The sequence below is a fragment of the Cebidichthys violaceus genome, unplaced genomic scaffold (genome assembly GCF_023349555.1).
Source record: "Cebidichthys violaceus isolate CVI_PGR_0920_01 unplaced genomic scaffold, fCebVio1.0.p SCAF_113, whole genome shotgun sequence".
In the NCBI taxonomy this organism is placed as follows: domain Eukaryota; kingdom Metazoa; phylum Chordata; class Actinopteri; order Perciformes; family Stichaeidae; genus Cebidichthys; species Cebidichthys violaceus.
Window position 1 is genome coordinate 119,133 of NW_027176278.1, and position 72,089 is coordinate 191,221.

Here is a 72,089-nt window from a genome sequence, read left to right on the forward strand (position 1 = left end):
CGTGTGACTCTGTGACATGCGGGACACGACGGCGGTCCCAAAGGACGGCAACGTATCTCACCAAAGTTACCGTCTTCATACTTCCTGGTTCATGATCACCTGGATAACATACAAAATGTGGAATATCTACGAATCTCTGCACATTTATTTTGGTGGGTATGATCGCTGGATGAGAACCGACTGAGGATTGACTTCATCCTTCTCAAGATAAGTCATCACCAAAACTCTTAATCATCTGATCATAAAACTACGGCCAAACATCTCAGCGAGCCCACCTGTCGCTCGACCACACAGCAGACTCAAAGGTCCGCTGGCTGTTTGGAGACCAAAGCTCTATCTGTGTCTGGGGGCTCTTGAGGGTGGGGGGTGGTCATCGGGAGAGGAAGGAGGAGGAGGAGGAGGGTGTGGTGGGTCGAAGGGTTAGCAAACCGGCAACTGGCAGGTTAACCATCGTATTGGGGATGGGGTTGGGGGTTTGAAGAAGGGGGGGGGGGTGTCGTGGAGAGTGGGAGGGTTGCAACTTCCACCCGGGGACTGGCTGACCCCCACCCTGCTGCCCCCCAGCCGAGAAGAGCAGGACGGGACTAAAGCCCCCCATTGTTGTCCCCTCACACAGGATCACCAGGGCCCCGGCAGTGAGAGAGGGACGGGGGGTTGGAAAAAGGATGGGGCCGGTGTGGAAGGGGTGAGTGTGTGTGTATGTGTGTGTGTGTGTGTGTGTGTGTGTGTGTGTGTGTGTGTGTGTGTGTGTGTTGGGGGGGTCAGTCCGCCAGCTCAAACACAATCGTGTGATAGGACTTGGCCCTATCTAATCAAGGGCAGGAGGTCACTTCCGAACAACTGGGCAATAAAAGATTATTTCTGGCCACATAACAGAGGAGCCGTTGGAAGGGGGAGGGGGGGGGGGGGGGAGTGAGGAAGGGAGGGAGGGAGTGAGTGAGAGAGACAGCAGAGGGGGGGAAGGGTGGCTGTCTGTGAGGAGAGGAAGTGAATTGAAAAAAGCCAGCAGACGGGAACCATCTGTCTGGATGCATAGTCTAATCTCAAAAAAAGAAGGAGGGAATGAAGGGGGAAGAAAGGGTGGATAAAGAACGAGCTTCTTCTTCCTCCTCCTCCTCCTCCTCGTAAACAGACGCACACAAATCTATCTATCAATCCATCTATGTGCCCTTCTCGCTATTTATCTGATGTGCATATGTGATGCTTGGTTGTGATATCAAAGGCAGGAACAGAACAAAAGTGGTTGTAGGGGGCCTGGAATACAGCAGCAAACAGAACTGTCCCCCGAGGCTGTGAGACGAGAAACAAGGACGCGATCCTGTCACTCACTGTGGGAAACGTTAAAGCAGCTCCGGGTTAACGGAGACCTTCCTCGGGATCCTCTCGGGCTTTTCCGACCGTTTGTTTTCACGTTAAGGAGATTTTTGTGTAAAACCAGATTTTTTTTGTCCTTCTTTGATGTCATTAAAGATCCCGACTATAGACTACGGCCCTCTTGAAGCGTTCTGAACACATTCGGGGATCAAATCTAACGACTCTTGACAACTGGCTGTTTCCAGCAACAGTCTTCAGTAAGAGCAACACTGAGACAAACGCCGCTGATTTAATTAGCGAGCGGAATACGAAATCACAAGCTGGTCTACTGGAGCCGTGAGAGCTGCCAAAGGCCTTCGCGCTAACTTTGCAGGAAGGAAGTGACACTTTGCATACTGATGAGTCGATCGCGCTGATGAAACAGGAGCCGTTGATCAAGAGCAAGATCTCGTCTGCAGACGAAAACAACGTCTGGCCATTAATTATAAAAGGAGCCAGCCGAATGATTGCCGAGGGTCGAGGGTTGTCGCATTGATCCGCGGGCCTCCTCCTCTTCATCGTCATCATCATCCGCTCCAACTGGCCTTTGTCTGTAACGTGGCACAAAGACGAGGGACAGGAAGGGGGCTTGGAGAAGAATGTGGTATCAGATAGCTGGTATCGCTGCATAGACACATAGCAGGTTAGGAGGGGGGGTTTACAGCACAGTTCCTGTGGGGGGGCGTGTGTACCCAGGAGCAAATGCTTAAGAGGCTCAAGCCCCAATGAAACACCTCCGTCCTGAAGGGCCCTCGACACCTGATAAAACACCGGGTCGTCCCTGCAGGCCCTTTATGGCTCCTGAGGAGGAAACAGGACGCTTAACGACCGCGTCCACGTCACTCCTCTGACATACAGGAAGCAGCCAGTAGCATCTAAATGTAGCTTTCTCCACCATACGTTCACCATACGTTCATCATACGTTCACCATACGTTCATCATACGTTCATCATACGTTCACCATACGTTCACCATACGTTCATCATACGTTCATCATACGTTCACCATACATTCACCATACGTTCACCATACTTTCACCATACGTTCACCATACGTTCACCATACGTTCACCATACGTTCATCATACGTTCACCATACGTTCACCATACGTTCATCATACGTTCACCATACGTTCACCATACGTTCATCATACGTTCACCATACGTTCACTATACGTTCATCATACGTTCATCATACTTTCATCATACGTTCACCATACGTTCACCATACGTTCACCATACGTTCATCCAAAGTACCAAAACAAACCCTCTCTCAGCTGATTTTATTTGGTTTTGAGATGTTTGTCACCGATATGTCATATCTCACTCAAATGCTTTTACATGCGTTACTACTCAAAACTCAACAATGTTCCAGTAGTTTGAATAGTCATAGGGACTATTTCTTAAAAAAATGGAAAGTAGTTCCACAAGAAAACAGTTGAAAGTGAGGCTTGTTTGATTATCCAGTAACCAGGATATTGTTTCTGGAAAGATACTCAAAAAGGTTTTCATTCTCCGTACATCGAGCGCCACAGAACTACATCCCTACATGGAAGATAGCAGAGATGAGGAAGTGAATGTGTTTTCTGTTTCAAACTGACCCGTATGAGAAGAGAGAGTGTTTCCAGCTGCAGTCAAGTTCATTTGTATTTGTAAGGGATTATAGTCGTCTCTCCATGAGATCTTCTAGATCAACGTTCACCACAAACCGGTCCTGTCCCACTGAAGAAGTCGAGCAGAGGAACTACAATCACCTCTCAGAGATCTGTTGACCTTTTCCGCTGTCGTGCTCAAAAAGGTCTTTATATCGTCTCTCTTAGGTGACGAGATCACATCTCTGAGTTGGGGGATTTTCACGTTTTAAGTTAAGTTGAAGGATTACATGTTCCTCTGTGGGTTGAGAAAGTTCTCCAAACCAAACCCTTTTAAAACCTGTTATATAAACTCTGACACGCACGGTGGTCGAGGCAAACACAAGGCTGCTTCTCCTATTTACGGAGATGTTTACATTTTTCTAACATTTTGGATATGGGGAATTACAGCCGGGGCTTTAACGGGACCTGCGCTCAGATGTTTTACGGCTATCTAATGTTTTTTTCAATGTGATTTTAATCCTGTGGAGGCCGAGTGTGGATGTTGGAGCCGTTTCTAAACACATCGGCTCTCACATGTTGCTCCAGCCCGCCGAGATCATCCAAAAAAACGAATATCTGAGGAGATAACTTCCATAAACTTTGGTCATTACGTCAAAAAAAGCCGCCTTCCTCTCCAAAATCCACCACCCCCACGTCTCCCCTGATTGCTAATTTCTATTTATATGCCATGAGGGGAAATAATGAAAACCAGATGAGGAGGCGGAGGGAAGCTGAAGCAGGCCTTTTGGTGATGAATGCTGCGGAAGAGGAGGAGGAGGAGGAGGAGGACTGTTTATAGAGTATCCTGCCCCGTCGCGGCTGTGCCGGCAGCGCTGCCCTGGCTCAGAAAAGGACTGCCCCGGTAGGATGTGTGGGCTGGAGGTTCCACTGTGACTCACTTGGTAGTCATGCGTGTTTGCACTTGTACCCCCCCCCAAAAAAAAAAATCCCAAAGCTGAAGCAAGACGACTGTAAATAGCATTACGTGGGTGTGTGGAGCGGCTAAATTTACTCTGAAACAAGTGCAGCAGAGAAGGAGGACGTCATGACCACTTCTATCATTGAATTACTGAACACTGACTCACATTTCACTCGTGTTCACAGCGGAGCGGTAGTCCCGTGATGAGTAACGTGTGACGCAGGATGACTTAAACGTTAGAGAAACTCTTCTTTTAAACGCTACTTTAGAATCAGAGATTTAGGAGACATGTTACGGACTTAACGGAGCCAAGTTCTGGAAACGGTGGGAGTAGGATCTGTTTCCTTATTCAGCTTAGGTTGGAAAATATCAAGTAAACACCGTCTTCCTGTTCACCACCTCCTACATACAGGTCGGATCTTATCCACCGCTTCACGCGTACAGGGGACTGTAGAGAAACCTGGAAAAGGCCTCCTATTGTGTGCCATCATCCAGCAGCCAGGAGCAACTGGGGCTCGAATTGCAGCTCTGAAAGGTAACAGGAAATTGACAAATCGCTAATCCACTCTGAACTATTCAGGGCAACAAAAGGTACATTCCACCAAAAAGGGAAAGAAAAGCACATTTAAGTAGAGGAGGCCCATTTGTGGAGGGATGGTTCATTTGATGCAAACTGCTGACGAAGTGGAACACGACCGCATGCTACGCCGGTCTGAGTGAAAGCCCGGTCAGCTAACTGACAAAAGCAACAAGATACTTCCTTTTGTGCATGTTTACCGTTCGGCTTCTTCCCCGTGAAGCGTTTAAACCGAACCTTTTACCGTGAGGGGATTCCAGCTCGCCTTAAATCGAGCTCGTATTTACCGGCTCATATTCCCGTCGAGCAAAACTCTGAATCCAAAAGATCCCAGGCCCGTTGCACAGAGCACCCGAGGGCGCCGCCGTCACATGTAGCCGACTATACACACGGCTGTGTCGCGTTCTTGCCGACCGTGCAGTTTTTCCAAACCTAAGCCACGGTGTATTTCTTCTTCTTCTTCTACTTCTTTGTCCCTGAGAAATTCCTGGTCGCAGTTTGTTTCCCCAACTGTTGGGATTTCTGGCTGACCAACCAACTTTCAAAGTGATGATCTCATCCCCTGGGGCCCGGAGGTGGAAAGGGGGGAGTGGGTGTCAGTGGGGGGGGTCAGCAGACTTCCCAAGTGATAAATTCACTGACAAAAAGAGGCGGCCAAATGGGGTGGGGGGGTCGGGATGTGGGCTGGATTTGCCCCTGTCGTTGCCTTTAGTGCAGGAACCATGCCATAAAAGCCCAGCATTGATAGCCCGGTTTATTATCTTTGAACAGGTGGCCCGGCTACTCGTTATGGCCGCTCTCATTTCTCAAGGCACACACTGTTGGCCTCCACAATACGGAGACCATTTGGGAGTTTGGGAACATCCCGATCCGGCCGCATTAAAGCCCCGGGAGTAAACTACAGCGCATAGTTTAGTGGTGACTTGTTGGAGCGGGAGGGGTGGGGGTGTTGGGGGCTTAGCAGGAGAGCTACTTCCTGTGAGCATAACTCATGGAAACGCGGAGGCTCTGTTGATGCTAGCGGCTTCGGGGCTAATCGTGTCAATGACCTGTATTGTTTAGCTTTCAAGGTTACCGAGGAGAATTGCAGCAAAGAAGCCTCCGAGAATGTAAACAGTCACATTTAGAGCTACAAGCTGTTTCTACTCACTGCCGAAAAAAAATCACCAGGAATTCCACACCCAGCATGAACACACACACACACACACACACACACACACACACACACACACACAGAAAACAGTGATTAGCTGTTCGCCATTGAACTCAGTCATGAAAAAGGAGCCGCACACACTCAGAAAGCCTCAGTGAGATCTCTCATTCCTCAAGCTGTTTTCTCATCAATCAAGACGCCACACAGTGCTGTTTTTTTCATTAATTAATATATTTTCTGCATTAAAGTTAACATAGTTTTCTTTTGTGCCACCCTTTAATTTTTCAGTAAGTATTTGATATTTTGTTATATTCAGACATGAGTAAATTTAAGACTGTCTCTTGCAATAAATATCATAAAATAATAGAGCTTCACATAATAAATATTTTTTACAACAAAAAAAGAAAATGTTTTAACAGACATTTTTTTTCCTTTTAAAAAATAGCCAGAATTCCTCTTATGGATTTTGAGCATACAATTTACACACAAATGAAGAAGAAAAAAACAACAACAAACAAACATGGGAGAACGCCACAGAACGTGTATGAAGAGTTCAGATGAAACAAAAGAAATACTATGAGATGGATGTGCTTTCGTTAATGCAACATGAGCATAGGAACCACGGTTTTAGTGTGGCAGCAACCAATAAATTCAAAACACCTGCTCGCTATGAATAACAGGTAACAGCTACATACTTGCCCTATAGTAGATCGTCCTTCACAGATTTGGTGAGAGGCAGCTGCCGCCAGGCGCACAGGCCCAGAGGAAGCTGCCTACCGAAAACGGAAGAGAAACTTTTTCATATATATAAAAAATAGTGTTAATGACGAGCTGAGGATAGACATAGAAACAGTTAAGGCAAACACTGGTCTGTAGAAACATGGTCCTGATCCAGAGGAAATGAAAAGAATCGAGTGGTTTTCGTTACTCCTTTGCTTAGCTCCTTAGGGTTCCGCAGCGAGGAGGGGAGGCTGGTGGGAGGTGCTTAGAATGTTTGATAAACATTAATTTGTGACTTATCATTATCATTGTCATCATAAGATCCACATCAAGAGTCTCCCGCGCACACGCAGTCACAAACACACAGGGCCGATCAGGAGGGCTTCTCCTGGGTCTGTGGGGCCCAGCTCTCCAGTTTGCAATAGACAGTGTTGGAGTTCTTGCAGCGACAGCCGGGCCTGTTGACCCGGTCGTAGCAGCCCTGGCACGCCTTCAGACACCCCTTGACAGGCGGGTAGCATAGCAGACAGGGGAAGAGTACCGACATTAATCCCATGCACAGGAAACGAGAGCAGCAGTGGGAGCGTGACAGCGAGCAGGGGTGGTCGGCACACGAGTCCCCCTCATCGTCGTTGGAGCAGTGGTAGAAGATGCCCTTAGCCAGGCACATGCACGTGCCGTGCTCCAGCGCGCTTTCGGCCGAGCAGAGGCACTGGCCGTTGCACGCCAGGCACGACGGCAGGCTCCTGGGAGCCGTACAGTCACTGCACTTGCACTTCCCGCAGCGCTCACAGATGAACTGGTGTCCGGCGGCGGCCACCACCCCGTTGCCAGAGCCAGAAAAGTCTGATTTCCCTTTGCCCTGGGGCTTGAGTGGAGCCTCTAGTGGAGGCTGGTGGAAGTGAGGTCCCTGCTGGGGCTGTGAAAGGGCCTTGGGCTTGGGCTGAGTCCGAACAGGCCGCTCCGCTCTGTGGTGGTGCTGCAAGCTCGCTCCGGGCCTGGAGGGGGGCGAGCGTGCCAAGAGTCCCTGTTCAGAGGAGGCGCTGCTGTTGCTCCCTGAACTAGCGGCACTTCCTGTGCTAGTGGAGCGGCTGAGCCCCGGCGCCCGGGACCCGCCGTACTGCTGTCCCCCGGCCACGACCACCACACCGCCCCCGACGTGATGGTGGTGACCTGACGGCCGGTGCTCATAATTGTTGTTCACATTGACGAGGATGACCTCGTGAGTTCTCTCCTGCTTGTCCTGGGGCCTGGGGGCCATGCGGGGCGCAGGGGGCCTCCGCACCACCGAGGGCCCCTCGGTATACTCGTTGTTGGAGCGGATGGCCTTGATTTGGTCCAGGGAGAGAATGGCGGCATGCTGGAGCTCCCGCTCGTAATCCGACCTCTGCCGGCTCTCTAGGGAAGGCTGCTGGATCACCACTAATGAACCGCCGGGGCCATGTTGACTTTGGAGCTCCATCTGGGGGGATCACCACTTCCGACATTCACCGTGGACTTGGCATGCATCGGAAAACCTGCCAGAGGGGGGAAGAGAGGCCGGGGAAGAGACAAAGGAGAGGCAGGGAGGGAGGGGACATCGTCAGACGGGGCCAAAACACGGCATAGCTGGCAAACACACACTGTCCTGATGAACACGGCCATTTCAAACTCAAAGCCAAGTACCGATCAGCATCACGTCAGCATCCATAAACAATACCTGAACTATACCGCAGCAGCAGGAAATGGAACGGTCCAACACGTATTAGTGTTTGCCGTGAAAGGAGTCCTATCACGTTATTAGAAGTGTTTAAAGTTGATCCACACGGACTGGCTCATCGCTGTCAACAGACAATATGTCTCTTCTGATCCCGTTAAGTGAGGCAACCCGGGAAAACAAAGTTGACTATTAACAAGACTTTCTGCAGCTTCCTCCCCAATACGCACACATCTAACCTTCAGCAGGCCCTACACACACGTCCCTCCTCATTTACATTTGTATGACTAGTTAACATTTAAATGCAGCGCGGCGACGAAATGAGGACGCGATCCAAGGAACTAAATGAGCTGCCTCACTTAGTATTCTATTACTACTCCGATACGGGATCTCAGGGAAATGGGGACAAAAGTAGAGCTAACAAGAAGAAGAAGAAGAAGAAGAAGAAGAAGAAGAAGAAGAAGAAGAAGAAGAAGAAGAAGAAGAAGAAGAAGAAGAAAACTAAGGTCAGATCAAGTTCCGACAAAATAAAGAGTTTTCTTGAAGAACAATTCGACTAAAACGTCACCTCACCGCTGCAGCAGGTCTCCATGTTTAAGTGTATTTGAAGCAAATCATTTGTCTTACTTGCGTCATTATTCCATTAACTTTATCAGGAATTTGGGGGTTTGAGCTTTCGTGGATGTTATGAAGCAACGCGGACCTGCACGAGGCCTTAACGTCCCCGCGGAACACGCATCAACCCTCAGAGCAGCCGCGAGCCGGAGTGAGCGAGTTTTAAAATCTATTTAGCTTTATGCAAATAACCAAGCTCTTTGTTATTATTAATAGTGTCCGCGTCAAAGCGCGCACTAATAATAGGGTTATACGCACAGGGCGCGTTCAAGGGACGAGGCGTCGTGCGCAGCTATAGAAGCAGGATCCTATAAAAACGCACCGAGCCGGAGATCAAGAGACATTAGAGGACGCGTCCATAGACGGGGACAAACTTATGAATGAAAACAACCGCCGTGGGGGAAGGGTGTTTGTTACGGCGGAGGCACGGAAGGACGCAGGCATGAGATCCATCAACTTCACCAACTAGTCGCGTTCACTTAAACCCGCAGCGGCTGTTTATTCCTCTTCTGTGCCAAACACAGAACAATGACGCGGAACGTCTTAGCATGTGTGACCCAGAGTAAAAAACACATTTATGTCGCTGCAGCGGCGCAGACGAGGTCGCTACGTGCGCTACTATCAGATAATACAACCCCGTAAAAGCACCCCAATGAACGTAAAACAAGTGTAAAACACCGAGGGAGATACGTACCTATGTGCAACCATCCATAACGTCGAACCCATCCACCGAACAGCCTACCAGAACTCCATCCAGAGGAAGGGCAATGTCCAGACGTAGACTAGGAGGTCTGATGCATAACGTTCACTGTTAATCCAATGCGAGGGTATCCCTTTGCGTTATTCCCTTATTATTATTATTGTTCTGTTCTTGTGGTTAAGTTCAGCGCGGGTCACGCGTGCATCGGTCCCAGGAAAGTAAATCCACGGTGGAGCAGTGACGGAGAGGAGGTGAAGGCACCCGGAGAGCTGCTGCGCACTTGGGAGGCCGATCTTTAGGCAACCTACTTATAGAGGAGTCCCGCAGGAATTATAGTCAAAAATGATATAAACGAAATAAAATGTTGTCGGAGGAATAAAATCAAACACGAGCGAGCGTATAGATCCAGACGTTCTGCAGCGGAGGCGCGTGAGTTACTTCTTGTTGCGGGAGTCTGCGCTCGCGGAGGAGAAAAAAGAAGCGTCGTCGGGTCGCAGACGGCGTCGCGCTCTCTGCAGCTCCGCGGGCCCGTTCAGCACTGAATGAATGGGAACGCAGGGCTCAGTGTTTGCTCGACAAGCCGACTCCCATTGGCCATTCACTGCACTGAAAAAGGATACATCGCATCCGCTCCTGATTCATTGGGCAGATGTGGAAGGCCGGGCGATAGAGATGTGTGCTCTCGTTAAGGTGGAACGGGTTCTGTTCCGTTCCGTTCTAAAGTCGACTCGTTTCCGTTCTTGTGGTTATGAATAACGACGTGAATACGGTTCACGTGACTAATAGTGACGCAACAAACGCACCATTCATTTAAGTTGTGGCTGATTTTATACAAACAACATAAAACGTTTTTATACAATACTTTTTAAAATAAACTGGAAAACCATGTTGGTCCCTAAAATACATAAGTATTATAACATTAAACAAATACAACTACTACACTAAAATATATAAGTATTATAACAATAAAAAAATACAACTACTACACTACGCATATAGCAGTAAAGGCATGTTGATGTTAGTAGTTAGTTAACTACTAAACTGAAGAACATGATTGTAACATATATATATATATATATATTTTTATATGGACTCATGTGTGTCTGGAAATAAAAGTAATAATAATAATGATAATAATATCTACTGCAGGCTCAGTGAATGTGTTTAAATGAGGGTTCACGTCATTTATTTTAACATGATAAGAAACAAAGAAATGACCAGTTTCACTGATGTTTACTTATATGTAATATACATACACACACACACACACACACACACACATATATGGTATGAACACGGTTTATGAACCGGGGCCCTGAAGGCATCTTAACTTTAATTTAATAATCCGTGTAGCTGCAGAACTGACACAATTAAAAGACCCCCGCTGGGGCTGGAGCCACACGATGGGAACCCACTGTCTGGGGGGGGGGGGGGGGGGGGGGGTCAACCGGATGTCTTTGAACGTCCCATTACGCATTCACGTTCACCATCAGAGGACATCAAATGTGTCACGATGAGTCTGCAGCATAACTGTCTGATACGGACACGTTCCCACCATCTGACGAGCTCGGTGGTTGGGGGGGGGTTTAGTCCCGGACCACCTTAAGAAAAAAGCAGCCCTGCAGCCAGTGAAAGAACCCCCCCCCCCCGTTCCTGACTGTCTGGTTTGATTGGTGTCTCGGATGCGCTACATCCGGATCCATGAGAAAAGGAAGTTCAATACAAAGTCAATTTATCCTTTTCAGATGGAAACATCAATAGATGAGTGACCTCCAGAGTAACAGCGGCCTCTCTGTCTCTGAACGCGGGATGTTAGGGCTCTGCTCGCTGGTGGTGAAGCGGATCCTGGTAGACCGACAGATGGCCGCCTGGATCCCGGCTCTTAGTGGTCGGAAGTGCGGACGGAAATCTCACGATTGCAGCAATTAGCTGATTTTCCACGGATGGATGTGATGAATAAACCAGCCGTGGCTGTTTCTCTCCTTCTTCTTCTTCTTCTTCTTCTTCTTCTGTGGAGCAGCAGCTCCCCAGAAATAGTTTAGGACTTCAGAGACCATTGAAGGGGTCCAGAGGGGCCCAAGATAAAGTCCACTATTTAATGCTGTGTGTAGTGCATCCATAATGTTCTGATGGAGATCATTATGGATCATGATCTCCATCAGAACATTATGTCTCTCTGTGAAAACATTTAAAAACCTCAAATATTAAAACTTAGACGTCACAGAGTGTCAGTAGAACATGTTGGATTCTGTTTGATGTTCAGAAGACGAACGTCACGTTTTACACTGAAACGTCTTTTACTTTTCAAAGCGTTTTAATTCTTTAAAGTGTAAAATCTCATGTCACCATTAAAAACAACGACACACACTGAATACAAACACAATGCATTTAATACAGGATTCATATTCCACATAACCAAACGGACACTAAAGATAACTTTACAAAAGCAAATAATAAAACAATGTCCTGCTGAGCTGATGAAGAGTTAAGTAATATTCAACAAGCACTTTTAGGAAACACATTTTATTATTTGTCACAATAACGTGGCTGCTGTGTCGTCTTCTTATGTCATACAACATCAGAATCACACTGAAGTTCTGTTCTTCGGTCAGAAGAAGCAGAGGCCGCCGCGGCGCTGCTGATAGCTGACATACGACTGGATGAGAGAGTCGGGGATCCGGGGCTTCACGGTGTTCAGGGCGCCTTCAAAGTGTCCGGCCCCGATCTGCTGAGCTTTGATGTCCTCTTGCAGGGCCAGGAGGCCGGCCTCTCTGCATACTGCCGTTATCTGGGACAGGAAACAGACGCAGACATTCAGCCGTCAGGCGGAGCGGTCCATCCACTGAACACCACCGACCCACCTCCACCACAGACTGAGAAGAGCTTCATTCATCAGCCATACAAACGCGTCTCATGAATATCAAAAGCATAACTAAACAGACCTCGGCTCAGCAAAATGACTGGGAAGCAATTATTGTAATAATAAAGTTTCATCATGTAAAATAACCTCATTGTTATTCAAATAACTGAGTCTATCTATGGCTGAAAGAGGAAACGCATGAGGAAAGTATTGCAATCTTTAAACATTTGTGGTATTACAGACTGGGTCTGTGGGGAAATTCCCCAAAAATGTTGTATATTTCAGTTCTTCTCCATTGAACACACACAAAATGAATCTATGAATCACACAATTCTGAAAACTTGAAGCTCATGAATCCACAAAGAAGACTCCAGCCTGATGAAGTCTGAGCAGAATCAGGACTGAAACGTTCAGTCAGAAGCTGAGAGGTTGGGAGGAGCGACAGCGGCACAAGAAACTAAACTGAACTCTACTAGAAAAGAGAAAGTGTGAAGTTAGTGACAGGCCTGGAGTCACACATATATCTATTAAATATGCAGCCAAAGTGTTGAAACACGAGTTCACTTATGAAGTCTAATGGAAATATAAATATGAACAGCTCAGGACTGAATCATCTAGACTGCTTCATTGAGGAAGTTCTAGGCTTTCACTCTGAGCCTCCTCCTCTGTCACCCTATTATACAGCATGTATAATCTGTAACAACTGATAGTGTAGAACAGCTGCAGTGTTCTGCTTCTACCTTTAACAGTTACGTTATATAATAGGATTATTTTAATCAACATTTCTAATCTGCCACATGTGAACGTGTGACTGCAGCTCTGCTGCTGCAGCTTCTTGACTATGATGGAGTCATGTGACCTTTGGGAAAGATTCTGCTCACGGCGGAGGAGCGACTCGCTTCCCGATCGGTGACGGCGGCCGATGAAGGCCAGGCAACTTTCCCAGCAGTGCCGCCCTCCTCCTCTCCTCCTCCCCTCCTCTCCTCATCTCCTCCTCTCCTCCTCCCCTCCTCCTCCTCTCCTACTCCCCCCTCTGTTCTGAGCCGAGGCAACGAGAGGAAGCTATCCGCTGTAGACCACCGATAGCGTGTGGCGGGGGGTCAGTGGGACAGGCGGTCACGTGACGAGGCTCTGGGTATTGACCGGTGGACGTGTGCATGTAGAGCAACGTGGGCCGCTGCAATTGTTCACTGGACCGAAGCGGCGCTGGTCACTGCTCTTTGCTCCACAGCTGCACTGCGTGACTGTACAGTGGGGGGGGGGGGGGGGGGTCTTAACTATTGTGTATTTGAATGAGTTCGTCTACCGTTACTTATTGTTCAATTAGAGCTCTAGTGTGTTTTTAATCATATTTAAAACTACGCCTGTTCCTGACCGAGCAGAACTTTCAGAATCAGAATATTAGATTCTGTATTTATTGATTTTATTCATAAACTGACAGCGTCACTCCACTTTCATGTTCCTTTGTAAGCAGTTATGATTTAAGAAAGAACATTCTCACATGAAGCAGCTGAGAGTTACTCAATGACCGTAAATCACTCATTTCACTGGATAACCATCAATACTTATGATCATATTTTACTACATATGATATTCTGATTTACCACAATAATGCTGTTAATACATTACTCTGTAAATTATATTAAACCTTTTGTAATAAAGCCCCTTGGACCTTAATTGTTGGCAAAATCTAAATCTAATGTCACAAAAGATATCAGATAATAACTATAATAGGCCTAATAATCAATAATCATATTTTTGGGGATATTATTTAACTCTTTAATCAAAGTAAATGACATAAAGAGTGACATGCTCACGTTGTGACAGTAGGTACTGTTCTTCCTGCTCTCACCACATGTTCACTTACACCGTCACCAACGTCTCACAGAGACGACTGGACTCTGGTTCTGATCATTTCAGAACAAACAGGTGAGTTCTGGATTGGAGCAAGATCACAGTAGTTGTTAGCTAATGTAGCTAGCTAGCAAATACTATCAAACAAGCATTCATCGTTGATCGTTGATCATTCATCATTCATAATTCATCAATGATCGTTGATCGTTGATCCGTCTGCACAATTAACCCTTCATGGTTGTTTGTGGTGACTAGCTCGTGGCTACGCTATCAGTGTTGCTATGATACAGAGCACACTAACTAAGGTGAGTAAAGAAGAAGGAATAACACATTATGTGTCCTTTCAAAAAGCTAAATTGTTAGCCAGTGTGCTTCATTTTCTTTACTCAGTACTTCTCTAAATGTAATGAAAAGTATCCTTCATGACTTCATGACTCACGTCAAATGCAACATGTGAACCCATCCATCTTTATGAGGACATCCACACTGAACCGATACTCTGGTATTTTGATCAATAGATGTAAATTTGACTCTCTGTCACGTATGATGAAAACGTCATGAAGCTCAGTTTTCACACTCGTTACAATAACGCGCGTCTTTGGCGCCACACACAGGACGTGACCCACAGTCGGAGTAACGAGCTCCTCCCTGAAGTCCGGCGCGGTTCATTGTAGTGAAAACAACAATGAGTTGATGACGGTGTGGCGGCGATGAGACTTATATTCTCGGTGTAATGTGCGGAATGTAAATGTCTGTGTTGGCACAAAGAAAGTTCTTTATTTTGATTTAGTGTCGTCCAAGGAGCGAAAAGACCGAAAGTGAAAAGTCTTAATCCAAAACTTTAGCCACCAAATCCAGTATGTAAGAAGAACAGAGTGTCTTCATGTAGAATAATAAGAGTCTGTGACATCATGTGACCGTCCGGTCCGGTGACTCAGTGGAGACGTGTCGACCAGCGCTGAAGCAGCGGGCGGTCGTGGCGTTTCTCAAGGCTGGAGAGTGAAACGAGGGAGATAACCGTCTGAATGTGCTCTGGCTCAGCTAGCAGGCCCGGCTCAGGACAGGTGCTCTGCAGATGTCAGGATGTGAGCCCCCCCCCCCCCCCCCCCTTCTTCTTCTTCTGTTTCAAGCCAACGAGCAGCAGGATTCAGGCAGGGTAAACACACGGGGCCGGGGTAATTTTGCATGAGGGTTTCCCATCATTCAAGTCATTTAGGCCTGTCAGTAATAATGATGCACAACAATGAGGCCATGCACCCCCCCCCCCCCCCCCCCCCTGTTTACAGACAGAGCGAGGGGCGAGCGAGGAGAAGAGAGAGATGCCACATGTGGAACAATGTGATTTACTGTTTGTTTCCAAGCGACGCCCGTAAACAGGAACAGACCAACGCTGCAGCACGATCACACTGAGACTCCTTAGTGACGCTGAAGCTCCACTCAGCACACCAGAACCTCATGACACACACACACACACACACACACACACACACACACACACACACACACACACACACACACACACAGGCCCCGACATTCATGGTCTCTGTTTATGAGCCGGTCTGTGAAGGCGATCAACCAGCCAGTGTTTCCCACCGTGTGTTTGCCGTACCGGCCTCGAAAAAAATTAAGATGAAGCCACAAAGGCAAACAGGTCGAAAGAGCCGGTCTGTTTGTGAACGTGAAGGCATTCCTAGACCGGAGCCAACAGTCCCAGCCCCCCGCCCCCCCCCCCCCCCCACACACACACACACACTACTGCACCACCTTGATACCCCTAATCTCCCCCCCCTCGAAAAACCAACCCCCTAAAGATGGCCCCCCCGCACTCCTCAGAGGGAGAAAGAGGAAGGAGAAAACTGCCAATGCACAGAAATCAGTGTGTGTGTGTGTGTGTGTGTGTGTGTGTGTGTGTGTGTGTGTGTGTGACTTGTGGCAGGCCAAATAAATTATAGAGCTCTCTCTCTCTCTTTTTTTTATTAGCAATGCAGACTTTATTTTTCATTCCCGTCATAAATTATGTCAGCAATCACTTAAACACACGGAGAGGCTGAGCTGATGCAGCGGGCGCTCTCTGGTGATGTGGGCACACACACACACACACACACACACACACACACACACACACATACACATACACACACACACACACACACACAGTAATCATCAAGAGCCTCTCAGTTTGGAGACGGGCTTAAAACCTGCTGACTCAGGATGACCCTGAAGTGGGCCTGATAGTGAGTCAAAGAGGTTTTGATGACGGAGCAGAAGCTGTTTAAAGTGACACTTTGTACAGTTGAGCTCTTCCAATGCAGCTGATTATTCACTGACTCGTTCTCTTCACCGTGTTTATCCAGCAGAGGTTCTCTGTGACATCCAGAACCTCCACACTGGACTCAAGCATCAACCTTATTCTAACACTAATCATGTGGTTTAAACCGGACCAAACTTTAACCTAACCAGTGTTGGTAACGCCTTAGATTTACTTTCCTGTTGTAGTTGTATTCATGTCAAGGCTACTTAATGATAAAACCCAAATACATAAGCTCCTAACTGAACTAGGAAAGTAAAGAAGGACAGAAGGATGGTCATGAAATAGATACAGAGCAGAAGAACACGGAGGAACATAATCATGTGAAGACAATAAAAAGCAAAGTATAGCATTCATTGTCCAGAAGCGAGAAGCTTAACGCTCCGTCCTGTACGCCAGCAGAACCGTGCGGAATCCTCGTGTCAGTCATTCCGCCTTAATAAAACGCCCGCAGAGCCTCTGGAACCACAGAGCTTTTAAATGGGTCGCTGGAAAAGTGATAGAGACTCGATTGGAGCGCCGACCACATCCTTGTTTCCACATATTCCTCTAATGACAAGTTTCCCCTGGTGGTTCTCAAAAGCCCTCTGAAAACCAAGCCTCACACGCAGGAACGTGCACACTCGGATATTCTTTAACATAAAATGTATGTAGGTATGGACACTATTCATAAGAGTCAAACTACAGCAGAAAGTGATCCACTATTTTCTATTCCCAACTTCACCTTCGGACGTGTGCCGAGCGGAACACTTTGAAGAACGAGAAGAAGCAGTAAAAGATGGAGGATCGGTGTAGTTCAGACTACACCAGACGAGAGTCAAACACAACAGAGTCCATAGACTGTAACGACAACAGAGTATGATCAATAACGATTCATAACGATTCATAACGATCAATAATGATCAATAACGATTCATAACGATTCATAACGATCAATAATGATCAATAACGATTCATAACGATCAATAATGATCAATAACGATCAATAACGATTCATAACAATTCATAACGATCAATAACGATTCATAATGATTCATAACAATTCAATATGATCAATAACAATCCATAATGATTCATAATGATTCATAACAATCAATAATGATCAATAACGATTCATAACAATCAAAAACGATTCATAACGATCAATAACGATTCATAACGATCAATAACGATTCAATACGATCAATAACAATCCATAACGATTCATAATGATCAATAACAATTCATAACGATTCATAACAATCAATAATGATCAATAACGATTCATAACAATTCATAACGATCAATAATGATCAATAATGATTCATAACGATTCATAACAATTCATAACGATCAATAACGATCAATAACGATTCAATATGATCAATAACAATCCATAACAATTCATAACGATCAATAACAATTCATAACGATCAAAAACGATTCATAACAATTCATAACGATCAATAACGATCAATAACAATTCATAACAATTCATAACGATCAATAACGATTCATAACGATTCAATACGATCAATAACAATCCATAACGATTCATAATGATCAATAACGATTCATAACGATCAATAACAATTCATAACGATCGATAACGATCAATAACAATTCATAACAATTCATAACGATCAATAACGATTCATAACGATTCAATACGATCAATAACAATCCATAACGATTCATAATGATCAATAACAATCAATAATGATCAATAACGATTCATAACAATTCATAACGATCAATAATGATCAATAATGATTCATAACGATTCATAACAATTCATAACGATCAATAATGATCAATAATGATTCATAACAATTCATAACGATCAATAACGATCAATAACAATTCATAACAATTCATAACGATCAATAACGATTCATAACGATTCAATACGATCAATAACAATCCATAACGATTCATAATGATCAATAACGATTCATAACGATCAAAAACGATTCATAACGATTCATAACAATTCATAACGACCAATAACGATTCATAACAATTCATAACGATTCATAACAATTCAATACGATCAATACCGATTCATACCAATTCATAACGATCAATAACGGTTCGTAACGGTTCATAACGGTTAATAACGATTCATAATGATCAATAACGATTCATACCAATCAATAACGATTCATAATGATCAATAACAATCAATAACGATTCATACCGATCAATAACGATTCATAATGATCAATAACAATCAATAACGATTCATACCGATTCATAACGATTCATAATGATCAATAACGGTTAATAACGATTCATAACGATCAATAACGGTTAATAACGATTCATAACGATCAATAACGGCGTCATGAACACTTGAAGCTGCAGAACTGACGTCTCATTAGAGAGTTGGTTTAAAACATGAAGCTTAATGGCTGATTACAGAGAGAGCAGTGTGTGAGTGTTTGTTAGTGGACTATTAGCTGCAGACTTGATCTTTCACTGTTCATAATAATCATGAATAATAATCATGAATAAGGGTAAGGGCTCTAGCTCTGTCGGTAAAGATGTGAGTATTTAGCAGACCCTCTGCTGATGGTCTGCCACTACATGATACAACAGCTCCCTTTGTGCTCTACTGGTCAGTGAACTTCCCTCTGGAAGCCACAACTACACCCCACATCACGCACGCTCCAAAGCTCACAGGCTCCATGTTGGACCTATATTCCGCATGCGGAGTGATAAACCGCAGCGCGTCCAGCGCCGCACGTGAGGTCCCGTTGTCCTTGTAAGATAAGACAACACGAACTTTAACGAAGAGAGGAAATTAGGCCGTTTGTGGCAGCGAACGGTAACGAGATCCAGCAGAGAATAACAGAATATAAATAAGAACAGAGTGGGGGGGGTAACATAAACACACCTGACACTTTTCAGCACTGGAACACGGCAAGCAGAAATATATGAGTGGAATAAAAAGTAAGGAGAATAAACATCTAGACGGGAGTGCAAAAATAGTGACAGGAAAACCTTTAGCCCGTTTGAGGTCAAGATATAATAATGATACAAAGATACATGTGCAGCATGAGAGGGAAACATGTGTAGAACATGTGATCAACAGAGCAACACAAGGACATAAGCCACATATACAACGTGATGACATGTTGAGCACGTCTGTGAAGGAAACGATTCAGAAGACTTAGAAATATAGAAGGAAATAAACCAAAACTCATGGAGATTTCCATCCCACCACTGAACTCTAGATGTTCATGGCACACACACACACACACACACACACACACACACACACACACACACACACACACACACACACACACACAGTACGCACACACACACACACACAGTACGCACACACACACACACACACACACACACACACACACGTGTACACTGGTGCGAAAACCCCAAAAGACCCAAAAGTGACACAAAGATCTTCACACGCATCCTACACATGCACAGTAAAATGAATATGTACATCTATATTTCCCTCGCAGTGTTTCCCTGCAGGAGGTGAGGAGCGGAGCGTGTCGTGAGACAACCAGCACGACCAGCATGAACCCTAACCCAACCCTCCAGAGGTGGAGGAGGAAGAAAGGTTGCCACTGCTGGCAGCTCATTCCTACGTTCTCGGGTCAGATCTGTCTGGTGTACTTTTCGCTTCCTACTTCCACAAAGGCGCTCAGTGAGTGAATCAGACGGCCTTAATGAAGGGCTTGTTAGCCGGGCTACCGGCAGCGGATCCACTGGACCCGGAGTGTGTGTTTACTATCAATCCGCCCTTGTGTCTACAGCGGGCTACATCCAGTACTCCCCTCCTCCTCCTCCCTCCCCTCCCTCACACACAAACGGCCACATTTACAGGAGCGAGTCCCCCCCCCCCTCCCCTCCCTCCCTCAAAACCTCTCCTCCATCACTCCACAAGTCCTGCACACATACTCTACAGTTACACCGCCATGCTGCACTTGCTCACACGATGCACCGAACATGCATTTGCTCCCCGTGTGGAACACACTGCACTAACAGGACCACCTGGACGAGGCTCACACACATTCAGGCACAGGAACGACACGCACACCACCGCACTCATGTGGACAGACGACTGGATGAGCCAGGAAGTGTGGGACAGAGCAAAGCCGCAGACTAGTCTTGAGGAACAGGGTCACCAGATTATGACATTCACAAATGCCCATAGCTGTCGCTATATAACTGACATCCAGTGCCAGAGACGATATTGGCTCTAACCACACCACAGCATCACCAGCGTTTACAGTAACCCTCCGCTGAATAAAACAGGGCCACGCTGCATCCAATGTTCAGAGAGGAAGTGAAATAATTCATAAATCAAAACGACGTCGGGGGTGCAGAGCCCAAACTCCTCCGAAGAGGAAGCGCTGCAGTGACGTGCCTCTGCCATGAGGAACAAGGCCTCACCACAGCTCCATGAGAAACCTACTGAAGAGGAGAGGAGGGAGGAGTCATGTGGGGAGAACGGAAACATGGCACATGACCATAAATAGCAGACTGTAGTGAGTATGTGTGTGTGTGTGTGTGTGTGTGTGTGTGTGTGTGTGTGTGTGTGTGTGTGTGTGTGTGAGCCGTGGATGAATGTGCACATGCTTGCGGTCTCGCAGAGGAATTTAGATTCCATAGAAACTGTGATGATGAAAGTGTGATGTGTGGGCTTTTTCCTCCCCATATGTTACAGCTGAGACAATAGAGACGTGGGGGGGGGCGTCACACACCTCCGTCTGCAGACACACACCTCCGTCTGCAGACACACACCTCCGTCAGCAGACACACACCTCCGTCTGCAGACACACACCTCCATCAGCAGACACACACCTCCGTCTGCAGACACACACCTCCATCAGCAGACACACACCTCCGTCTGCAGACACACACCTCCATCAGCAGACACACACCTCCGTCTGCAGACACACACCTCCGTCTGCTGCAGTAGAAACCTGGAGGCCTGAGATACAACATTAAATATTAAAGTATACATCGCTGTTTACATATCTCACTTCTCGGTCTCGATTGAATAAAGCGACGTCCGTCTGAAGCGCGTCTTCTTGCCATGCAGGAAATGTTTGCCACGAAAGTGAGGGACGCTGCGTGACTCACTGATAATAACGTAGGGGTCAGGGGTCAGCTTCAGACGGAAACCTCCCACGAAAGCTACCCAATGACTTCCATGTCAGGCGGTGGAGTGTTATCGTCTCAGGCCCTACCCACTATGTGTTTTGGAAAGACCCATGTGGGTTAGCACCTGTGTTGGGGGTTAGGTTGTCTCTGTGTGTGTGTGTGTGTGTGTGTGTGTGTGTGTGTGTGTGGGGGGGGGGGGGGGGGGGGGGGGGGGGTTATAGCTGGGCCTCGCCTTTAAGGGCATATTTTGTCCTCGCCCCTTAATCAGGCGAATGAAAGCTCGACATTCTCCCTGGACTTGGGAAGGCAGGCATATTTACCAAACACACCCACACTGAAGTGACCTGGAGACTCACTTCTGTGTGTGTGTGTGTGTCTCTCTGTGTGTGTGTGTGTGTGTGTGTGTGTGTGTGTGTGTGTGTGTGTGTGTGTGTGTGTGTGTGTAGGTAAACTCCATCTGTGTGATGTGCTCAACTAAATGTCCCTTTTCCTGTTTTCTCATCTTTCTCACACACACACACACACACACACACACACACACACACACACACACACACACACACACACACAGATACAGAGTAGCTGAACACACACAGGGAAGCTTCACATGTATTAAGTGTTTCACTTTAAGGTTGAACTGAACCCAACATATAAACCCAAAGTAAGAAATCCCACATATTAAACATGGAATAAATATTCCCCTTATTGAAGTGTGCTAACGTTAGCCATAAGCTACTGGTCAAAATACACCTCAGTGTATTAAATAAGAAAATGTGCTTCACATGTTTCATTGTCTATCAATTCAACTTCTTATGAAACAAAACTTCATTACTTCATTGAAGAGTTAGAATTATTAACAGTTGAGAGAGCTTCTTCATTCAGCCTTTCAATTTACAAATAACATTATTCATTATTTAAATGTTCATTTATATGGTAGAAAGGAGTTGAAGGTTATCGACTCTGTATTCTCCTCTTCAGGCTCCACTATATCTTCTGGTTTTATGAGGTTGTCCTACCTTTAATCACCTTTCCTCTCACTTCCTCTGTCCTTTCCTACCTTTCCACTCACTGGCCAAGGGAAACAGAAGGACTAGTGCGCTCGAGGGCTCATATTTCCCAGGAAAAATTAAATTTGCGTCTCACCACGTACTCACACACACACACACACACACACACACCACAGCCAAGGCTCTAAATACAAAATGTAAAGTAAGGGCCGATCGGAGCCATTGTTGGCCTTCTGCAAGCCACAGCGGAAATGTTTTCTTTGCTAACCTTTATTTAACCGTCGACTAACACAACATGCTCACAATGATAAAAGGCGAAAGGCTAGCAGGAGAGGAAATGAGGCGAGGTGGTTCAGTCACTCAGAGGTGTGAAAGGCCGTCCCCCCCCCTCCTCCGTCGAGCTGTGTTCTTCTGAGTGGCAGCGTGACCGCCTCTGTGGTCAGCCGCCCTAAAAACACAACACAACACACACACACACACACACACACACACACACACACACACACACACACACACACACTTTGGAAAATCACTGCCAACTTTGTCCAACGTGCATTCCACCACAGCTGACATGTTTGTTTGATGATGATTTCCTGATTCCAGGATTGATGGCGTGTACATCATCATCATCATCATCATATATATATATATATATATATAACATCGGCTCCGTACATTGTCTAACGTCACAGTGATTCAAACAGAAACACGCTTTGTTGATGCACTTCTTTTTTTTGTGTCTGCGGTGATAAAAGTCTTTGCAACAACAAATACCGGAGTCATAAATCAGACAAACGACACGCGGAGCCAGAAGAGAAGAGCCACAACCGCAACAGGTGTTCAGAGGAAACCATCTGTCTTCCTGCGACGGTGCGTTCGCTCTGCGTCTCATTATGCAGACCTTATACTATGATGAGTGATCAAACTCTCTCTTTATGGCTTTTAATCATTGCACTCAAGTTTCTGCAAATCCAGCACGTCTGCTCAGGCTTCTATGTTTTATGTCCTTTAACTGATGCAAAAATGCAGCACTGCTTCATCAAGTCACAGCTAACACTGACTGTTGTTGACGGGGAGCTGCAGAGGTGCTCAGTAATCTAGGAGGGGGGGGCACACTGACGTCAAGGCAGACTGTTGATCTGCCCGATCGGTGCGTCCTGCATTGGAGCAGACCTGCTCCTGCCAGTGTGAAACAGAAGAAGAAGAAAGTGAGTTTGAAAGGCTGTCGGCCATCTCCGACACTGGGCCCGGTCCAGACGGCTCTGCCCCTGTTGGAGGGAAATGAGCCACCGCTACGGAGGTCAGAGGCATCTGTGGCTGAACACAAAGATGTTGTGATACGGCTGAATGCTGCAGCTTGAGCTTTTATTAAAACGCCGCTTGAAGGGAGACGGAAGCTACGACACAGAGATCTCCAGGTGGGGGGGGGTGGTCTCGGTACCGCCCGTCAGTCGGACGTCACCTCTACGTGATCCGCTTCTAAACAGAGACTTCCAGCTCTGTTCTTACCGGGTTCAAGCGGGGGGGAGATCCTGATTTCTTTTGTCAACAACTTGTCAACATCTGCTGAGTGCTCGTCACTGTGGTGTTTCTGCACTCCACCTCCTGGAGGTCACCTGTCAATCACACAGCCCGGGGAGGTCCAGGGAGGCCCGGGGAGGAGGCCCAGGGAGGTCCAGGGAGGCCCGGGGAGGAGGCCCGGGGAGGAGGCCCGGGGACGCACTCTGTTAATGAAGCTTGAGTTCCTGACTCACTTCCCTTCCTGTTTATCCCAAACAAACTAAAGTGAAGAGAACACATCAGTGCAGAACAGCAAACAGAAAGGCCTTTTCTTAACTGTGTACATGTTCAACCGGAGGACAAACACGTATCTTCTCTGAAAGCATCAGCACGTTTACACATCTGCCACTGATGTTCATTGTTCAATGTCACATTCAGTCGACGGGGACGCTGGGAGCAGGCGCAGACACACCATGTCCCGATTCTTATTCCCGCCAACAAAGACGCGACGACTCGTTGTCTTCCTAACTGGGGAACGACCTGCAATGAGCAGGACGCCTGATGTATGTGAAACTAGCTGGATGAATGGTGATCAGACAAGCTGTCTGCAGCGTAGCCACTGAGGGCAGTGTGTGTTCAGGTAGCTACGTTAGCTGTTAGCCAAACCCACCGTCACATGGAGGGTTCCTCCACGTGTCTCTGGGTGCAGAGTAGCGGCTGGAGGTAGTGATTCAGGTAATCACTTATTGATTCATTCCTTCATCTTGTAATATGAAACCTTACCCATCCGACCAAGTGAGAGGACTTAACTAACAAGGCAGCGAGTTGGAAAGTGGAAAAGACTTCCTACTGAGTTTAATTAGCTTGGAGCCACAACAATCTCCACAGAGAGAGAGAGAGAGAGAGAGAGAGAGAGAGAGAGAGAGAGAGAGAGAGAGAGAGAGAGAGAGAGAGAGAGAGAGAGAGAGAGAGAAAGAGACAGAAAGAGAGAGAGAGACAGAGACAGAGAGAGAAAGAGAAAGAGAGAGAGAGCATTACCAGAGGGTTTGAAATACTGACAGGCTTTCTGCAGGACCAGCTTGTCTTTCTTTAATGGATTCATTTATATAATATATACCTATGAATGAAACCTTTATGCAGCCAAAAGTTATATTAAAGAAGTGCTTCAGCTTTCCAGCGAGGCTTCAAAACCAGGCCTGGATCTGACTCGGTGTGACAGGGAGCAGTAAATCCTCCAGCTCTGTTCCTGTCAGGGCTTGATCATGAAATGAAAAACAAAGTGAGAGAAGTGGCGAGGCATCACACCTTCCTCCAGGAGCAGGTTAAGCCCTTCTTCTTCTTCTTCTTCTTTGAGACAGCGCTGCGGTTACAGTATCAAATGTTGCTTCTGTTCAGGAACGTGATGGCAGAGCAGAGGAGAGCCGGCAGCAGTATTCTGTGGCTTAGTGTGAGTTTAAGGTGTGTGTGTGTGTGTTGGGAAACCAGATGTCACTCCAGGCAGGTAGGAAGACAGGTGATTTTAACAAGCTTCCAGCTCCGAGCTGACAACTGTGTCCTCCTGCATGCCCCCCCCCCCCCCCCCCCACCCCCACCTCCCTTTCCTCTCAAACAAGTCTGAAATCCCTGGAATGTAATTAAAGTCAAAGCTTCAGGTGGTCAGAGCCAAGACCGAGGACTGAAAGGTGCTCAACGCCCCGTCGGTGCATCACCTCCACAACGATGTGCGAGTCGTCCGCAAACAAGCACTCAAGTGTGAAACCTCCTCGTTGGGAGAGATGTCACAGCGCTCTGTACAAACTAACCTCAGTGACACAAACTGTAACAAATTCACTGAAGAATTGGAGCAGAAGAAGTGAACTGATAAACCAGTTGACCAGTTTGATCCCCGGACCAAAAGTGTAAGTCTGGTGAGGGCAGGGGTTGAGCTTCAGCTGGAGCTTTACATTAACAATACTAGAAAGGTGCACTCAGACTGCAAAGCCTCCGTACGAAGTGAGAAGCAGGCGGGGAGTCGGCCACAGTGTGACATGAGAACCGAAGCTGGCCTCTGCTCAGCGGCCTCCAGGTTCAATAAGCATCCTGCTGTTGATTTACGAGCCCCCCCCCCTCATCCAGCTTGACGCACGGCTGACCGATGCTCGTCGGCTGCGGCTCACCCAGCTGCCTGCTGCATTAGCACTTAGCATGCCAAGTCAAACATCGGGGCTCGGTGCTCCGCCACACAGAGATGAAAGGTGCGGCTCCTCTCGGCGTCCAGGTCCAGGCAACACGCTCACTCCTCCACCCACTGCTGCTTCCATCTCTTCTTTGTGTGGCAGAGACCTTCACGACTGAGGACATGTAAAAACACACAGCGTGTACTTCTAGTAGACACATACATCATGGCATCGTGCAACATCATATCTGCTGCCTGTATAGACTCACATGTTATTCACTAAAGGAACAGATGAGTTTACTTTCTAACAGTCAAACATGTTTTATTGATGAAGTGATATTCTCATCTTCATAAAAGTTGTTGTACTCTTCATATGATCTCAAAAGCATGTCATTGTTATGCTTTTGGATACATTATTAATATTGTTGTTTTAGACTGTAAATGTTTCCGTGTTTATTCAACAAATGGGTGAGATTATTATTGCCATTATTCGTATTTAACCGGAGGAGCTCATCAACACATCCGCTGGTTTCTTTTAACGCTCCATCACCAGAAACATTTACACAACAGCTACTGTATTTACAGGCTCATTGACTGTAAACCGCGGTGAGCGCCGTCTTCCTGGAGCAGGAAGCACAAACACTTTGGGATTAAAAACGGGGAAACGATGAGCCAACTCAAAAACAGCATCACTGTCATGAGCCTGACGGTGATGCATAACAGAGAGAGGACAGTCGGTGTGTTTGGACGTTTACTGGTTCATTTACGGTGATTTGCTGCTTTGTTCCCTCGCTGCTCTTCTTCTTGTAAACAGCATGATCTTTGGTACTGTGTCGCTTTGTTATCTGTGTCCTGTTTTCTCTCAAACTTCCCCTCGGTGATCACAGGAGTGTTTAGTTTCCTCTCAACTGCTCGGATCTATAGCGTCGGTATGTAAACTGTAATCCGTACGCAGGTGAGACCCAGCTTTGTTTCTCCACCTATGAACTCTTATCGGCTCCACTGTGGCATTTCCTTGAATTTCTGCTGGGTTTCAAGAACTCAACGGCAAGTGACTGCAAACCTCCATTCCACAGATGAGACGGTATCCCAGAAAGCCCGGTGTCAAACACGACACCTGATAGCTGGGGATTGGTTTCTTGCTGCATACCTCCTCCAGGTGTACTCCTGCTGGGGGCTGCAGAGTCAGGAAGCAGAGAGAGAGCGTGCAGGTTCAGGATACGAGGAGGCCCTATAGATAACCCCGGACTGCCCTCGAGAGGATCACAATGTCAAGAGAGGAGAAGGAAACACCTCAACACCTCGCTGTCCTGATCAAACTTGATTCGAGATGATGAACAGTTCTCCGAGCTTGCTGAAGGAAAGCTTGGAGTGCACACATGCATGTGTGTCGAGGGGAACTTTCACGAGCCATAGTGTTGGGCCAGTTCGAATCAGTTCACACTTCTGGTTCATTTCTCATCAGTGTGGTTCGGTTTCACGGTCCACAAGTTATAGCGGACCAAAGAAAAAAAAGCGTTTGTTTGTCTGTTTGTGTCTTCTAAGCAGGGACTCGACCGTCAAAGTCGTTTCACTTTGACTCGTCACTGATCTCCTGCACACATGCATCACGTCTCCTCTGGTTTATCTGGAATGATTACATAAGTGTCTCTTCATTCAGTGTACTCTCTGTGTTCTCTTCGGCCAAGATGTCAAGCGAACATCAGACTTCTGCAGAAGTCCAAGTCAGTCCTCTCCCAGTCACGTTAACCCGTCTCACAATGTCTGCGCAGGCAGCCTGTGTTCTGGACCACTTCCTGCAATCGGGTCGGATTATGTTCTCAAACTGCACATGGGCTCGCTTGGAAACGGTGCCAGAACACCTCTCGCTGGCGGTTCTCGTACCGGTTGTTTTGGTCCGCACCAGAACCCAACCCACCGCACCAGAGTTTGATTAAAACGGACCACATCTTTCTCTAAAAGATGAATGTTTCTAAAAACATCATTCGTTATAGATCAATAAAAGCTTAATTCTCAGGTAGAGTTCACATGGCGCCAGTTTTGGAGAACGATACAAAAATCAAATAAAGAAATCTGTTTAAAGACATGTTGCACCTTTGGTGGACAAGGTGTCCTCAGATCCTTCTGGACACAAACAGAAGATCTAGTAACGGTAGCGTCTGAATCGCTTCAGAACGGTCAGAAGACCAGCAGGACATTTCTGTATGTCCGTGAGCCTTGAAGCCTAAATATAGAGCTAGGGTTCACATTCAGGGGGAAGATCTGCTGAACAACGAGATACTGAGAGAACCAGTACAGAACCCACAGAACACACACAGGCTAGAACCCAGTTTAAATGAGTTTATCTGCTAAACGTTACACAATCTTTTTAAAATGGTGCTTTTTCCTCACAGGACGGTAGAAGTCTCTGCTCAAGACAAAGAGAATCACGCGGCAGACGAACGACGCAGAGAGGAATCTGTCACACAAAGGAGTGTTTGTACGAGTAACTCTGCTGTGAGATCACGAGGGCCCGATGCGACACAGTACAGACACTCATCATGGAGAAGTGCAGAAACATCTCACTGCAGTTCAGTGTTCTTACGTTGGAGCCTTGTGGCGAGCGCCATTTGCACTGGATTGTTAGACACGATGTTTAGTGAGATAGAAAACTATTCCTCAGCTTGAGTTGACAAGAAACAAGTGTGGAAAAGGACTGCATGGTGGTCAAACTGATATCCCAAAATCTGGTGAGAGATGTTTTCAACAAACACAGATTAGATCTTAAATTGAGTCAAAACCACGGCACATATAAAGAAAGCGATGATTGTAGTTGTGAGTTTTTCATTGTTTGTATCACTCAACACATCTTTTGCTCGACCCGGTGCAGAAGAGGCGGCTGCATCGTTTCCCGTTATTATAAATCAATCAGAGCAACTGTAACTCACCTCTGCTCCAGAGTACTTGTCGGTGCGAGTCACCAGCTCATCCAGAGACACGCTCTGGGCCACGGGCATGTTGCGGAACTGGAGAGAGAATATCTCCCGTCGGGTTGGAACATCTGGAAGAGGCACGTAGACGATCCGGTCAAGGCGACCTGGACGCATCAGAGCCTGTGGGACGGAAAAAAAGAACTCCAGTTCAGGCTTTCACATCAAGACTGAGCAGCAGAGGACTCTTCTTTGGCTCGCTGAGGGAATACATGTTACTGAAACATCTTCTGTACATAATCATGTTGGTGTCGTAGAGATCCTGTCAGGACACTCTGACCCCCCCGCTGCTGCATTAATCGTACACCTCTTTAGACAGAACCATAAACCAAATGCTTAAAACACAAACTGTGAAATGTAAGTGCTCCACTTCTGGCAGTCGGCGTGGAGACAATGTTGACATTATCTGACAAACCGCTTCCTACAGATCACATCTCCGCGACCCCAAAACAGTCCTGGAGTACCCAACGCCGCCGCTGCCTCGCTCGTCAGGCGGGCGCCTCTCAAACACTGACGACGGACAGACAAACATGCCGTGTCTCCACTCGGCCTCCTCAGCCGGGCGGAGACGGGCTGCGGTACGGTGTGGCGTTGTTCGGTTTGGGTCGGGCATCCGTTTGACCGGACAGCTTGCCGAAGACCGGCGGGATTTGAAAATAGCAAAATGCGGTTGGCTCTCAGTGAACTGGGATTTAATTTGAGCGCTGGAATGAAGAACCAACAGAAAAACAAACTGACAGTTGTATTGTTGTTCATTCCCCAGAGACTCAGCGAGGCCTCTCCGTGAAGACAGCGGAGCCCCTGGCTTTGGGCCAGACAGGCCACAGCGGGGCTAAACCCGGCCAGCGGAGACGAGGCGGGAGACGAGGCGGGAGACACACGCAGACGCAAGCCGTGCAGGAGGTCACGTCAGGAGTGATCAGTGAAGGTTGGAGGGACCGGAGCGGCAGCCTTTGAACCCTCGTTTACACAGACATCACACTGCTAGCGCCGTTTCTCCACACGCACCAAGTATCCTCAACGCCTGACTGCCTCCTCGTACTTTTTATTGTCTATAAACATTTATAGCAAATCAACTTGTTTACTCATTTGCGAAAGCAGGATAATCTGCAAAGGTTATGGATTTTAGTCCCAGGGTAGTTATTCATCAATCCGTTTCTGGTTTCAGCGTTTCTCTTTTCTCGTGAACTAAATCTCTTTGGGTTTTGGACTGTTGGTCATTTAAGGATGTCATGTCAGCTCTGGGTAACTGTAAATGTTATTCACACTGTTTTTTCACATTTTATAGGCTAAAGGCTTAATCAGTCTGAGAAGTACAGCGACAGATGAAACAATAATGACAAAGGTCAAGAATAACGTTTGAACCTCAACGTTTAACACGGTCAAGAATTCCTGCCTTGAGAAGATGGGGATTTGACCGACCATGTGGACGTCCAGGTTGTTTGGTCAGCTGCTGCTTCCATGGTTGAAAATCAACCATAAGGACAAGCGTGAGTTTGGTACTATGACAGAAACCATCAAACAGCCTTTGTCATCTTACACTTTCAGTCTATCTGCTCACAGAGTGTCGGATGCACTTTTTAAGAGTTTAGTTTAATGGTTTCATTTATTTCCCCTCTGGACCACCAGACCCCGTTCACTGGGCGATGGACGGGTTTCCTGCCTTTTATCTGTGGCTTTCTTGTGTTCCTGTGTATGTGTATGGAACATGAGAGCATGGAAACTGGAGACAAACATTAGTAGCTACCCTTAGGTAACCACAACAGAGCCATGGCTGACAAAGGAGCAATGGATCATGAGAGGACGTTTTCTTGTTTTTCAGGTCTGTGGATTCTTCCACTCGTTTGAAGAGAGGGTCTGGTTTTGGGTGACGAACCGTCGGTACAAAACGGATGGAGAGGAATAACGAGGAATGATTCAAAGCGGCGAAAGGAGGCCTGTTGGGGAGACCTGCTGGGAGATGGATGGATAGCGGGGCTGCAGCATTAAATTAAACTCATGAGGGCTCCAGACTTGGGGAACTTGATAACATGCGTCCAGCAAACCAACTATACAACATATACAGACGTGAGAGAGTTTGACGTCGAGCTTCTTCCCACAGGTTACTGGCTATTGTGGGTTTGAGTGCAGGAGGTGAGACGGGTGCATTGCAGTTTGTCGTCGTCACATCAGGTCGAGCCAGTCGCGGCGGTGCGTACTGCACTAAGCACAGGACGTGCCAGGGACACTTCCTGAGCTGCTCTCCCTGGAAGAATCTGGCGTCTGCATGCCAACACAAACCTGCTGACCCCCGGCTGAACAACTCACACAGACAGACAAATGCATGTAGCGTGCACATAAATGCACAGTTCCCTTCTTCCGCTCGGGCTTTTTAATTTCGTATCCATATTTCGAGCGCACAGAGGCCGACCGCTGCTCTATCAGCCGTTAATTCTCTGCACACACATAATGGAGAAGTGCCCGTGGCTTCCAGGCGCTCAGGCTCCAAGGGTTCTAAGGTGCTCCCAGAAAGCAGAGCCGACCCTCAGCCTTGAGACTGCTAAACTCATCTGACTGCCCTGGAGGGAAAGAAAGCTTCTTTTTTTCTTTCTTCTCTTTCCTCTCAGCCAGAGCAGGGGGCCCATCCATCACTTAACAAGATACACTTCCTGTTCTCAAGGATCCGGGGGTAGGAGGAGGAGGAGGAGGAGGTAAGGGGGGACCCCGAGAGACAAATACTTGGCTTGGCATGTCGGGCAAGCGTTGACGGGCTCTTTTCGGAATGGCATCATTCCACCTGAAGTCTTGGCTCAACTGGCAGAGGGGCGAGAGACGAAGGGGGGGAGAAGAAAACAGGAGAGAGAGGACAAAAACAGCCAGACTAAGAGACCCAGACGAGCCACTTGAGAGGACCTCAGGACCAAAAGCCTGCAAACAAACAGAGATAAGTGGCGTGGGAGACAGAGAACCTACTTCAACAAAACGCAGCGGGATGAAGCCTCCGTTTCTTACACGAGTCTGCATGACCGATCACATCCACCTTGTTGCACCACTGACATGATAGGCATCATTACACAGGAGCCATTAGTAATCAGAAATGCCTCTAGGTAAGAAATACCAACTGGCTTTAAGTCAACATGGAAGCATTTGTACACCACTACATGTGGTTGATTGCGCTGTGAACTAGCCGGCTGGTGCGATGGTGAGAAAGTGGTGAAAAACAAGCACTGGATCAGTCAAGCTGATCAAAACACACAGAGAGTCATCCGCTCTCGCTCTCTTTGCGGCAAGTTTCACTGCCGATAACAACAGTAATCATTCCAGGCATTGCAATCCTCCTCGAGAAGTGATTACCCCCTAATGACAGACGACTTCCTATCTGCGAAGGCCGGTACCTCTCCCTAACCAGCGAGGAATGCTGGGAATCTTCTCCTTGGAGCGTTGTTGCTGAGCACATTCTTGGCCAGCTTCAGTCTGACCTCCTCTGAGCTACGTCTACAAACTGTTTACAAACGGACGCCTCCGCATTTCAGGTGTCGTATTCTTAGATGGGAGCGGAGACGCGGCGCGGCCAAATCAAGATCCGATCTGCCTCGTTGCTCACACTCGCCTCAGATCAAACGCTAAATGAAAGGAAACACTCGGTCCATGACACTGAACACGATGACTAACTTCTTCCCTGCACATCTGCTGAAGTCTTTCTCCTCTTTGTTGGTGCTTTTTCCAACGTGCAGGATGACAGCAGGCCGTCTGGCTGACTGAGCGGCTTGCCTGAGGAGACGTGAGTTGACTTTGTTCCCCGCCTGAAGCTATTCGCTGTATGTGGTTTCCTAACCTGTCAGCCCGCAATCCTCGCAGGTCTCGGTGAGTCATACCGACTCGGAGATGGGCCACCCTGGATTCACGCAGAACGCACAACAAACTGAAAAATGCAGAGAACGCGATGAGAACAAAACGCTCACAGAAAGGTCAGAGAGGTTGACTTCTGAACACCGGGTACTCGCTAAATACAACACTATTATAGTACTACTACTATAGTATTATAGCTATTCTGTAGTTCAACGGTAGTCGACTTTGCTGTTAAATCAGTGACAGTACAAGCCGATGGACAACACGGTCGTACCCTGATGGATTTCATTTTCTCGACCTCAGTGACGTAGGTCTTCAGGCACCGACAGACTCGGCCCATACACTTGAATCCAGAACCAGGGTGGTTTCCTGCATCATTTGTTTTCATACCTGAGAATCCTTACGTCGATTGTGCAACCCTACGACACTCGTGGCACTTCTATGAAATGTGCTATTTTTGCATAATCCATGACCCGAAAGAAGAGTCTCTGTGCTCAACACACTACGAAGATCCATGACCTAACCATGACCTGAAGTTATTGATCAGTCTAATGCGAGCGATCATATCATTTCTGATACATCATTCAGCTTCTGCTCCAATCATCTTTTTCATTTTAATGTGAAGCTTTTTGGAGGCAAACCCCATTTCGCGCTGAACCCAAATTGGATTTTGTTTGTTCAGTTCCTTCTAATGCACATATGTTGGCTTGAGTTAGAATCTGTCAACTGAAAAGTTTTGCACACGTCTTCCTTATGAGGTAACATAACTTTGGGTGAGTCCATGCTGTGTTCAGAAGGACACCGGACCTGCTCTACGTCAGTCCTGATTCTGATGTGGGAGGGCATTAGAGGAACAGAGAGGGGAGAAAGAGAGAGTAAATCAGAGAGAGAGAGAGAGAGAGAGAGGGGAGGGAACGGCAAAATGGAGAGAGAGGGATGAGAGAGAGAGAGAGAGAGAGAGAGAGAGAGAGAGAAAAGCAGAGTTGGCAACCAGTCAAAAACATGAGAGGCTTTCACTCTGGATTTTGCCCTTGAGTCAAACTTGCATCCGGCAGCCGAGGCCACCGTGTCCAAGAACCAAATAACTCTGGCTCTGTTAACCCCATACTGTCCACATGCTCTGCACAGCCAGGAGGAAGCACAGAGTACTACTGTACTTTACATTACATTACATTACTAAGTAGTACTACTTTCATAATGAGATGCAAACCATTTGAACAGGTGATATTTGTTTTTAGAAATGTACTACTACGACTGTACAATAGTTCATATCTCCCTACAACATGCAGTGAATCACACGATGTTTCCTAAAACAGATTCATGTCACTGTGGAGGAACATCATCAAACGGATTTCTCTTTCTTATACTTTTAATATTTAAAGAATTCTAAACATTTAACTAAAGTGCTTTACAGCAACATGAATGGATACATTTTCAGATATCCCACTTTATTCTACAGGAATGCCTTCATAAGAGGATCATCTGATCATCTGCGTTATTACAACCGACAGAGCAAATACAGATGTGAGACAATCCCCAACCCAGATTATCTAGATCCCTGTCTTTGCATTTAAAACTGAAGGTGAGGGCACCTGAACCGACGGCAGTGATGCTCATGATAACCTAACTGGACGTTTCTTCGTTAAGTCTGGCTAAACTGCGTTTGTGTTTCTAAACCCTTTTGGCAACATCGCTGTGACTCAATTAACTTTGTGAGGACATTGTTGCTGCAACAACTGTTTACGGGAAAAAGTTCAAAGCTGTGAAAAAAACCCAATTGTTTCCTGTAACACATGCACAGTTTGGTGTTTGTTTTTGTCCTACAGTGTCATGAATTTACACATTTTCATTTTTAGCATGTGTGGCCCCAGCAGGAGTCAGACTCTAATCCTGGCAGGACCACAGAGTTGTGTGTGTGTGTGTGTGTGTGTGTGTGTGTGTGTGTGTGTGTGTGTGTGTGTGTGTGTGTGTGTCAGAGGGTGGGTGTTTCTGAGCGCAGGGTCATTACCGAATTAGATGTCACACCTCTTTTACCTTTTATGGTGTGTGTGTGTGTGTGTGTGTGTGTGTGTGTGTGTGTGTGTGTGTGTGTGTGTGTGTGTGTTTGAGGGTCACAATCATATGGAGACCAGGTGAAGGGGCTGAGATGAGGGGTGGGAGGGGGAGAAGAAGTAGCAGCAGCTGTGTTGCTCTCCTTTTGGGTCGGGGGTGGAGGGTAAGGTGGTAATGGGTGTGTGTGTGTGTGTGTGTGTGTGTGTGTGTGTGTGTGTGTGTGTGTGTGTGTGTGTGGTGGGGGGGGGGGGGGGGGGGGGGGGGGGTGTCGCTCACACCCCTACAGCTGCCCCGGGGGCCGCAATAAAGTCCCTGAATCTGTCAAAACAACCCCGACTGGCTGGCCCTCACACCTCCACGAAAATAAAAATGGCCACTGCCAAAATAGCAGCCTTATTTTGATAGGAATAGGTAGGCAGAGAGAGTGTGTGTGTGTGTGTGTGTGTGTGTGTGTGTGTGTGTGTGTGTGCGCGCGGGCGGAAGGTCGACCGCCAGACAAAAAAAGGTGAAGAAAAGCAGAGGAAATTAGACCGAGGCCATGTTGAAATGTCAACTCATTGGAGCCCAAAATAAAAAAAGCAGTAAAGCGGCTGCCATAAAATAAATGTATGTTTGCTTTACAAAGAGGTGTTTCCTGCGAGCTGTCCGCAGTTCGCAGTTTAATTCTACGGGGCCTTGCGTTCGGTGTAAACTCGCCAGGTCTGGTTTCCATAATCTGCTCCAGAGCTTGTGGGCAACTTCCAAACTCCCCGGTGGAGTCGCTGCCTCGGACAAATCGTCAGAAACAACCGGTGACCTCCATCTTTCCCTCCAACGGTCGTTCTGATTATCTTCCTCCTTTGATGCGCTCATCACTCTGAGCTTTTAGTGCCACTGTCACCCATATAGAACAATCTGTCTCTCTATACATATATATATATATATATATAGATATATATATATATAGATATATATATATATATATATATATATATATATATATATATATATATAGATATATATATATAGATATATATATATATATATAGATATAGATAGATATTCATTAACAGTGTTTTTGGTCAATAGACTTTCCATCAATCAAGTATTATAATCACATCATGGCACCAGAGTAATAATAATGATTTCATTTAAAATATGTGATTCAAACAGAGGAGAGATGGGATCAGAGGACTTCACAGCTGCTTTCAGTTCATCATAGAATCTGATAATGAATGAGTATTTTCATCTATTAATCAATGCCATTGGTAATCAATTAATCATTCAGTCTATAAAACTGTGAACAAATGTCCATCTTAAGTTCAGGAAGTCTGTCCCACCAACAGCCTCAAACACAGATATTCAGTGAAGACAAATGAACCTCATTCAGAAAATATTAATCAAATAATCGTTGCACATGTGGTTATGATTCCAACTCATTCTGTTAAACAAAGTCAAACTGTGGTTTTAGTGAGACAGAGAGTTTAGGTTACGACTTGTAGAAACTCCTTCCTACACAGAGCCCACCTCCTCCCCCAGACACAGACTGCAGGTGCCAGGCCCACCTCGGGGTCCCTGCCGGGCTCTCGTTAGGCCCGGTGCCATTCAGGCGGCTCCTAACACGCAATCCTGAGAGCTTTGTGTTTCTCTGACAGCCCTTGTCGTCCACTTCATGTAGTGGTGGGAAGAAAGAAGAAAGAGGACTTCAGGGTTATTGCTGTGAAGAATCTGACAGAGCCACAAGTTAGAGATTCATCAAAGGACTTTAACCATGTTTTTGCACATGTTGCTACAAATAAAATATTCATAACTTCAAGCTGTTCATTTACAAAGGCTTGTACCAGAATTGTATTTAGTTTTTCTGTAATTTGAAGACAGTCGTGGGTTTTCTTTGACTCCTACATCGTCTTAAAATCCACTTGTAGATGCTAAACATTTGCATGAGGAAAGATAATTACATTACCTCAAGTGAGAGAAATTCACCTTCACTATTCACTATACTACCGAGAAATGAATAGAAACCAATGACAACGAAAATCCTGCAAAAGCACTCTTAAAAGTCAAAGATCTGTAAGCCTGCTTTGTATCACATATTCTGAAAGGCTGTATGTTGGTGGAAGAAAAAGGCCATTGTTCTGACGGCGAGTCATTCCGAAAGCCCAATAGTCCGAAAAACATCTCATCAAATGGACCGAAAGTCCATTTGTCTGACATTATCCTACTACCTACCTCCTACCTTTCCTCCTACCTACCTCCTACGTACCTCCTACCTCCTACAGGCCATTACCCTGAAAACAAACGGCCGATGTTCTGAAGGCCAAGCTCTCCTTAATCAATGTGTCTAAAGATCAGTGCACGTCCAGATTGTGATCGTTCCAGCACTATAGGGTCTCATAACAGAATCAACACCAGCTATATGTCACCTGTCCTGTTATCAACACCTCCATGGCGATCATCGTCACGAGGCCCGGCTCAATGTCCGTGGAGGACACCGACAACCTGTTTGCAACTCCCCTCTGTGAGTTTAAGGCTCAATATTAAGGAATGTGTGCAACACATGCTCACCACACACACACACACACACACACACACACACACACACACACACACACACTTGAATGCTCACATATGCCGCTACTCACAGATACTTACCAAAGAGACAAACATAAACAGGCGCGTTGCTGAGTGACAGAGCAGACTCGACCGGATAAGTTTCCACTTCCGTGAAATCTAAACATTAGCTTGTTTACCCTCGTCCTGAGCTGAGGCTGGGCCAGGGTGAGAGACGGGAGTGTGTGTCTCTACATGTAGGTGTGTGTGTGTGTGTGTGTGTGTGTGTGTTGCCAGACAGAAGATACAAGGCGTGTTAATAGACAATATCCCATGCTGGAATAAGACATAGAGCCGATAAGAAAAGGGTGATGCTCCTCTCTCTCTCTCTCTCTCTCTCTCAATTCAATTCAATTTCAATAGCTTTATTGGCATGAAAGTTTAGAAACAGTATTGCCAAAGCATCTCTCTCTCTCTCTCTCTCTCTCTCTCTCTCTCTCTCTCTCTCTCTCTCTCTCTCTCTCTCTCTCTCTCTCTCTCTCTCTCTCTCTCTCTCCATCGTGACACCTTTTACACAGTTGACAGCAGAGTGCTACTTTGATTTAAAGATATTATAATAAGAGTATAAAAATACGCTTCCCTTATTCTTACAGTACACTAACCGCTGTTTGAATAGACTAGTTTGAAAGAAACATGTCGCTCCCCACTGTGCAGGGACCATAGGAATAGAATGAGTTATCCTGCTGCAATGCTCACAATTCTTTGCAATGGCAACAGTCTCCCATAAAAATGGCCGCCGCTCTGATCTTCCTGCTACGTTGATTTGAATGAAAATGTCTCTCATTCTATTTGGGTCAACTCTTCGGCAGCCATATTGGAAGCTCCTGGACGGCAGCAGTTAGCTCTTCTGTCTTAACATTCAACAGACGGTCTCTCTGGTTGTCACCTAACCATCACCTTCCTGCTGTGAATGTAGTGAGCCCAACAGCTTGTTTAAACAAACGTTAGCCTTAGCAGCAGATAGCAGCTACAAGTTAACATTAACACGGGTTGCTAAGCCCCATTAGCTTGTTGGTTCTTAAGTTTGTTTACTGTAAGTTAATGGGCTTTCTCTTCCTTAGCTTTAAAGATGAGGTTAGCACAGGTTAGCACAAGTTGTTGTGCTAACCTGTGCTTATTGTGTCAAAATTGGAAATGTGGGGTTAAAGGTGGCGCTAGACTATAAAGCTCCGTCAACACGGTTATTTCAGGACCCATTGTGTAGAGTATTGTTAATGCTTCTGTGGCTGTTTAAAACATATATGAATCACTCCAATCATTGTCCTTCTCTATGGACATCTCTCTGACTTTGTCTCTGAGCCATGAATCATAATTCTTTTGGGATTATTCAGGTTTATTTAGCTGGTTTTGTACATCAGGTCAGAATCTGCATCCCGTGTCAGTGGAAACACAAAGTGGTATATTTGTAGTGAAATGTGAATACAGTTCAACCCAAAGGGCTTCTACGTCTTACTGCACTGCACACCGCGAACACCGAGAGCTGCGAGTTAAATGTAATCTACAGCATCAAAGCAATTAGCCACCTACTGCAGGAGATAACGAGACAGAGAAAGAAACCCCCACCCAGCATGTGAAAACCTGTGTCAGATTTCGCCACAGACAAGGTCACCCTCTCTCGGTCTCGCCTCGATGCCCCGGCTCGGTAACCGGATCCGGTGCAGGACGGCGACAAACCTGTTTTTGTCACAGCAGAGGTGCCCACTTGGTTTACATGCCCATTGTGTTTACAACACCTCCACATTTTATTTCTGCCCTTGTTTTCTTCCCTTTAGTGTAGCTGCAGAAAGGGATTCAAGGAGTTGTGTGTAGCTCTGCACACAAGGGGAAGCTTCAAACACACACATGTGCAAACACACACACCTCCCAAAAACAAAAGTTTGTCCCAATTCTAGAGCCAAAGCATCATCATTGGTGTTATGCTGCACAGCCAAGTTAACACTTGGTATGTTTGTAATTGTGCTGCCTGTGAAACTGCACAGTAATCCCTTCCAGCTGCCTCCCTCACTCACCCATCCACCCTCCTCTTCCTCCTCCTCCTCCTCTCTCCCCTTTCAGAGAAACTGTAGCTGTAGCTCTGAGTATGTTTTCCATGGGCCCTGGTGGATTCATCCCGTTGACAGCGCCAAGCCTTTTATGCATCGAAAACACAGTATTCCCTTTCAGGTGGAGAGACGGTGGAGGGGAGAAGGGGAGCTGGGTTGTGGATGGTGTTGGGGGTTGGGGGGGGGGGGAGCCAAGGACGGTCCCCGTAACAGACTTCAAACTTCAAAATCTTGGTCCTCATCTCTTCACAAAAAAAAGGGAGCGAGAGAGACAGACAGTGAGAAGGGAGGGGATGAGGGATCAAGAGAAGTAGAAGGGGGGAGGCAATGGGAGGAGGAGGGGAGGAAGGAAAAAAAAACACACCACAGCGGCACAAAGGAGAGCGTAATTAAGACAGGAAACGGGAGAAGAGAGGAGGGCTCTGGGGGCTTTCACAACGAGGCTGGCCGGGGTCGCTTTTCCAGAGAGCGGAGGAGTGGGGCCGATACCCGAGCCGTCTGAATGGAAATCAGATAATCTGTTAACACAAGGCATGGCCCAGATCCTGCCTGCAGACTGACACGGATAGACCAGGTCCTGTTCCAATCCACGTGTAACCAGGGCAACCAGCTGTTCCAGCCAAACTCTCTCTCTCTCTCTCTCTCTCTCTCTCTCTCTCTCTCTCTCTCTCTTACTCTCTCTCTCTCTCTGTCTCTCTGAGCTGGCGGCAAAATAAACGACAGGTGGGGCTGCGAGGCGGGTCGAAGCAGAACCGAGGCGCTTGTGAAAAAACACAAAGCTAACGCTCAACGCCGGGACGACATGCTGCTGAACTCTGGCAGGGACCAATGAGGTGGTCTCTCACCAATAAGGTGGTCTCTCACATATAAGGTGGTCTCTCACCAATAAGGTGGTCTCTGACCAATAAGGTGGTCTCTCACCAATAAGGTGGTCTCTGACCAATAAGGTGGTCTCTCACATATAAGGTGGTCTCTCACCAATAAGGTGGTCTCTCACCAATAAGGTGGTCTCTGACCAATAAGGTGGTCTCTGACCAATGAGGTGGTCTCTGACCAATGAGGTGGTCTCTGACCAATGAGGTGGTCTCTTCCTTCAACCAGTTCTTCTAGTAAAAGTTAACGGACACGCCTTTACTTGGACAGGTGAAGCAGCGAGTGATAACATGTCATATATATATATATATATATATATATATATATATGTGTGTGTGTGTGTTTAGGCTGTAGAGATGGTAAAGACCCCTGAGGCAAATTTGTAATACTGGGCTAAAATTGCCTTGACTTGGATCTGGTAGTGGCCATAACGTGACATTAATACGTGATTAATACAGCATGTACATTATAAAAAGGTATCGTTTCTGTTACATTTATTCAGTCACAGGGACACAGCAGCACTTGGCCTCGTGTTAGCTGACATAAACATGACTTCATTGAGTTGTAGTGAAGTATACAGATTGTAGGAGCTCTGGCACTGGGTGCTCAGTATCAGTAACTACGCTGAGTAAAGGCACTGGAATCAGGGTCATCTTTGACCACTTAAACCAATGGAACACAAGTTGTCTTCAACCCTCACGATGTGATAAACCGTTGCTCCGATCAATGCTAGCTGCTAACTAGCTGCATTATCACATCTGGCTAAGTGATCACACTGAGCAAGTCTTCTATGAACTAAGTCAAACATTCTAAACTTACACAGCCTGAAACACTAAAAACAGCTGCCTCTTTGTTTTGGTGCTTTGTCAGAGTAAAACCAAATGATCTACCTGACGGTGGTGTTGGTTCCACTGCGGTGTTAGGATCAAACTCTCCCCACAGCACCACAGCAGTGTTGTTTACAATGGCCTGAACAACTTTACAGATCCCCCTGGATGTGAGCAGCAGGCCACCGTTTTAAATCAAGGCTGGCTAAAGGTTGCATTTTCATCCTTTTTCAATTTAAGCTGCGTTCATATTTTAAGAGTGGCGACTTAACAACTAGAAGGAACAAATCTAGGGCAATAAAATCCCACCACTTGACCCACGTTGTTCCCAGCTTACTGTTTGATTATCAAATATCTGAGGAGGAGGGGATGAAGAATAGAAAGAAAAATACACCTCCTACAGGACCTCCACCTCTGCTCCCACTTCAAGAGCGAGGCGGTGCGACATGCAGCGGCGTACCACAGCTCAAACTTCCCCTTCCTCTTGAGGGGAAGCCATTTTATTGTGTTCCACTGAGATAATTGCCAATCCTTTAAATGAAAGGGTTTTCTCAGTGCTCTGGTAATTACTAGATACGCAGCAAGGGTCTGGTGAAGGAGGGGGGAGGTAGAGGGGGGGAGAGAGAAGAAAACATGACAGGCAGGTATTAAAATTCAATGGGTGCGGCAGGAAGGAAGTCGAGAGAGGGATGTGTTGAAACAGAGAGAATGAGGGAGGGCTGCAGGGAGGGAGGGAGGGAGGGAGGGAGGGAGGCACGCTGTGCTGCTGTAGCCTCCGTTTGGGGTTGAGGAAGGACATGTTTATGGTCTGAGGGTTGGGCTTCTTTCTTTTTTTTTATCCATTAGAGCAATACTGTGCCGAGTGCCAAAGTCACATCTGCTCCTGGGCAATCCTTTGCGTGGTACGGTGATTTATGTGGTGATCACTGACCTCTTTTCCTAAAATCACCGGTCTGTTTTTAGGAACTTCCCATCAGATTTGGAGCAGCTGAGCCGAGTTGAATAATTCTTTCAGACAGTGCAAATTACATACTGCGCTTTCCTACACAGTGTGTTGAGGAATGTCTCTCTGTGATGATTGAGAGACTGAAAACCAAAGCAAACTGTAACTGCACATGCAGTTATACACCTCAAAGGGTTCTGGATGCACTGGCAGGGTTTCACAGAACAGCTCTGTGAATCACGTCAGGTAAACACACACAGGCCAACGGAATAATTGTGGGGTGCCGTTGTTAGGATTACACCCTCATCAACTATTGCTGCTTCACCGTTTGTTGAAAATAGATAACGCCAAACATGGTTGACATGGCAGCACAGATAAACAACAAACAAAGAGTCAAAAAGTTGGCCGTACAGCAATCTAAAAAAAGAAATGGACCATTTCAAGGTGTTGACTGAGTGCATCATTACCATGCTTTTTACGGTTGAGGCCTGTTTTCCAATCTGATGAACTGCATGTTCTGAAAATGTAGCATGACAAGTGTCTTTAACTCCGGAACGGACAGAAAACGGTGTAGACGGACGATTGGACTATTCCTCTGAACCCTGGAGTACAGTCAGTGTCAATGTTTGTATGATTATCAATGTTTAAAATAGACACAAGAAGTAGACGTAGTCATCGTATTGTCAACCATCTTGTTTTTTTTGCAACCAGAAGTGACACGAGAGGGTGGAGCTAAGTACCACCGATTGCTAAACAATGCATTTCATTCACTGGAAAAACATGGAGACCAACCTGGGACAACGTCAAGGTAGCGGCCTGTCAATCACAAGGGAGTCCCGCCCCAAAGCAAACCCCTTTTTCTCCTTGAGATTACACTTAAGGAGTGCCCGGTTCACTCGACAGAGAGGTAAGAATAGGGTAAGAAAAGGCTTCACGTGAGGTTCGGTATTGTCATCGGGTATGAAGAATGGCACGAACACTCCTTTTGTATCTCCCTTGCAGTGATTGACAGAACAAAAACAACAAATAAACTAACCTGCATTAACACTGGCTACATCTGATGTGTGACTGTTCAAGCAATACTTGCACTCCCATTTCAAACCACGTTGATCGGACCAACTCTGGATTACCAATTGGGAAAAGTGGGCAACCGCCCTAAAAGTCCCCCAACAGTTGCAGAACTTTCTCAGCATCAGAAGAGGCGGGTCCTGCATCATAAGCTCATGGTGTGGCTGCGTCTTGTAGACGGGGAGCTCTACAAAGTGTACATCTGTGAAGTGTACAGAACAGCAGTCTTTTTGTAGGCCCCACAGTTGTCCAAGTTAATTCAGCTCTTACCACGCGGTGCACTTGTACTCTAGTCTGGACAGGTATGTCAGTCTATCTAGACCTCTCACATGATCTTTTTACATGCCATCAGGTATCATTTACACACTTTCCCCTGTGGTCCCTGACCCTGGAGAATGGCCCTTCAGATGCCCAAAGAGGCCCCAGGCTTGTCAAAGGATTGCCTGTTGTGGGCCGGCTGGCCTGGTGGAAAAAGGTGTGCTCTTAGCTTGTTATGTGACACGGAGGGGAGACAGGCCAGAGGAAGGTGAGGGGAGGAGCGTGGGGTGGAGGGTCAAGGCGCACAACAATGGCCCCTCTCAAGTCGGGAGGGCCAATCAGTTAAGTGTGTTTTCCTGCAATTTGAGAAAGTGGAATCTGGTCAAATTGGTGTCCTCTTGAGTTTCGATTGCATGAGTTATTAGACTGGGGGAGAGGGGGTGTGTGCATAAAGGGGCTGGTACTGCCTTAATTGATACTTTCAGCTCTTCCGAAAGAGGAGCGAAGCCCTCAGTAGTGCTGAACAGCAGCATTCCAGGTCAGGCTGGCTGTCTCCATGGCGACTGCCGGGGAGGGGGCAAGTTCCGCCATTCGCGGACAAGATTGGATGCTGGAAATGGATACGGACTGACAGGTCAGCGCCACGGGCCGCATAACACACTGCAGTCACAAGGCTTAGGCACCCTTCACTGGGGCAAAGAGATCCGATAGGGGGGTTTATCCAGAGGGTCAGGGGCCATCACTGCATCATCAACACGGATATACGGCACACACTGAAAACCAACCCGGCGGACAGTTAGAGTTAATCAATGCTGTGGTGCTTGCAGTCAGCCGAGACCACCGACAGCCCAACTCAACTAAACAGTCCTTATAATTATCTCTGAAAAAATGGCCTCCATTCGGAGAAACTAGAGTGTGACAGATCCAAGGAATCATCCCAAATAACTTAAGAACTACTGAACATGGCTGACGATAGAACCGTAACACCTTTTGGTGCTGAGGTTGTGCTTCTACTTAGCAAACTACCGAAAATTACACAACATTTGTGCACAGATTTGTGCTCATCGTAACATATTCTTTATCAGATATTGACTGACGACTATAATACAACATTCTGAAAGAAGGCCAGCCTTTGTACAGAGCAATAAGGCCAACGCTTCTAGACTACAGTGAACACTTGTTCTGTCTGTACAGCGTGTACTTTGCGTAGTACCAGAGAGCGTTCAGGAATATTGCAACACAATGTATAGATGATTTGTAGGCTCATGTGGGCTGGGCACCGAAAGCGCACGATGGCGACATAAAACCCAATCCATCACACAGAGCTGACCATCGACAGGAAGCATGTAGTGATCTCAAAGCAATAATTGCATTATACGCAGTGCTATCCATTCAGTCAACTCAGCAACGCCCTGTTTGCAGAGAAATATCTCCTTCCTTTTACAAGAGGATATTATTTTACAGTCTCCTGACCTTGAGTGAAACACAACACCGCCCACCAGTCTATTTCTGTATTTGTCTTACAGTAAGCTGCCCGGTAATTGAATCATGCTCTCCAGGGCTGCTAGACATGAATGGTGCTGCGGACGCATTCAGACTCAGTCACGGTGGTGAAGAAGAAGGAATAATCTTGCGGCTACTGTGTCATAGCTCTCGTGACTTCAATTATGTTTGTTTCTCCCTGGATTTGTTTTTTATTACATGCAGAGTGAACTTCTTCTGCACTGGTAGTCAGGTGACTGTTGTTAAAACTGCTTTGACGTACTTTTGCACCTCACTCCTAAATACGCTGGATGAGTTTGGCTCTTTATACTAATGATCCTAACAGATCAGATATATGTAGAACTGCAACAGCAACAGCAGTGTGTGGCATCTTTAAAAACACCACGCGGATAATACGGAGGAAGTCCATGTTAGCAAGTGTTTTTGGCAGCGTGGTTAATGTGTCATGACTCACGTCTTCAGCACGCAGTGTCTTCTGACAGATTACACCCAAGAGGTGTGATGTCAAACTGCAGAAGAAGAGAACAAAGTGGGCTATCAAATGCCAAAGAGCAAAGGTTTTCAGCTAATCTGTGCATCAAACTGATGCAAAAGAAGCTGTTGATGAAAGAAAAACGTATCTCGACTTATTGTCACATCTGCTTTGTAAGAAATCCGCAACCTGACCGCACCTCTGGTTGTGCAACTACTCCGGATCTAGGTGATTCCCTTTGGCAAGAAAACAACAACCCTCAGTTTCTAAAGATAGATAAACTGGTCTATTCGCATGCTGTCAACTGCTTAATCTCAAAACTAACAAACCGCAAACTGAAAGTCACTGGCTTCCCAACAACAAGACTCTGCTCCTCCACCTGAGGTCAGGTTTGGAACTACTGATTCATCCAAGTGTGAATTCAAAATAACTTAATGAACAGACCGACTGTACCACAGCGGCATGGAATACTGAAGTGTTCTTTCAGTAGGAATGATAATAGGTCAATGGCCAACTTCATAATGACCTGAGAACGTTATATTATTAGTGCTAGTTTGTGTGCTTGACTATGAAATCAGGTCGGCAGTCAAAGTGGACATGAGAACCTCCAACAGTCATGTGAGCTTCAGGCGGCGTCTTGGAGGCCCATGAGAGCAACTAATGTTGATAACACAGCTCCCCGGTTACTGCAACTACCCAGCATTACTGCTACAAGATTACACAAACAACTCCTCTTAAGGCTGCTGGGAACAATGCTGCAGCAGAGCATCAAGCAGACCTTCTCTGCTGGCTGCCATCTGCTTGCAATTCCGTGTAAAAATCCACTCTAAGAGCAGAAGTCTTGTGAGATAAGCATCTTTTTGGGCAAAACTTTCTCAGATGAGGGTCCCCGCTTTAATTTGCGCCCATTATCTATATTTATGTCCTCTGTAGTGTAGTTAAGAAGTTTGTGAAAAGCCTGTTTGGTAACAGCATTTACAGTAATACACAACGTTTGAGCTGACTGGACTTGGGGGGTCCGCAGGATGTGGAGGGCTGGGAAAGCGGCGTTATCACGTAGTCGGCGCGCGTTCAGGTTTAGCAGGCTGTTGCGGTCTCGGATTGCGATCAGGGCTTTGATAAGGCATTGTCGATGGGCTGTGGAAAAGCATTTTATCACCGGAGCATAATAGCGTGCATAAAAGCCGTGAACCTGTGCTGAATAAATACGAGGCGGCACACACCCTCAGAGACAAACGTGTGTGCACGCATTCACGCACACGCATGCACGCACACGCATTCACGCACACGCCTCGTGTTCGCTGCACCTTTCTGCAGATTATCTGTGAAAGAATGGCGGGATCTAGGGGCTTTCCCCCCCGCCTCTCTTTCTCTGCATGTGTGTGTGTGTGTGTGTGTGTGTGTGTGTGTGTGTGTGTGTGTGTGTGTGTGTGTGTGTGTTGTATCTCCATGCCTCCCCACACACACACTCTTCTGCCCCCCCCCCTCCCTATCTCTCTCTCTCTCCACCTTTCTCTCAGAGTATTCCTTCCTCTCCGTCTCTCTGTTTCGCTCTCCATGCCTGAGTGCAAGGTGAGGATCACAAAGGGAACACCTGGCAAACACGGATGTGGTCCTCCTCGGCTCATTGTAACACCCCTCCCTCCCTCCCTCCCTCCCCCCACCGTTGACTCCCTTTTCAGAGAGGTGCTCGCAAGAATGGCAAACAAGGCTTTCAGCAGCAGGAGAACGGAGGAAGAGGAGAAGGAGGAGGAGGAGGAGGAGGAGGAGGAGGTGCCCCCCCCCCCCCCCCCCTCCTCTACCACCACCACTCACTCCCTTTATCCCTCCCCTCCCTCCTCAGCTCGCCTTTCACACGCCAGGAAGTGCTATTCAGACCAGGAGCTGCATGTACATGTCCCTCTTTACCAGTTACACCTCACTCCTTTCTCTTTCTTTCTCTGAGCCCATGTGGATGTGTGTGTGTGTGTGTGTGTGTGTGTGTGTGTGTGTGTGTGTGTGTGTGTGTGTGTGTGTGTGTGAGAGAGAGAATAAGAGAAGAGAGGGAGGAATGAGATAGGCAGAAGCAGAAAAAGATAAGTGAATGAGGAAATGGGTGAACGGTAGTTTGAGGTTTATCTTCTTCTGATAAACTCAACTTTCACAGACGTGAACACACTTCATGTCTTCTGAGTCTTGCTCAACACAATCAGAGGCTGGACAACGTTTCACTGAGATGAAGTGAATTTTAAAACACAACATGTTGAAGTATGAGGCTTTTGTTTCCATCTCTTCCCCTTGAATCCACCGGATACAGCCACTATACATCTCATTATGATGTCACATATCTGATAAATCAACTTCACACTGTAACAACACTGTAACAACACTGTAACAACACTGTAATAACACTGTAACAACACTGTAACACGGTAACACTGTAATAACACTGTAACAACATGGTAACAACACTGTAACAACACTGTAATAACACAGTAACAACACTGTAATAACACTGTAACAACACTGTAACACGGTAACACTGTAATAACACTGTAACAACATGGTAACAACACTGTAACAACACTGTAACACTGTAATAACACAGTAACAACACTGTAATAACACTAACAACACTGTAATAACACTAACAACACAGCAATAACACTGTAACAACACTGTAACAACACGGTAACAACACGGTAACAACACAATAATAACACTAACACAGTAATAACACTGTAACAACACTGTAACAACACGATAATAACACTAACAACACAGTAATAACACTGTAACAACACTGTAACAACACGGTAACAACACGATAATAACACTAACAACACAGTAATAACACTGTAACAACACGGTAACAACACGATAATAACACTAACAACACAGTAATAACACTGTAACAACACTGCTTTGTGTTCAGGCTGGCTCCACATGGGATTGAACACACGCAGGGTCACAACCTTTTTGAATGAACTGAAATGAGGTGAAATAGAAGCTCTTGCTGATATGTTGGGCTTGGCCTGATGTTTTGGACACTTCAGTGTTTGGCTGAGTCATCAGTTCAGGCCTATATCCTGTTATAGCGTTCAGTCATTAGTGATAGAACACGAGAGGCGGATTGGCTCCCGCACACGGTCCTCATTTCAAAACAAGTCCCAGTGAAACACGAGGGAGCGTTCTCGTATTCTAGTTACTGGTCTTCTAAAATAAATGTCGACGCTAATTTGTGACTTTTTGCTAACTAGCGGTGAATCACTGAAGATAACTCAACGTGGCGTTCGTCCTGCAGATGTTTTCACATCACTTCCACAAGAAGACACACATTTTTATCTTTTAATCAAGCGAGTGAGTTTCAGAGTGAGTCCATCAACAACTCAACGCGTCTGAAGTGACTGAGACTCGAATACGATCAAAGATTTCACAAAGCGGCCGACTCATTCCTGGCCCATAATAAACAGGAAATAAGAGTCTGGAATGTAAAGAATGTGTGAGTTGTCTTCTGAACCGTTCTCCTTTGTAAACAGTAGACTGTTTCTTCAGGCGTATTGTTAACATTGTTTAAACATCAAAGTATGAATTCAAGATGTACTGTTATCGTTACCTGTGTTAAGGAAACGGGAGATCTGCAAAAAATACTTTTTGGTTGTGGATCCCTGATAACGCTGCATGGTAACAACACATCAGATGGCAGCAACGGAGCTAACCGCTAACGAGAGGAGGTTCCATTCAGCTGCACGACGATGGAGTCGAGCTCTTCACAGTGAACGATGAGGCCACATCACCACCATTGTTCCTTGATCAGTCAATCAGAAGGAAAGGTTTTGATGAGCGATTCATCCTGTTGTATGATTATAAACTGAATGTTTGGGGGATTTGGACAGTTGGCAGGATAACAAGCAACTTGGTTTTTTGAGGCATTGAAAATAATCGTACCCAAACCGCACCTCACAGAGCTCAAACAGGAAGTCATGTAGAGCGTGTGGAATCCTGAACAGCTACCATGGATGTCAAGTCCTCTACATTTACTGGACGGGGTCTTTACACGCTTTATTTTTGGGTGACGGTGCCTCGATGGTCAAATTAGCTGCTCAGTGTCTTCAAGTGTTCAATCAATGAATGAGTATAGAAACGGGAACAAAGTGAGACATCCCGTCACTTTCCTTTCAAGGGAACCGCACAGACCTGGTCGGGGTGAGATGAAACCTGCAGGAGGGCGGCCCCCGGTCAGTCCCCTTTCTCCTGTCCCACCACCTTTTGTAAAAGCATAAGAAAACCAAAAAGAAGCAGCAGCGCTCGACACGGTTCAGGTCCTGGTCTGTTCTGGGTTTTCTTCCTCTTCTTCTGAGAGTCTCTGTGTTTGTCCTAAGTCCACCTCTTCTCTCAAACAACAGACAACACAAGTTATCACGGCTAAGCATCGGCAACAGACCACCTGCATGTGTTGGTCGAGGGCCATGCAGGTGTGTGTGAGTGTGTCAGGTAAAAGGGGAGTGGTCTGTGTATTATGATGGATGTGTATGTGGGAGGTTGACACGGGAGGTTCAACTGCCGATGTTCTGTCTGGAGACAATGGAGCTCATCAAAGATCATTGATGTATTATTATCTTAACTTTCTCTATATTATATATATATATATATATATATATATATATATATATATATATATATATATATATATATATATATGCACTATACTTACTATATATATAGTGAGGTGGGTTCATATGAGTTCAAACACAATGAATGCCACGGATGCATAAATGAGCATGTTTATGAAAATTGTAAATTAGCACAACACCCACAACAACACCATATAAGGCTGCATCCTGCCCCAAATGTCCAGAAGTGTTCATTCACTAAAATGGCACCGAAGAGTAAAAAGAAGAGCTTTCAGAGTCAGGATAATGTCTACATGATTGTGAAATAAAATGAAAATCATTCCATAGCATGCACACATACAGACAGCCACCGAGAGGTTTACTTCCTGTTTACACAGGAAGTGAACCTCTGCCTGCAAAGTAGGCAGTGAAGTGCAGCAGGAATGACGTATTCCTGCATCTCACCGGCTCCCCTCAACAAACAGCCAATGGGATCTTTCCACTGATTTTGGATTATTGCAGAAAATAAGCTCAAAGAAACGATGATACTTCAAAATAAATGTCAGCAAGATGATCTTCACAACGAGTGAAGAAATGTTGTGATGTTCTCATTCCTGCAGCGCTCCATGGGGAGGGACACGGAGAGCAGGGGGCGGGGCCTGAGGACGGGTTGTGTTATGTGTGTGTATCCGCAAGTGTGCGTTCAGATGTGAGTGCACGCTTGCTGCAGGAAGACTGTGACAGCTTTACAGCGCTGTCAAGTATTTATAACCTACAACCTTTTTAGAGCCCCTAACCCGGGGCCCGGCCCGCCTCTCTGTGTCTGCGGCCCTCACCACAGCGGGGGCCCCGCTGCACTGTAACTGCACTTCAGCCCCCGTAAATCTCTCAGTGAGGGGACGACAATGTGTGTGTGTGTGTGTGTGTGTGTGTGTGTGTGTGTGTGTGTGAGAGGCTCCAGCTCCGTGCTATGACAACAGACGAAGCATCGCAGTCTTAAGAGCTAAGAGCGGCTATTTGCCTGTCAAACTTAATCTGGGCTCACAGTTCGACTTGAGGTGGCTTTTACTGTCTGTCAAGAGACAGAGAGAGAGAGAGAGAGACAGAGAGAGAGACAGAGAGAGAGACAGACAGACAGAGAGAGAGAGAGAGAGACAGACAGTCAGTCAGACAGAGAGAGACAGAGAGAGAAAGGGAGAGACAGAGAGACACAGAGAGAGAGAGAGAGACAGAGACAGAGACAGAGAGAGACAGAGAGAGAGAGACAGAGAGAGAGAGACAGAGACAGAGAGAGACAGAGAGGGAGACAGAGAGAGACAGAGCGAGAGCGAGAGAGAGAGAAGGGTGGAAAGTGGTACATACCATAAATAGCTCGGCTTGACGACCAGGACTCTCTTTCAGTCGGAGGAATGAATTTATTTTTTTTCTGGTCTGAGTGCGGAAATGACTATTTATGTACCAAACACTGTGATGTGTAATTTGGGAGATCTTGTTTCAAGCCTCGCGTTCTTGCAATTTAGATAATATAATCCTGACCGTCTTATATCCTGTGGGTTGTTTAGTTTCACCGACACCCTCGAACACACCGTCTCTCTCTTTAACGCTCCCTCCTTCTGTCCCTGAAGGCCACAGGGAGCCACGAGTGTGAATCACTAGTGATCGAGGAAACGTTGGTGAACATAAAAAGTCTGTTTGATTTTAATAACATCTCCATTTACACCGACCGTGCACTTTCATGAAAGAAACTGTATTTCTTCTGCAGAGTAGCCCGAGTCAGAACATTTCATGAGTGAGCTGTTCAAAGCATGTTCTCCTGAATCTATGCAGCACATCTGAAGAGCACTTCTACGTCAGAGGTGTGCACTGTGAAAGAAGCAGCATGTAAACTGCTTTTCCAGTTATCTGCTGCATCTCTGCACCGCTCTAGTGATTCATCCACACCGACAGCCACTCGGTATCCTGCTCCGCTCCACACACTTCAAACACGGAGGAGGAGGAAACGCGTCCTGACGGGGCCTCTTCACTGCGTCCTCAAGAAGAACGCAAACATTTTCAGACGCGCATCAGCATTTAAACCTCAACGTCGTACATGCATGTATGATTTGACCATACATCTATAATTTGTACCTATCAGATAACATTTGTTTCTCTAACCGGCGGCTCCGGCTGCGTTTGGGCACATAGGGACGGTAATTGCACCGTTGGTTTGCCGACTGTTTCGGGGAAATGGAGCGACATGTGCCACCACGGACGGAGGCGGAATGCAGAGCGCATATTTGCCAGTTAAAATAACTGTAATATGGCAAAAAGGGGGGGGGGGCTCAGTCAATCAAATCACTGAGTTCAGTCAGAGAGAGGAGACAGACAAGCAAAGTACTGCTTTAATTCAATTTGCAAGGCATGCCGTCTCAGTGTGTTGTACGGCAAAAAACACATAAATGATATGATTCTGGACCACAGCTCCAAGTGGAAGTATCAAATGTACAGAGCTGGAGCCTGAACCTAAGTCTCTGAGGCTGTAAGAGGGCCCTGCTAAGCACCGTCCACACTGAGGGACTTCATTAAAGTTATTACAGTCCTAAAAAAATCCTTGTTTTCTTTAAAGTAGTGGAAAACTTTGCCAATGTAGGACAGATCATTTTTCAACAGAAATCAACTTGTTTGAATATGTTCTATAAGCTAGAGTCTGAGTCATAAAACAAGATCAAACTGCGTGTTTAATGCAGTGCAGTGAGCTGCCTGCATCTTTCTCTTTACGACGCTCACGTTGAAGAAGAAGATTCAAGCGAGGAGCTTCTGAAGCGCTGGGAGTTGTCACATGCTAAGCAGACTCTGGTTCCTAGCTCGGGGTCATGGGAGTGTCATATGTCAAACTAAGTGCTTCCTGAGTTTAGCCATGCGCACACACCGAGTCAGTGTCACCTGTAAATCACACTTCACTAAATGCCAAAAAGCATTCCTCTGCAGTCTGAGGGGAGGAGAAGTGCACAGGAACCCGATGTGATTATATAACTGTACATTGAGTCTCTTACCCAGTGGCGCGTTTGACCCGTAAACCGCACAGTCGCACAACAACCGGGAGATTTGGTTCCACAGAAATGAGATTTTCTGGATTCTCCACGGTGATCATAAATGAAGCAGAGGCGCCAAAGAGCAAATGTTTGGAAAAGATTATCCAAAGTCAGGAAAGCTCTCGTTAAAAGGAAACTACTACATCAAAACCTGATAGGAAAACAAGTCTAAAATATGCGGTTTGAGTTGATCATAAACATGCTAATTAAGACTTCCTGTCCCGAGGCTACGATGTCGACAGTCTTCATTATTCAATCTGCGGATGCTTCGAACCGCAAATACGTTTTCCACGTCACTGGAGGCGAACCCGGCCGATAAGTGCATAATCAAAACGGGAAAGGCAAATCAAGAGCTGATCGTCACCAGAAAGAAACAGATTCATGTCGACGTACTGAGGGAAACACGAAAACACAGAGCGATGAATACATATCTGCTGACATTTGATAATCCAACCATTCAAGTATAATAGTTTATAATAGTTTTCTTTAGCAATAAAAACAGTATATAAAATAAAAAGTTAAAGATTGTTAGCTTTTCTCAAATCAAAAGATTACTATTTTGAAATGGAAAAGGTTAAACAGGGTTAAAATACCCTGGCCATAAAAGAGTTATTAAAACAATCCTGCCTCATTTTATTGGAAGTATTGAAAAGCAGCATCCGGCTCTTAATCAGTCGTGACCGACTTGTTTGTTGAAACTAATTGGAGTGACTTTCACGTTGCATCGTTCTCATTATGACCGGCAGTTTGAGTTATTCATTTATTTGTTGGTCTTCCGCTTGCAACCCACAGCTCTAACCCCCCCCCCCCCCCCCCCAGACCCCCCGCTCCTCTTCATCGGTCCTGTCGACAGAGTAGTGCCATAGACGCTGGTGGTGGTGGGGGGGGGGGGGGGGGGGGGGGGTTGCCCAACCCCTCCTCCCCATCTCCTCCATGGTGTTTATCCACTAATTGGGCCACTTCCTGAGACAGAGGCCAAACAGGGAAGGGAGGAATGCATGGCAAAAGGCCACTCAGACAAGCTAGCGTCAGGGTTGGGGGGGGGGTAAAGGGGAGGGGGGGTTAGGGGGGCTGTACGGAGATAAACGGGGGCAAAAGATAGAGAATAAAACAGATAGACAGATGTTTTCTTTATCTGTTTTTGGGGGGGAGGGGGCAAGCCTCTGTTCATGACATAACATTTCATATTCCACATGAGCACTTCCTGACTCTGCAGCTCTGCAGCTCTGCAGCTCTGCAGCCTGCACCCGGCGACGCTTCATGTTCAAACACGCAGGCCGCGGCGCTTTGACCGCCACCCCCGGCGCTCCCTCCACAGAACGGCTGCTTTAATGGGGAGAAAATGCGTATAAGTCATTGGACTGACAAATGGGAGGGCTCCTTTTTCTCTTTTTATCCAGCTGACCATCGATGCGCTCGGTTTCGTTTGATGTGCCGGCCCTTTGAAGTTGGCCTGCAGGGTCTATTGGTGCTTTCCTGGGGTTAGAAGTTGAGCCCCCACAGCACTGAGGACTCTTCAGGCCCGTTAAAGGATGCCAGATGAGAATCCCACAGTCCCATGACACCTCAGCGCTTGTCTGCGTACTCTATGTGGACGAGTGTGAGCCGGGGCAGAGAGCACTTTTTCTACAATTATACAACAAAAACATATATATATATATATATATATATATATATATATATATATATATATATAAATATAAATTAAATAAAAGCGGGGTAAACCTGAGAAAGTCGAGGAGAAACCGACGCGGGAGAATAAAAGATCCTAAAGTTTCTTTGTCCAACAGAGAAATAAAGCGAGGCTTTAGAGTCCGGATAGATCCGGCCTACACAACAACATACTGCTGGTCTCATTCACATCAGAAATACGGAGCTACGCATCGCTTTCTGGGAATGGCTGTGATCCCACCGTTACAAAAATCGGACCAGTGTCGGGAAAAATCCCCGCTGAGAGGAAAAGGTCACACGGTGGCCATTTGGACGGGGAAGACTAAAGCGCAGCTGGACTGCTGAGAATGACTCTGAATAAACAGACCAGGCCAATCAAGGAAGGAGGAGGAGGGGCTGGTCGAGACAGACACAAACCCTTTCCTGTTGTCCTAAATAGCAACAACCAGGGGAGCGCTATCTCCACTGAACTTCCTGCCCCGTCAGCTCCTGGGGACTCTGAGAACAGGGAGAGACCAAACACCGTGTCTCAGCGGGGGACGTCACCGACAACACTCGGAATGGAAGGACGTGTATTTCGGTTAAATTAGACGTGAATTGGGACTTTCTTTGGGAAATGCCATAGAATCCAAGCAGATGGTGTGAGAGTCTTGGAATAGTCTGTCCTTGTTACGCACGACTGCAAACCATGTGTGAACTAAATGTGAGCATGACAGAAACATCTAATCATATTTACCAGCAAGTTACAGCGCAAGAATGTAACGTTTGTGTTGATGAGATGAAACAATGAGGTTTTCAGACTCAAGAGGGAAACGCTCTAAAGGTCTCAGTACAGAACATGTCATGGCAGATATTTCAACTCTTCTCCTCCACGTTCACTCTTTTTAAGGACCGATTAAAGACGCATTCCTTCAAAATGATAGAATGTTCTTTTAAGAGACATGGAGAGCCAGTCCCAGACTGGGCATATAGAGGAAAGTGATGTTCCGACAGTTTACTGGATGTTTGGGAGGTGGTGGTAGACAGTGAGACAAAGAGAAGCCATTTTGAGGTGCGTGACGTGGGGCTGCTGTCCCCGGTCTAATGGCAGATGTGATGCGAGTCTGCAGGTGGCGTGCAACAGCCCTGGTCCTGGCCAATGGCCCTCCAAAACAGGATGTCTGAAACTCCCCAGGCTTGGGACTTCCTCTCCCGGAGCGCCACGGCCCAGAGTTCAGCCAGCTCCCAGCCCGGAGGAACGCATTACGGATCTGGCACGTGAAACAGTCTGCTGCTCACAACTGAACAGCGGCCCCCCTCCCCTTCTCTGGCCCAATCCCCTCTTTAACTATTTGAAAGTACAGAAATAGTCCCTGGTGCATTTCCAGAGGAAAGAGCTCTTTTTCTACTTGCTTGGTTTTGCGTCAGCGAGGCCGTTGATAGAGCACCCTCTGCACCGCCAACGTGCCAAATGAAATGCAACGTGCCTCTCCAAAAAAGAAGAAAAAAGAAAAGAGATGCAACCTAGACATGAACCACCAACGACCGCAAACAAAGAGGATGTGCGTATCTTTATGACAGGACAGAACAGACAGAACTCCCAAAACACAGAGCAGTTGATTCCCATTTATCTGCATCACAAAGTGTTCTGGGGCACAAACAGACACACTGACGCATTTTACGATCTCACCATGCGGTCAAACCTTCCTGTTTGTTAAAAGATAACCTGTACCTTGCAATATCGCTGGGCTTGTAAACTGCAAATATTTGGCATGAGTTTGAAAGCCGTGAACACCCCTCCCTGTCCTGGGAGAACAGCTCTGCTAGCACTTCTTCTCTGAAGCTGGTTAAGGCCTTGCAGCTGTGGAGGCTGTGTTCACAAGCATGAGCTGCGTTAATACCATTAGCAAAGATAGATGAAAGATAAATGTGCCTTTGAAGGACTGGATGAAGCCGGGAGGAGGGGCTTCAAGAATAAAAGTGGCCACATTAGAGAGACGCAGCAGTCTGCTGGGGGCTAAAGGGCAGGCTGGGAGGGCCAGCAGTATCCTCTGGCCCCTCACAGGCAGGCACAGCTTCTCCAATTACCCCCTCCGTACCACCCACCCACCCACCCATTTGGATTACAGTGACTTCATTAAGATGGCACGCTGTTTGGCCAATGTGCTTCCAATTGGGCCCAAAACTGTACATAAACCCCGCAGGAAATGCAGCTGGGTGACAGACTGTCCAAAAATAAAGAGGGAGGCAGAGAAGCAAGGAGTAAGGGTGTGTGTGTGTGTGTGTGTGTGTGTGTGTGTGTGTGTGTGTGTGTGTGTGTGTGTGTGTGTGTGTGTGTGTGTGTGTGTGTGTGGGGGGGGGGGGGGGGTGAGAGCCGAGGAGAATAAAACACATGTGAGGCGACGCAGAAGGGTCGGGGGCATGATTAACAATGCCGACACTTTGAAGACAGGAAGACACCTGGCGACCATCTTGTCTCCGTGGGCCCTGGACAGACGGTAATGCTTTAGTGTGTAGGAATTAGGCCCTACGCATCTCCCGGCTTTAGCACGGAACCGCTGGCCAGATGGGGACTTAGCCGGGGGGATTGCAGAGGACTCAAGGAATGAGACACGACCGCCGTCTCCACCGACTGTATGGGAGTCTCCGTTGACTTGGCAGCGCGCTTTGAGAATGATGGATAGCATGCTAGTCAGTGAGCTAGTTCACTTCCCTTATTGACTGTGATTGTGTTAAATCCCTCCCATACCGCCGCGCTGAGGAAGACTAATGAAGTGACAGGGCTGTGTGTATTTTCCAGAAAGGATACTGTACACTTCCTGCCTCTGCCGATCCACAAACAGCCATTGTTGTATAGTGCCTTGCAAACAAACAACAGGCGCCTAAAAAGTCCAGTGTCTGCATGACCTCAAATATACAAGCTAAAACCCCAGAGCGGTGCACGACATACCGACTGGAAATATGACTTCTGTGGTAAACATCCTTGTTTAAGAGATCGTTCAGGAAAACACAAGGATGTTTAAGCATCATTAACGGAACCATTTCACATCTGAACTACCGCCTCCCCTTGAGCTTTGGAGCTCAAACTCTACTGGGTGCATACAATGATTTCCTCCCATTTCTTTCCCATGAAGCAGAAAAAAAAGTCCCTGAAAATGTTATTTGTCAACCCCCCCCCCCACCCCCACACACACACACACACACACACACACACACACACCAATAAACACGTTGTAAAATGTCACCTTCCCAAGCCAAGGAGGCAATAACAAAGTCTTGACAGGAAAAGTGGCGACACAAAGCTAGATGAGGAGCTGAGACTGACCCGAGGGCTTCAGGCTTCAGGTTAGAGCTACCAGAACACACGGGCGGGGGGACGTGGGGGGGGCTGGGATTGTTCCCGTGGCGGCAGCGTCGAGTGTCTCTTCCTAAGGTCGTCTTTGTAAGTAATTGGTCTGGCAGTTAGCCGCAGTTAAGCGTCTCAACGGCGGACCCTGAGGGCTAAACCGCCAGCAGCGTTGTCATTACCAGGCCCCCTTTGAAGACGCCCGAGACGGAGACAGACCATTCGCTACGCTCTTATCGCTGCCGGGGACAAATCTGTAATAATGAACACTCTGGAGGGTTTGATGGGTGCCTGGGATGTCACACGTTGACATGCAGCAGCTTTGGTCTGATTGGAACACAATTATCTAATTCCACTTAGAACACACAACACTGTAATTAGATAACATCTATGGTTTAATCAGCACGCATCAGAAAATCCCATGAAATGAATCCATAAAAACAGCAGCTAAACAGTGACAAGACCAGGAAAAACAATCCAACACGGATCATTTCTAAGACCTGTATGTACCGATGAAGAAGTGAAAACGCATTTCAGGCTAAAGCACATTTACTTCATAACTACAGAGTAAAAGAACAACAACACAACAATGTCAACACATCTGAAGTGTGACGTTATGGGGATTGTTTTATTCTATTGTATTTCATTGAGTCTGTTCTGGAATTAAAAAGGAACTACACAGTATTCCAGTACTGGCCTAAATGATGACGCATTTGCAATAGATGTCCAGCATTAGCAGCTGAAGGTGTGGAGTTGGGACTGCTCCTGTACAAACAGGACTCTTGTTCAGAGTTCCCGACCAATGTAATTGAAAGAAATGAAGGGTCGACATCCTGAAAATCAATTACGCTACGATTAAACGTCTGCACACACTTACACAAACAGCGAGCGCTGGAAAGTGAGTGCGTTACGTCCTGAAGAAAGAACAAGTCGTCCGTGTGAACGTGTCACGACCCGGCCTCTATAAATATACACATGGTGGGCCAATAGCCACAGAACACGCCACAAGAAAGAACCGTCCTCTGCAGCGGCTGCACAGCTCCGCCTCCAGCACGTCTCAAATCAGCGCTTGGGGAGAGCAAAACACATGTTAGCCATGTTATGGTTAGAATTAGCATCCCTGGCTTCAGCGGATGTGGGTTTGATCCCTTTGGCCTCCGGGCTCAATCAAGTCAATCTAAAATTAGTGGGCTGCCTCTTTCTCTCTCCGGAAGACAGATAATTCCCCCTTGATTGTGGAGAGGGAAACATATTGGGTAAAGCAAACACGGTACGGAACGGGGAGAGCGGCGGGTCCAGAGCACGGGCGCAACACAGTTATGGCGTCGCCGAAAATAGCGACAGGTGCAGCGACCAGCAGTTGCCAATAAACACATTCATACTACAAATACACCGAGGACAGCGAGGGAGCGCTTTGTGTCAGCTTTTAAAGAGTTTACCGCTGTGGGAGAGCGGTTAGCAACGAAGTGAGGCTAACGAAGGCTAAACGTAGATCAAACCACTAATTAAACAAAGTCAGAGAAATAAACAGAGAGAAATCATAAAGAAGCAGACTTTATATTTAGGAATCAATACTTCAAGAACATACAGACTCAAGAGAATATACTGCCAGCAAACACAGGTGTGATAATCATCAGGCAACCCGGCAACGGACACAGTCACCTCTGTGTGTGTGTGTGTGTGTGTGTGTGTGTGTGTGTGTGTGTGTGTGTGTGTGTGTAGCTTTCCACAGCGCCCCTTCCCTCAACAATGCAGCAAAGCACATACTGGCCTGAAAGGCAAATGAGGCCTTCTGCCCACTAGCTCCAGAGGGGCTCAGGGAGCGTCAGCGCCGACCGGGTCAACATTCAACTCACATCCGACTGACGGACACACGGCTCCTTTGGACACAACTGCAATGCAAGGCCTGATGCAAGGCCTGACTGCTTGCTTTTCTCAACACATCTAAACACAGCCTCACCAGTGAGAAGAGATTTTGTGATTTTCTGGTTAAAGACTAGTTTGAAAGCTTTTTGTTGTCTAGGTTGCATACGACTGCTTTTCAATGACTGTATTCTAACGTAGACTTGCTTCATACTGTGATGTCATGAATAAGGTTTGGGTATTGCTGATCACAGTATGAAGAGCTGGTCTTAAACCTGAACACCACTGCAGACTTCAGTACAGAGGAAAACAAACATAAGGAAAAGCACTGCAGCCTTGGCCGCTGATGTCACTGGATTCTCAAGTGTTTACGTCTCCAACAAAAAGAAGGAAGAACCGACAGAAGAAAGACGTTGCGCTATGCTATCCTGTTTTGAACATTTCCTGAAATCCAAGGTGTAGAGTGCAGGAACAAATCCAGTTCAAGAGGGGAGGTCAGCCTTCAGGGTCTGGAAAAACCATTAGGTGGAATGGAAGGGAAGAGGTCTAAGTTACTTCCTCTCTGTTTCTTTTCTCTCCATCATTCGAGAAGAGGGGCGGCGTGTCTGCGGGGGATTTATCGCAGCGGTCACTTCTGGGAAGGAAGTGACGCCGAGAGGACTGGGGACACACGTGTGTACTGGGACAGAACGGGACAACTGCTCATGCGTCTGGTGGCCCGGGTCACCGGGTCGAGCAGAAAGAGTCTGTTGTGCATCGGACCGTTGGTGTGTTTGTCCCCTGCTTTAACTTCTAGTGCATCACAGAAATACCATTTCAACACTGGAACAAATCCACGACAAATCCAATTTGTTCACAAATTGGATATCAAGTGTGTGTGTGTGTGTGTGTGTGTGTGTGTGTGTGTGTGTGTGTGTGTGTGTGTGTGTGTGTGTGTGCTATGATGAAGGTTCATGTTCACTGGCTACACAACAGCTCGAGGTGAAAAGTTGCCAAGAGGTGTTACGTAATCATCTAAATAACAATGAGGGAGAAATAGAATCAGGAAGCTGAGCTTTATATAAAACAAGAAGGTCTTTATGTCAGACTGACTTCATTTAGTTGTTCTTCATGTGAGGATCAATGTCACAGAGGTTCTTTAATCACACAGAGCAACATTTTCAGGGAAATATGTGAAAACTTGTGTGGCTCTTTGGCTCACTCTGTTACCTGTTTCTGGGAGTACTGACCACAAAAAAACCAACAGAACACGCCTCGTGTTTCCTCATTTCACAATAAGAGCACAGAGACAAGTGCTCTGGGTCGCTCTGCCAAATGAACACCATTACTCTGGAAAACCGGCCCCGGCCATGTGAGCCCATGTGTTCAGAGCGACCCCGTGGCGTTCCTCGGGTCAACGTGCTCAACGTTTCCCTGCAGCTTTCCAAAGCAAGCGCGTCGGTTAACCACCAAACCACTCGAGCATAATGCAATCTCCCATTCACAACACAAAATGTATTGGCAGCGATCCACGGAACCTAATCCAGGAAGGGGAAACAGTTCTGCGAACAGACTCTTGTTGAAAACGGTTAATGAACGGTTCCTCGTCTATTCCGAATGATGTGGAGTCTCTAAAAACTACCGACGAGGGAGCGCCGTGGAGCGACAGAGCTTCCTCTGTGCACACGCGGTCCTGGAATGTGCTCTGAAAATTACGGCCCTGGCCATCGCTAAAGAAAATAAAATTGATGCAATCTGTAGAGCATGCAGCTTTTAATTAGTGGCTTCCGTCTCCTAATTGGTTTCCCGCCGCCTTAATTCGAGATCGGACCAATTGGCCGTGCTGCGTTTAGTGTGCTTTGTTTGTCTTCGGAGAAACCGCGCACTGTAATCAAGGCTCAGAATGAACGTTTTCAGTCTGTGCAGAGAACAGTCAACCTCATTCTTTTTATAGTTTTCCACATTTTCTTTAAAAGGAAACAAATCCGTACGGATTGAGGAAAAGCCCCGCGTTGTTCTGAGAACCTGGACGGATGAGGTTCAGGTCACACACGCCGTTCTCACATTCTTGGCGTTCAGCATATGGTGTTGTCAAGAGTGACACAGTGGAACGAGCTCGGATTCCTTACTGACCAGAGCGGAAAGGTCAAAGGTCAGACGTAGACGGACACTCGGGTGTAGTGATGGTGTAGAAGCATGCAGAGGGTGCTGCCTCTTCAAGCAAAGCTTTATAGGCAACTAATTACTTTGCGTCCATCAGATAACGTTGTGCATGAGCAGAACATTCATTTACTTCCCTGAGAGAATATATAAAGCCCCATTCATGGGATGTTTTATGGCGTATGCAATAAGCCCTCTTCTTAATGGCTTGTGGAAAGTGCATTATCTGAACGCAAATGTTTACCCATGACCTAACAACTGAGTCATGTTTATTGCACACAACAAAAGCTAGCTGAGTGAAAACACACAGGAGATCACAAAGCTGGAGCTCACTGCGGTATGTTTATAGCCGGTATGTGGTCTTTTAGTGGGTTCGTGTCAGAGCGCAGATGAGTAAACACTCCCGTGTAGCTTTCCATTCAAGGTGTGCGAGCGCCGTCCGGGACGGACGCAGGTAAGCCAGCGACGGACTCAGTCGCTCAGTCGCTCCGTGAGTCCACTTTGAATGAGAAACCAAACGGCTGCACTGCTGGTTGATAACACCAATGAGATGCTGGACTTTGAGAGTGCCAGAGAGATAAGTGTGGGAAAGGAAAGGAAAAAAAAATACAGAATCACAGAAACGAGGACGGGAGGAGATAAAAGAAGGAAAGGAGACTAGGTGGCTGCTGACGGCTTGCAGCACAGGCTTTAAGGAGATCTGAGGTCAGGGACGGGTCTGGTTGCCCGGCACTGCTGGATTCCACACACACACACACACACACACACACACACACACACACACACACACACACACACACACACACACACACACACACACACACACACACACACACACACACACACACACACAGTGTCATCCTCTCTCATGTTTACTGTTTCCACCGGCCAACAAACACATTTCCTTGTTACTCGGGCAACTTGATGAAATGTACTGCTGCACAGAAATCACATTCTGCTCCCAGCGGTGAGGAGGCGGAGTCTAGTCGAGCAGCGTTGAATCTAAAAAACATAAAATTACTAAAGTTGCTGTGATGTAATGTGTTTTACACTTAAAGTATAACTTTATGAATCACTCAACTCACATGTTTTCCTGTTTGTCTTCATCAGAGTTTCTACCTTTTATTAGGATGATTATTGATGAGAAACTTTGACCTGTTCTGCTGCTGAGAGAACATTGAGAAACCTTTAAATGTTTAAATGAATCACTTATTGCTTCACATGTACTGCAGTCTCACCGGGAACGTATCTGGGAGCATGTGAAGAGTCTGACGAAGGTTTCCTGACAACATTCAGTAAAGTGAACTAATGTCTCTGCTGACAGCGTCTTCATGGATCCATTCAGTGTGTGGGTCTGTGTGATGTGTGTGTGTTTCTGAACAAACACGTGACTCCATTTCTGCAGAGCAAAACAACAGCAAGCACGCGTAGCTGGGCTCCATTAAAGCATCTGAGGGCGTAACGTAATTCATTGCAACATTTAGCGGTGAAACAAGACACAGATCGCCCACGGACGTAAGTAGTGCCTGAATTATGAGGGGCAGAAAATAAGGGAGGCGGAAGGGGGGGAGATGATGGAGATACGGGAGAGAGAGAGAGGAAAAGGAGGAGGTGAAGAAGGAGTCCAAGAAAGAGTTCCTCTATTCTGCTTTCTGTCTGCGACCGGTAGGTTTACTGCTCCAGCGTTCCTCTCCCTCCGTCTGTTTACAATTACGGTGTCGCGAATGAATCTTCCACGAATGACCGCTCAGCTGGCAGCGCCGACCAGCCAGGAACAAGGGAGCTATTAGTGGAGGAACTGAGGAAGGAAGGAAGAGGGGAAAGCCAAAAGGGAAGGCAGTCCAGCTCAGAGGCCCAGGGAGGGGGGAGGGAGGGAGGCAGGGAGCAACAGGGAAGGCTTAGTGGAGGGAGGGAGGTGAGACGGGGAGGCAGTGGGATCAGTGGGGTTATACAGCAAAGAGGGAAGGGCGACAGAAGAGGAGGACTCAGCCACTTCTCCCTGAGGCGATCCGCTCGACAGAAGCAAAGATCCCAGAGGAGGAGGAGGAAGAGGAGGAGGAAGAGACTGTAGCATCCCCCCCCCCACCAGCAAGAAGAGGAGATGAAAGAGATTAGTTCTGGGGTCTGGCCCGGAGGACAGCGGACGAGGCAGCCTCTGAAATTCTTTCACTTCTCAGGCAACAGGACTGAGGATGGGATGAGACCTCCCCTCGCCCTTTGACTCAAGAAATACATGAGAGCGTTTCGTGGGTGTGACCCTCCCTCACCCCCCCTCCTCCCCCTCCCCCCATCCCGAGTCAAGGTCTTCTTTTTCGAGCATGAGAGCGCTTCTGGGGACTTCCTGACAGCCATAAATTACTCTTCAGAGATGACACGCAGAGGAACAAAAATAAAAACGGAGCGCTGGTACCCTGTTTCTGCAACACACACACACACACACACACACACACAGACACACACACACACACACACACACACACACACACACACACACACACACACACACACACACAGGTGCTCTGAAACAGACGCCTTTCACACGGTCATCCATCAAGCCGCCTGTGAAAGAGGAAACGGAGTGACACTGCCCCGTCAACCTCTTTCCGATGCATCTGCCAAGTCCTTGCAGCAGGGCGGGGGGGGCGGGGCCTCAAAGACCCGAGACATGGTTCTGTCTCACTTTACTGTCGCGTCTCCACCCGACCTCAGGGGTCACGCTGTAACTGTCGCAAAATGTTCTCTTCAAAGTCATCAACTAAATCTTTTCAGTTCAAAAGGAGCCGGAGCATCTTTTAATGCTGCAGTTCTTTAAACGACGATAGTTGAGACACGCCAGAAGGATTCAGGACTGGATCCTGAGAGTCCGGGTTACAATGTATCGAATCAAAGTAAAGAAGCGTGGAAGATGAAAACTCTCTTCATCCGTCCTCGTAGAGTCCCTATTTCTCTTTGCAATAATAATACATTGTTCAAATAATCAGGAGATGAGTCAGTAATCAGTTGCAGCCCTAATGCTAATATGAATCATTCCTCTTCAACATAAAGGAGCAGCTGCAGGCCTCGGTGTCCAGAGGCATCTACTTAACCACACGCTTAACCGACACCGATGTGTTCGTACAGCTCAGCCGCACGGGAACACGCCTCCTCCTCTGACAGCCCAGTGGTCCTCCTCACAGGAGGCCTGGTGGGGTCGATTTCACTTCAGCTACAACGGGAAACCTAAATCCTGACGGAGAGGACCGAGGCCGGCGGAGGAGACGTACGCCGGGATACCGTTCCTCCCCCGGCCCGTCCAGCCCACCTCTGAAATACTGCAGCAAATAATAGCCCATTTGTTGAGCCACTCTCCAAACATGGCTCTGGACCTTGTTGAAGAGCACAAACCTGCTTTTTATCACAAGAAAAGAAGGAGACTCGCTGCAGCTCCTTCTGCATCGTTATCGTACCTCCACCTCCTCCAACTCCCATTTCAAATCCCCCAAAACTTATCCACTTGTAAGCAGCTCTTAATGTGGTGTTGGGATCCCGGAGCACAGAGCCAGGCTCAGGGAGCTTCAGCAGGGGATGTTTGGAACATACAAAGGGGGTATTATTTGTTGCACCCCCCCACACCCCCAATTGGCTCCCTACCAGCTTCTGTTCTCTATGCGGGTCTGACTGTATCCTGATGGTGGCGAATGACAACTCCTTCCTACCGCCTGGTTCCTACGCAGACTAGAGAAACACCAAGCGGGCCTCTCCTGGGCCCTCAGCTCATCGAGAGCAGCTGCAGCTCACACCGATAAAGAAGGTCTTCAATCACTGCTGCAGGAGGATCCACGGTGTCACGTGACCTCCGGACTTATTTTAACCCAAACGAAGACCTTCTCCTAAACCTGACCGAGCAGTTTGTTTAGATGGAAGTTCATTTCGAAAAGACGTTACGAGTAACGAGTAACGAGACCCGTTCTGCTGGACTTTCGTAGGAAAAATGAGAACCTTTGGTAAGATATCGCTGTGCTGTATGAGGATACGTATGAGAACACTGCGTCCCTGTTCACTCAGAAGTAATCGTTTACATATCAAACTGTACTCATTAAATAATAAACAATAATACCCGTTTAAGTCAAACTCAGCAGTTTGTTGTTGGGTTCACTAAATACTTGCTTTTGATCGCTGCACATTATTCTGATGACTTCTGTTGTACTTTTCATATCTGCGGTAAAGACGTGTTTCAAGGGTTACATTATATTGATGTCAGCATATTCTATAACGGCTGAGTTACTGATGTTTCTCCATACCGGGACACCTTTTCCATAAACCTCATGCGTGTGTTTCGGTGGAGGCATGTTGCTTCAGGTACGTGTGAGACGTGAAACACGAAACACAAGCCGGGAGGCCAGTTTGAGGAAGAGATTCACGAGCTGGAAGGCTCCTCAGATGCCAAAACACAGCACAGCGCTGTATAATACCTGGCGACAGGATTTTACAACCCTGGAAAGTTACTACTGCACCAATTATTTAATTTTCCTCCCGAAGCAAACGGTAGAAATAGTCTTCATGTTACAGTTATGAAAGCTTGGCTGGGGGTCAATGAACATCACATGAACTCACTGTGGAACACTTCTATCAGCACCGACACAAACCATCGCTCTGATACATGTATGGTGACCTAAAGGATTTAGAAGCAAGCTTCTGACCAGAAGGTTGTTGGTTCAATCCCCCAGACCAGCGGACTGGTGACCCTACAGCAGCCAGTAGGGCCGTGTGTCAGTACTGAAACAACCCAGAGCAGAAGCATCGAAACGTCTGCACAACGATACCTGAGCGGCTAGAAACACCGATACAAACACAGCATGACGGGAAACAAAGTCCTCCACTGGTACCGGTACCACTTTAAGGGTACTGGTACTGGTACTGGCATCAACACCCAGCCCTCACTTCCATGTCTGGTTGTGTAACAGTGTGGATGTGATCCTGAACAAACCAACAGAAAACTCCCCTGAAATAACAACAGTGTATTGTGTGAGTGTAACATATCTGCTGTTAAAACAGTTTATGTGTATTTGAAATGAGCTTTAACCAGACAGTAGTATGTGAATGCCAGACATTCACAGTGTGGGCTAGTGAGCGACTGGATGGTAGCCACACGGTGCAGACATTGTGCCCATTAGGGGTGATAAAGCCTCTTATCGTGGTGAATGTAACTCTACGTTACAACATACACACTCATTGATGAGCACCATCATTTAATGTAAGCACTCCGCCGCGCTAAGAAGGACAACCTGAGGAGGAATCGACTAAGAGACGAAGGATACATAGAGGAAGGCAATAAAAGTAAACAGAGCAATAAAGACTGACAGACTGAGGCGCAACAACGAGGAAATATACTGGCTCTGCAGCAGGATGGGGGTGGGGGGGGGGGGGGGGGGGGGGGGGCTACGAGGAGCATTTGTGAGAATAAACGAGATTTCCTGAACTGAGAGCATTCCAAGGGCGCCGGTGGTCTCAGCTTGCCAAGAGGCAAGACGACACATGCTGGAGATGTCTGCCAGGTAGCAGAGCACAAAGAGCCCTCATTTCCTCTCTTCCTCCTCCCTCCCTCCCTCCTCTCCACCCCCCCACACACACACACACACACACATACACACACATCCCTCCACCATCCTCATGTCTTTCTCTCTCTAGTTCACCAAAACAGAGGAGCAGCCGGCGGAGACGCAGATCGTCGTTTGATTCATAAACGGCAAGTTATGCTTCCTCAAAAAAAAAGAGAGAGACAGAAATACAAATGATGAAAACAACACGTTCCTTCAAACTACTCGTCAGATTTTCATGAACTTTGGTGGAGAGGTGTAGCATGAGGAAGAACCCATTAAAGCTGGGAGCGGATCTACATTACCTTTAACTCATGGAAACGGCCTCGGCGGAGGAATACGCTCTCAGAGCCCCGTTCTAGTTGAAAAGACGTTTATTTGATGAATGTGTGTTTCTGACAGACCGACTTCTACCGTGCTTAATATATTGTATCCTAACAGTACTTACAATACTGCAGTAACTTTATCACGTTTAGTTCTGCTCGTGAGTTACATCTTCTTGAGGCCAGTTAGTCGCTGAATTGGAGTCTTCTTGTGGTGTATTCTTGTATGCACACACATGTAAGCTGATACTAATACAGCCCTTGAAGTTTGATACTTGCCTGGGGATCCTACTCCCCCAATGCTCACAAACACACATGCACACAGCTTCCCAGAGCTCATCCATCCCTAGGTGGTATCCCATTACTTGCATGCAAAGATACACACACACACACACACACACACACACACACACACACACACACACACACACACACACACACACACACACTTTTTGTTTTCTTTTGCCACTGTAGCTTCTAAGCCACAAGCCAAAACTCTCACTCTGCCTTCTAATTACTGCATCATAGAAACACAAGCAGGACAGGAAATAGTTTAAATGCTCTCAGAACAGAGAGCAGCACCAAACCTGCAGCTTGCCGTTGATATTGAGAACTCAACCCTAAAAAGAGCACCGCATTGAGGCAGAGAGACCCTTCAGAGCTGCAGTGGATAACATCAGCAGCTCAGCTTCAGCAGGACACCCTGTACCGCGTGGCAGCGGGGCTCTATTTAGAACTGTGCAGTCAGGAAAACACAGAGAATGAGCTCTAATCCTTTAAGACAGCACCAATAGAGGTTCCATCATGCTCGGCTCGTCACGAGAGCAGAGCAAAGCTCGGGAGACGATAACGTCGGGCCAACACAAAATAAAACACGGCCTGTTTTGACTGGCAGGCTTACAGCCGCTCTTTTAGCCGAGGGTTGTTTCCTGTTGAGCGGAGGCACGGCTCAGGTGGAGGTTTCTGCCAAAGAAAAGGGCGAAACAAAAGGTATTCACGTTAAGGATCCTCCGACGGCCTCGTGTGAGGCCCAACAACAAAGACACGAATGTTTTCAGTGTTCACCGGGAGGCTTTCTCCACTTCGCTCCTCATGCAGAGTCTTCATGGGGGTCGGAATTAAGAGGCATCCATGTGAGCCAACACACACAAACAAAAGCACAAGGCGCATTAGACGCTCACAAGACGCTTCTACATTACTTTACTTCAGAGCCAGGTGTGAATACAACCACCTCTGACTGTTGGTCGGATACAACGAGCAGAAAGGAAGACGGCAGACGTGGAAAAGTTGCGGCGATTCAACATTCAATCGATCGAATAACGATTCTATCAGAAGAATCTAGAGACTCATTAACCGGGAATCGTGAGTTGCATTAGATTTCATATGGTTTTATGTTTATTCATTTTATATATATGAGGTGGAAAAACCAACCATTCTGGTTCTCTCACACACACACACACACACACACACACACACACACACACACACACACACACACACACACACACACACAAGCTCAACAAAGAGAGAGGAGGTAAAAAATAATAGAAAATCAAAGGTCCACTTAGCTTATGCCTGAATATTTACCACTAATTACAGTGTGGTGGAATTCGACTGTGATTACAATTAGCAATCGTCCAGACCGGCTCTGAAAACACTGGCAGATGTTCAGGCTGCTCAAACACGATGTCGGGTGTTTACTTTGTACGACTCTTCATCAACATGGACCGGCCTACTCTTCATCAACATGGACCTGCCTGTGAGGAAGGAGACGCAGAGACGCAGTCGTGCACATGGAGTAATAAATCACGGCAGGAGAGGTCCAGTTAAAGGAAATGAATGGTGACAAAAGGAGCACTAATTCTGTGAAGACTAGCTTAAAAAGGTAAAAAATAGTGACCATGAATTAGTCAAATGTTGCACAATTACAACGCTAGCATGTGTTACTGGAAGCATGTGTTGAGACACAAGACCACAAGACCACGACGGCTCGTAAAGCATCTCACAGTACATCACGCTGCAGAGCTGCATTTCAGCAAAAGAAATAAAATGGAAAGAACGACTGAATTACTGCTAAATTTAGAGACAACATAAAAACGTGGAGCTGCCTCACAGTGCAAGCTGCACAAAGGATCATAACCCGATACTACAGGATATTAAATACGACTCAGTTCCGTGGGACGTAAGTCAGCTCGCAGCCTGTTTTCATGTGGTCAAACTCTGTTTAGTGCGATGTGTTTCCTGCTGCTGCCTGCACCACAAAGACAGTTGGCTACGTTTAGTCATCGCTTTTATCTGAATTCCTTAAATCACTTTGAGTACATACTTTGTCCTCAGTGGCAGAGGTTCCTCACTTCATCCACCGGAACATCGGGGCAGGTTCTGAGCTGCATTCATGCCTTTTAATCTGGAGGAATTGTCAGCATTGATCATAACTGTCAAAAGAACTCGACCCATGTCAAGTTTGGCACCATCTCCTGTTCAGAAGCCACACTACAGCACAAAGAGGATGAATTTCAGAGCATGATGACAGGAGGAGGGGAGAACACCTAAAACAGAACATGAGCGGATAGAAAGGACAAGATATTGTGAAGCGGAGGAAGATGAGATATCACAACCAATGCTTTGTTTTTCTATGAAATATTTAAAACAAAGTTGAGACGCATTACGGACAAGAAACGGCTCGATTTCTGTCTCTCATCATTTGCAGCCGGAAATAATCAGTTTAATTTGTCATCTGTTTCACATCCACTTCAACACTGTATAAATAGAGCAAAGCTAACTTTAGGGATCTATCTGGCAAAATCTGGCAAACAGCATCCACAGGAAGGGAGGGAGATGTTACGAGCATTTACGTGTTGTCACTGTTCCAACCTGGCAACACATCTGGAGAGCTGTGAGGTGACTCAAACTGCATCCTGGCACGATTCCACCTTCAACACAGTGAGTGAAACTTAAACTCAACACAGTGAGTGAACTTAAACTCAACACAGTGAGTGAAACTTAAACTCAACACAGTGAGTAAAACGTGTCGGTAGCTTAAACTCAACACAGTGAGTGAAACTTAAACTCAACACAGTGAGTGAAACTTAAACTCAACACAGTGAGTAAAACGTGTCGGTAGCTTACTTACACAATACTTTGAATTGTTTCACCGCTCTACCTCGCCGTCAGACAGACCGCTCTGAACATCTATTTGAGCAGTCTGTCATGTCTATATCTGATGTTCTGTTCCTTCTTGTAAATGTATGTTGACAGTTATTCATGATATCACAAGAGTCAGAGTCTCATCAGCCATGTGACTCGTTCCTACAGAGTCGGGACGGACGTGTTGCCTGTTTTCACCCCTTGATCTGATAAGAGCCCAGTTGGGAACTTGTGTTCCTCAACAAAGAGCCCATCTGCTAGTAATCTTCTCCACTGTAAGCACTATGAAAGCATGGATGAAGCCCGGCGCACATTTGGGTAAATAAATAGGCTGTTCAGTGAAAACACTAACCGACGCCATCATTCCTGAGGAATAAGACACCGACAGAAACAAACTAGAAGTCAAAATAAGGTTTCGGACAAAACTACAAATGGTAAAAAGCGACATCTGACCGTTTGAACAATCAACCGGATGGACAGCTGCTCGACAAACACAGTGACACAGTGACGGGGGGTTCTTCCTCCTGAACAGGCTGGATAAATATCCCCAGTGGTGCTAATCAATCACCACGGCCCAGTCAGGGCGGGTCAGAGGTGGGCTTGGGTGATTGGAGCAATACAAAGGAAAGAGGAAGTGTAAGACGGGGGGGGGGGGTTGTTTGGTGACATGTCATCATGTCGAGGAATGGACTAACCTGCTTACAACTAGACATGCAGTAGCAGATGATGCTGTAGTATTAGAAGAGGGCAGTGTGTGTGTGTGTGTGTGTGTGTGTGTGTGTGTGTG

At 46.7% G+C, this 72,089-nt stretch overlaps 2 protein-coding genes across 2 annotated transcripts; both read right to left on the reverse strand.

Annotated features, from left to right (window-relative positions):
- Window positions 1–6,067: 6,067 nt before the first annotated feature.
- On the reverse strand, window positions 6,068–10,069 carry spry1 (sprouty homolog 1, antagonist of FGF signaling (Drosophila)). Its single transcript, XM_068705294.1, has 2 exons — window positions 9,361–10,069; window positions 6,068–7,872 (listed from the first exon to the last, which is right to left on the reverse strand). Exon 2 carries the CDS (start codon window positions 7,815–7,817, stop codon window positions 6,729–6,731), a length of 1,089 nt encoding a protein of 362 aa, XP_068561395.1. The 5' UTR covers window positions 7,818–7,872; window positions 9,361–10,069; the 3' UTR covers window positions 6,068–6,728.
- Window positions 10,070–11,738: 1,669 nt separating this feature from the next.
- LOC137868492 (ATPase family gene 2 protein homolog A-like) lies at window positions 11,739–51,617 on the reverse strand. The gene is made up of 3 exons (XM_068705296.1): window positions 51,550–51,617; window positions 29,099–29,263; window positions 11,739–12,154 (listed from the first exon to the last, which is right to left on the reverse strand). The coding sequence occupies exons 1-3, from the start codon at window positions 51,550–51,552 to the stop codon at window positions 11,975–11,977; spliced, it is 348 nt and encodes a 115-aa protein (XP_068561397.1). The 5' UTR covers window positions 51,553–51,617; the 3' UTR covers window positions 11,739–11,974.
- Window positions 51,618–72,089: the final 20,472 nt, after the last annotated feature.

Excerpts from the sequence above, each read along its gene's own strand:
- spry1 (XM_068705294.1), bottom strand. The coding sequence starts at position 7,817 with ATGGAGCTCCAAAGTCAACATGGCCCCGGCGGTTCATTAGTGGTGATC.
- LOC137868492 (XM_068705296.1), bottom strand. Across the intron at positions 12,155-29,098 it reads ACAAGTACTCTGGAGCAGAG|ATAACGGCAGTATGCAGAGA; the intron begins GTGAGTTACAGT and ends TTCCTGTCCCAG.